Consider the following 72089-nt stretch of genomic DNA (forward strand, 5'->3'; position numbering starts at 1 on the left):
TATAAATGTAGATTCGGGCCATTTCACAAACTAAGTGGCTGGCTTATGTAATCATAGGCAAAGTAACTACACATGTAAATGTTTGCTATTATTAATAAATGCTTCACTTCCTGTTAACTCTAATTTTTGTGCAGCAAAATGTAGGAAGAATACAAATAGAGGCGGACTAGTGACAATGCATACTGTGTGGAGGCTCAGCAATTAATTTGATACACAAAGTAAAAGAGGAGAAAAGAATGCATCTTGCATGTTGAGTATTTTCAGTTTAAGTCATAGAATTTTGCAGGAAGTTCATGCAGACATTGGTTAGTGATTCGCATGCATGAAATTCTTCTGACATCCAGAAGGTGTTAGCCTGGGATTTCTAACTCTAACAGAAAAAATGCCAATAAAGAGTCACATTCTGGACACATACGTGCAAATCATATATATATATATATATGTATATACAGGCATATGAAAAAAGAAGGCTATCTAAGGCCACTGTAGTGTCAGGTGCATGGGAAGTAGACAACAGCACAGTTGAAAAAATGAGCCGCACAAATAGTCAATGTAAATTTGCAGTTTATTAACTTAGTTCCAGTTTCTAGCCATGAAAATTTGAAAACACTTAATATTGGGCTACCATTCATTAGCTTGACATTTACTCAAGGGGAAAGAACTCTTTTTAAATAAAAAGTATTTTTCCACATTATCTCTGTCTCATGTTTTGATGGTCTGCAGCTTCCTCTTCCATGGCCCCATAGATTTCATTTGCTGTGGTACAGTGCTGGTGTGTGGAGGGTCAAGTTCTCAGAGGCTGGGCTGAAATTTTATGCAAATACAGAGGAAAGGAGATGCAGAGAACAGGAGGAACAGACTGTGAATTGGCATATTCTATAGCAAACTGGCTTTGCTGAGAAGGCTTCAATCCAAGTACAATAATGAGTTTTAGGGTTGGGCTTTCATTTATGTAAAATCAACTGTCATTGTTCCAGAAGGCTAAAGGTGCCCTGAAGGGACTACAAATGTAATTTATGCCCAATTAAAAACCTTAGAGCATGCAGGATGTTTTAAAAATGATATCTGTATAACTGGAGAATCTAGCCCTTGGTATACAACTGCTAATTTAATCCACAATTTCTCTGGACAATGTGCTCCTGTACCACACCACCCTCACAGAAAATAACTTCTTCCTAATACCTAATCTAAATCTACTCTCTTTGTGTGAAGCCATTCCTTCTTGTTCTCTCACTGCATGCCCTTGTAAAAAGTCCCTCTCCTTCTTCAAGGCTCCCTCTAGGTACTGGAAGGCCACAACTGGGTCACTCTGAAGCCTTCTCTTCCCCAAATGTAACAATCCCAATTCTCTTAGTCGTTTCTCACAGGAGAGGTGCTTCAGCTGTCTGATTGACTTGGTGGCCTCCCTACTGGGTCCACTCCAACAGGTCCATGTTCTTCCTGTGCTGGGACCCCAGATCTGGATGCAGTGTTCCAGGTGGGGTCTCACCAGAGCGAAGCAGAGGGGCAGAATCCCCTTCCTCCCCTGCTGTCCGCACTGCTTTGGATGCAGCCCAGGACACAACTGGCAATTTGTTGACCACTACCTTCTGGATGCCACAGTGCAGCCAATTCCTTATCCACCTAACAGTCCTCTCAGCAAATCCACCCCTCTTCAATTGTCCTAGTTGAACTAGGTGACCCAAAAAAAATAAAAAAAATACTGCATATTCCGTATTTCCTCCACATCAATCCCCAAAGTCCGACCCTCTCTCCACAAGTTTTCCAGTGCAGCATGGCCAGCAGGGGAGGGAGGGGATTCTGCCCCTCTGCTCCGCTCTGGTGAGACCCCACCTGGAACACTGCATCCAGCTCTGGGGTCCCAGCACAGGAAGGACAGGGACCTGTTGGAGTGAGTCCAGAGGAGGCCACCAAGATGATCAGACAGCTGAAGGACCTTTCCCATGAGGAACAACTCATTTCTCCTTAATGGTGAAAGGCCAGTGGTTACAACTAAGGGGAAGCAACTCATTTTGGAGTTTCTAACGTGTTTTTTGTTGTAAACTAAGACATAAATTTAGAGAGAAGGATGTTGTGGAAGACAATGGCAAAGACTTTACAGAAGTCCTGGTAAATGACATTTATAGCCTGTTTATCCACTGATGGGGTCACTCCATCATAGAAGGTCTGCAGAAGGACTTGCCCTTGGTAAAGCCTTGCTGGCTGTCCCAAATCACATCCCTGTCCTCCAAGGGCCTTAGCACAGCTTCCAGCAGGATCTATTCCATGATCGTCCCAGGCACAGAGGGGAGGCTGACAGGTCAGTTGCTCCCAGGGTCCTCCTTTCTCCCTTTTTTAAAGATGGGTACAACGTTTTCCCTTTTCCAGTCAACTGGGACTTCACCTGACAGCCACAACTTTTCAAATGTCATGCATTTTTATCATTGCTACCATAATCAAATTCAAATTTCTTCAAGTTATAACAAAACCCAGTATGAATTAGGATGTATTTAACATTCATATTGGAAAGTGCATTGTTAAGCCTTTAGTATCAAAGCAGTACATTTTTTTCTTAGTCTTTAGTCTTTACCACAGATGACTTTCTGTTGGGCTGCTGGACAACTAGTTCCCTTGTTCTCTCTGAGCGCATGCATGTTTGTAAACACATCCATTCATCACCTTATCTGTATATGAGGTTAATAAAATCTGCTTTGTGGTAATGCCTTATGAAGTATTACTTACAACTAGAGCCTGTCCCAAAGAACCAAAAAAGTCTGTATGTGGGACTTCTATTTCTAGCATCAAAAGTGAATCTATTCTAGTTTCCTTAAGAATAGTAATACCCAACCTTTCTGTTTTAAACCGAAATTAAGTGAAACATACAGTGATTTCTCCGTCTCCTCAAGATCTCAGACCCTAAGTTCAGTAAATACAAGAAACAGGAAGAAAAATAATTTGGAATGAGTGAAAAAAATGCAGTTCCTTTCCCATGCATTTCAACAGTCACACAGAGATTGACTTCAGCTTATTAAAATGCATTGCCACAGACTTGGCAGGCTGCATCTTATTTTTGTGTCCCATTCACTCTTCAAAGCATGCTTTGTGGTGTTTTCTATCTTGTGATGAGTTGTTATATACAGGTCTGTGGTGCTAAACCTTATAAGCACTGTCTGATGGATTAGAGTTTGCAAACGATTTCCCCCACCAAAAGTCCATTTGGCCTGACTAAAGATAAGACATCAGTATCTCAGGGTATATTTTCTCCCAAGATATGTTGCTATTTAATTAAATCTTTTTAATTTCTTTCACATCTGAAATATGAGCTTCCTGGTATTAAAAACGGGAGATAGCAGAGAGAGAGAAAGCATTTTCCTGTAATTACAGGGCATAAACCCTGTCAGAGAAAAGACAAAGACCTCTCTTTATATCACTTTTCCTTTCCTTTTTGCAGTCTTTTTCTGTCTTGCTGATATCTATCAAATATCATGGACATATTTTTTCTACCTGCATAGTATTCAAGTAAAATCTGGGTCCCAGAAGACAGGTTTAAATAATTCAGGAGGCACGTCATGTTTAGCAGGGATCACAGGTGGAATAAGTTAGTCAATGTTATGTACAATAAAGCCAAGTATTGGTCTTGCTGGATAGATGAAGGTCAGCTACACAACATCTGATGCTAAACCTACTGTCTGCTGGCAGGAGGGAACAAAGTGTTTGTTTAAGTGACTTTGAGCCCAGATGTGGGATGTATGTATCAAAGACATTCTTACATGTGTCTTGGGGTGACGTTATGATGCGTATCCCATATCGCTGCCTATGCCCAGAAATTAATTTTTATGCCGTTCTATGCCTCTAAACTGAGCCTGAGAGGGGGAAGAGGAAAAAACTGAGCAAAACTTTCCCAAAGCAGTTTGCAGCTCGTTCAAGGTCATATAAAGATAGTAGGTTTTTTCCCCCCCAGCTGCGGCAGGGGAGCGAGGAAGCACCCGGCTTGCTGTTTTCCAGTCAGCTTTTGGCCAGTTGTTTTCAGTTTCTCGTTCTCCGGAGAGAGGCTGAGAGTTGGACTTTGCTTTTTTCCTTCTCTGGAATTCCGGATTTTCTCCCTTTTCTACTGGACTGCTTTCAACCTCAGAGCACATCGGGAGGACTTTCCACCAGGCACAGAGGGCCTGGCCCTGGGCCAAGCCCCAGCTCCGAGGAGACCAAAGGGAGGACTCTAACGCTTTCCCAGGTTTTTCCTCCACAGTGAAAGATTTTACCATTTAACATTATTTTCCTTTCCCGGGTGTTTGTTAAATAAATAGTTTTATCTTCTTCACTTTCCTTCGAGGAAAATTTATTTTTTCCCGAACCTGGTGGGGGGAGGGGTGGTTGTGCCTTCTCTCAGAGGATATATTTCTAAATTTGGCCAAACTGGAACAACATGCTAGTTTGAACATCCCTTTATTTGAACTTCATCCTGCCCAGCCTCCAAGAATTTTCTTTCAATAGGAATGTGAGAGGTTTTTGAACCTCAGTAGCCTTTATTTCAGGCTAATTTGTGTGGCAATGTGCAAGTTCGATATTCTTGAAGTAGTTGCTGACAAAACATATGCACGTGGGTAGAAAGACTGGGAAAGAAATATTCCACTTCAGTAAGAAGCTGGATATACCATCCCTTGCATTACACTGTTGTCGTGTTCCACTGTGGGGAACTGCGAGGAGTTCTTTTAAAAATGGATGGTTGGGAACAGAATGAAGCCAAACGAGGCAAACATTATATCTGAGAACCGTTCATTGATAACAAAAGGAGGAGGAAAAGGAGTTGCCCGAGCAAAAGATGGCTAGAGGAGGCAGAAAAGAAAGGAAAATGGAAAAGGACTGGGGGCGAGGAGAGAGAAGGGACAGAGAGAAAAAGAGGGCGTTACGACCAGCGAGTCAGGGCAGCGCTGTCGGTGTCCAGGCAGTGCGGGGTGTGCTCGCTGCCTGCCTGCGGCCAGGCTGGCTCTGACCAAGCCTGCGCAGCTCCCAGAGGGGTGCGGCTCCACGGGCGTGGCTTCCGCGGCGACGGCACCGGACACGCGGTGAGTGGGCGCTCGGACGGGAGGACCAGGACCTGGACAGGGTCGTGGCGACCGGCTGGATCAGGGCAGCAGGTTGAATGCAGGCAGTCCAGGCAAGGACGTGGGGCAAGGAGGCAGCAAGGCGGCGGTCAGGGGCACCGGAAGGCAGGACAGGTGCGAGAGCGAGCCGGAGAGGGCAGGAGAGCCAGAAAGCAGGCCAGGGCAAAGGAGAGAGCATCAGGCCAGGGCAAAGGAGAGAGCAGCAGGCCAGGCAAAGGAGAGAGCATCAGGCCAGGGCAAAGGAGAGAGCAGCAGGCCAGCAACTCAACAGCAACGAGCCCCCACCCAGCGAGCAGCAACACAGTCGGTTTTTATACCCCCGGCCCCTCCCAAAGTCTGCTCGAGGACGGGGAACCATTGGCCCAGTCCAACCTTTCTTTGCCGTCCATTGGTGGAGACCTCTTTGCAACCTGATCGGAGAAGCCCCTCCACAGTGTCTCCTACTGCCTGCCTCATGGGAGGTGTTGCCAGGCGAAGTCACCCCAGAGACAAGGCTTCTTCTAGCTGCCTCCTGCACCTGGCACATGTGCGCCACTCCTCCACATGCCTCTGACAACCGTAACAAAACTGAATTGGCTCCTCACAAATGTTCAGTAACTTTTTTGATGAATGGAAGAGTGTACATATGAAACAGATTTTTCTTCAAGGAGAAAAAAAGCCTGCAGACAATTTTTTTCTAAAATCCGTTTTTAATGGGAAATAGAAATTCTGGAAATAGAAATTTAAATTGTAAAGAGCATGCTGTGATTTTGCAGACCTTTTGTCCATTCCATCTTCTGTAATTTCACATAAGCTTACAGTGATCTGCAGTGGGAGTCTGTTTGTAGGAAAATCTTCTGAAATGTTGCATAGGCTTAAATGACTATCAACTTGTTGCTTCAAGAAAGGTACATCTGTTCATGTATGTATATGCATTATGTTAAGGTATGAATCCCTTTAAATACTCCTAACATGCTTATTTTTATTAGTGATCTGTACTTTAGCTTCTTATTAATTGTTTTATCTTCCCTGAAGGTGACCGGGAAATAGATTTACCAGAGATCCAGGCCCTGAGATTTGTGGGCCTCAGTGTTGCAAAACAGGTTTCCAGTATCCCATTGGATGTGATAATTACTGGGGGTCTGACCTGCAAAGACACTGAATGAGGTACCTGCTTCAGCACTATGAGGCTGTGCTCTGTGATGAAGATCTCTACCAAGCGCCCTCGCAGGACTGGAAATTCCCAGGCCATCTCCCAGCTCTGTGGATGCCCTTTCCTAGCATGCATGTTGCATCTTGGTGCATGCTGACAGCATGCAGCATGCCAGGCTGTGAAGCACATACACATTCTTTGTAAAACAGTGAAGCTGTTTTATCATTTTTTTCCATTTGTGTTGTTTCAGTGCTTCACAATCCCCTTAAAATAAGGATTCCCACTGTGCTTAATGTAGGTTGTTCTTACATTGTAAATAGGACAGACAAGTAAAAGGGGAGAAAATATTTGTATGCATGAAAAGTTTTAATTTGGAGAGATTCATCCACCTGTCCAAAGCACAAACCTGTCGCTGATATTGCTTACAGCTTGATGACTTTTACTTGTGGTGGACGTGTCCTGAATCCTAGAAGCAGTTGATCTCGGTACCCAAACAGCTAAATCTGGATTTCTTTCCTACCAGTATATAATCAACTTCAAAACGTAACACACATATTGTATGAAATTTAGTTACATATCTATATGTGCGGCTTTAGGTACAGACCTATATAGTGATTCCAGTAAATATTTAAAGACCCTAAATTTTCTTGGTCACAGAGTGGAAAATTTATCCTAATACAAGACTTGGAACATGCCAGACTTGATATTTTCAGAAGCACTTTGAAGTGCTGAGAAAGTTTCTAAATTCAGTGGATTTTGTCCATGCCACTCAGCCTCTGAGACCCTGAATTGTTGGCTATTTCTGACCTGTACTTTTAGATCTTTTCCTCTTGTCCTGTCATTCTTTGACATTCATAAAAAGGGAGCTCTATGTCTAGACCAGTGATTATACATTAAAAAGGAATCATGGCCTGTCAAGAAAATCACATTCTCTTTTTGTTACCCTGTTTTATATTATGAATGGGTTTTTTTCAGCCCTATTTCACATATTCGTTTCTTTCCTATATTGAATGGTATTTTGCACTTAGTGGTTTTCAACTGAAGATCATATAGCACTTCGGAAGCATATAGAAATTCATAATACCTGTTATGTAACATCTGAGACAAATGGGCTGGAAATAATTTAAGCCAAGGGCAGGGGCAAATTGCCAAAGATTTAGTACAGTAGTAGAAGGGACTTGATCGGAGGATATTCAGAAATGCATGAGCTATTTTTGACAAAAGAATTCAGGCAGCTGGTTTGAAGCATCCAGGTCTGAATAATGAAGGTGTTATCTTGACACAGTCTTTTCCTGTCCCTTCCCTTGAGTTCCTCATGTGCACCCTCTCCTCTCAAGACAAGAAACTGATGATTCCTGACCTTTCCCAGCACCCCTATAACTCCTGGGCTGTTGATATGAGGTAAGAAAGTCAAGCACCTGCAGTTTGAACAGTGGTGTCAGTCAATGTGAAATGGTTCCATCAGAACCAGGTATTTCATTGTCCTTTACGAATTAAGAAAAAAAAAAGGAAAATAAAAAAGGGAAAAAAAAAAAAAAAGGAGTGCTTTTTCCTTCCTCTCTCTCCATTTGACAGCTAAACCTTTGACTGTGCATCAACAATAGCTTTGTGAGCCTGTCAGCACTGTTTTAAGTGATTACCAACTAAACACAGGAGCCATTCTGGTACTGAGCTGCGTCATGTGTGCAAGAGATGGCTCAATACCATACACAGATGTTTTTCCTATAGGAAAGTGGAACCTGCAAGAGGAAGTGGGTATACACCGCAGGTGGCTGGTTGATGAATGTTCAGATGTGTTCATGGATCTTAAGAGTCTGAAGCAGAGGTCAGGACAGTCTCCTAACTGCACAGTTGAAAATAATGGTGAATCATCTTGTTTCACTGTATAGCCCTTGCTTGTGACTGTAAATGCAGCTAGGGTCCTTGAGACCTCATCCAATGTTTTGCCCCATTTTTTAAGATCCAGTTATTAAAAGTTTTAGGGCGGTGCCTCTGACTGAATTAAGGCGCAAATGAGACCATATGCCAAAGTCAATAGTATGGATTTTATTTAACAGTAAATATGAGAAAGTGAGAGAGAGGGAGAGAGAGAGAGGAAGAAATAGAAAAAGAGGTCAGGGAGGGAGAGAAAGAGTGACAGAGACAGACTAAGTAGAAAATATCACCACTCTGTTGATCTTGACAGCATCCCATTGATCTTCTCGATCTCGTCTTCTTAGTTGTGAGGGTCCCACAAAACAGAGAGTTCAATGGATTAATATACATTTGGGCCAGGTGAGAATGCCTAGGTACCTTCCCTGGGGAGAGCAAGTTTGACACTGTCTCTTGCAAAAGACCAAAATCTTCCATCACCTTGCATCCTGAGCAGTTAGTTGCCTGGTGCAACCCCCTCAGTCTTGGGGGTCTTTGATGGATTATGACACCTCCTCAGCTGCACCTCATGTGAACATCCCATGGATGTGGCCTTCCTGGGTTGTGGGGAAGGTTTACAACTGAGCCAGTCTGTGTAAGGGAGGATGGGTGTCCACTGCCTTTGACCAGAGGTTGCACCCGAAACCACCTCCTCCTCCTATCTTGGTTGGGGGGTAGTGTGTGCAAACCTGGCCTCAGCAGATGAGTCTGTGGGCTGTGGCCTTCCCCACCCTGAACTCAGCCAGAGCTGATTTGCGGGAGAGCTTCTGGGTTTGGCTTTGTTGTGGATATATTCTTTCCCCTCAGGCTTGTTCACTTCTCCCTAGACCTGAGATAGTTGGACAATAGTGTCACCTTTGTCTTACCTCAAGTTCCCTTGGGCAGCTTAACTCACCAAACTTCCCCTCAGGAAGCCTATTCAGGGAGGGGTGGGCTTTGGTGCTTGCAGCTTCTTCATACAGTTTTGCCATAATGGGCAAAAAGTCCTTCATAACAATGTTTAAGCCATAAATCATAACATTTCAGTTTCTGACACTGTGGCTTTTAATGCTGGTGACGACCTTGAAAGAAGGACAAAATGCAGGGACACAAGTATATTTTAAAAATTACTACTCTATAAATACCTATGCAAATATATAAATGATTTTCTTAGTATCAGAGTGTCATTTTGTGCCTTTTCCCTGCTCACCCAGGATTCTGGTTAATAACACCCGATAAATGCAAGAGTGTGGTTCTTTTACTGGAACAGAAAGGATGTTAATGGCTTTCTTTCACTGTTCTTTTTTTTTTTTTTTCTTTTAGTATATTAATTACAGTAAATTAAAATAATTAGAGTGAAATTATATGAATCCTACAACTCTTTATGGCATTTTTGCTGCTTTTTAGAATGATAATGAGTGTTGATGTAAGTCATCAATATATTATTACTACCTTTTAGTCCTTATAGACAACTTGCATGTTGCAATTATGCTATAGGTAGAATTCTGTGCATTCAGTATTAAGAACAATATAATGTAATATTCCAGCCAAGCAAAGAATATTAATTAAGCTTTTGGTGAACCATATTGCTGATAAAATTAGCTATGAGCAGTATCCTAATAATGGGTGTCTATGTTAACATAAAATCAAATAGAGTTCTGTAAAACTTCTCACACATCAAAGTATAGCTTGTTACTCACAGATTAGTAAACCTAAATAAACTAAAGCAAAATAGAGTACCTTCAAAGCATAATGATCATACAAAGGGGCTTCACATTGGAAGAGTTGTAATAGGAACTATCTTGACACTTTTCTGTTTAGGATTTTATTTCTTTCAACTAAAAGCATACATACAACACCACACTCTCTGCAATAGTTCTTTTCCAGCTTCATCACTGGATCATTATTGTTGCTGAATGCCCTCTAGCATTATGTAATGTGACTAACAACCTGAGATAAATTTTCTCTCTCATCCTTTCCTGAGGGAGAGTAATTGTGTTTATAGTGCTGTTATATCTGTAAGATTTTTTCTCTACAGTCTCTATTAGCATACACATTTTTCTGCATGTTCATGTTAAAAGAGTTGTTCCATTTTGCTACTGGAGCAGAATGTGGAAGGTTTTGTGGTAACTGCTGCTATTTGTAGAAGATGTTGGCATGTCTTTTATCCCTGATTTAAAGAGAGTGGTTTCCCTTTGAAATGTCCATCCTTATGCCCAAGAGGGAAATAACTAAAATAAAAATATGAAAGGGGAATTGTAATAACCCCCTTTAAAGGATTAAGGGAAAAGAAGGAAACCCAGGAAGCTATTTTTTTCCCCAGGGCATTTCAGTAATAGTCCCTGAAAAAGAGAGAGATGTGTCTGTGCCAGGGCAACCTTAACAGAGTCTCTCAGATGTCATTAAAAATTGGAGGAGTACTGCCCATATTCTTGCATGCTGGCCATTAAAGCGATCACTTCAAACCTTGAGTACGAATTGAAACATCTCAGAAATTACTAAGCCCCATAATTTGCTTATAGCCTCATAAGAAGAAATTAAAAAAAACAACCAAAAAAGCCCCTCTAATAACAACAAAACCCCCCCACCATACCCCAGATTTTCCTTGTCATGCATTATCATGAACACAGCAGCAAGGAGATACCCTAATCTGCAATGGTGTGTTTAAATCCAGTTATGTGAGATGTCTTAACCTCATTTCGTAAGTTTTGCTGCCAGCTAAATCACAGGTAGGTTCCAAAACTAGACAATCACATGATAATGAAAATACGTCTGATAGAAAAGGAGAGATAATATAAGATAAACTCCTTTGTAGAATAAGCCTGTTGCTAACTGACTGGGCTTAGCAACAGAATGCCATTTGAACGACTTCTATTTTATGTTGGGTATGGCACCATTTTTTCAGACATCTGTTATTTGGACTGCTGTGGAAAAAATGTGTGAATGAATAGATGATCACTGTATCTCCATAGCTGATACGTTTCATTATTTTCTGTGCTAGTGAAAAAAATCCTAAATTTAAGCTGGAGTGTGAGTTAGTACAATATTTTAATATCCTATTATAGATGAATTTGGACTTCTTTCTTGGATTTGTGATAACATTTGCTAACTCAGTTGACATAAAATTTTGCTGGATAGCTCATGTACAGTTTGGTTGCAAAGTATGAAGAGGTCAATGGATTTGCAAGGTTAAAAATACTTTTGCTTCTGAATGTTGGATAAATGTGAGAGGTCTTTCTTTTAACTATGTGAAATACTGCTGGAAATGCACTCAGCTGAAAGAACACACTTTCCAGTTGGAAGCTGGGGGACAGAAGGTTAACTACAGAGCTGGTTTCTGAGCCAATGCCCAGAAGACTGTGGGCCATAACATGACATTTTTAGAACCATGAGAAACATTGCAAGCCCTGCAGAGTATGGCAGTGAGGATTTGTAGATTGGGTTTATGTTTTTGAACAGCTGCCTGGCATGCTTAGGCTTCAGATGGTAAATGTTATCATGGCAGAAGATCCAAGAAAGAATGGAAAAGGTTGGTCTGCTATAAATTTAATCTGTGACTACTTGAGCCAGGATTTTGAGACATTTGTGTTAACTGCTCTGAGGACTCTTTGTCAGTCAGGAGCTAATAAGGGTATATAGAACTACCATGTCCTCAAATGAGAAATCTCAGTATGGCAGTTCAAATCAATTTTGGGGCCATCTAAAGAGCATATGGATACTTTATGTACTATAGCAGATGGTAATTATGATTGGCATCACTCTTGCCCTTTAAACAACATCAAAACAACGACTGGTCTCCTTATTCCCTGCTCATTTGCAGAGCATCTGCTCCAATAAAGTATGCTGTTGCTTCAGTTACAATAGCTACTTTTAACATTATAGACTATCTTCTGTCAGTCAATCAGTGTTACAACCCTTAAAGAAAAGAGACATAAAGGCATAAAACTACAATCCATGCAGTGATTGCTCACATTTAAAATAAGCCTAGTCTCACTATGTGCTTTTGTTGTCAGTCTTCAGATCTCACTACCCAAAGACACCTCCAAGCATGGGAAGACTGAAAGTGTGTGACATATGGGTCCAAAGAAGGCACCAAATTGTAGGAGTCCTACAGTAAGGTAGCTGTGGGCTTTATGCTGATGTTCAAGGACAAAATGAGCTCTAAAAGCTCAAAAAAGGAGAAATAGGAGAGACGGGAGTATGGGCAGTGTAGTGTTCCACCGGTGCATATATCTCTGGTCAACCAAAAGTCTTGAGGATGTGAGCTGTGCACAATTTTTCTCACTCGTGTGAGTTTAGTAATATACTACTGTGGTGTCAGACTGCATATTTATTGTCACTAACTATTTTATAAACAGAACTACAAAGGGAGGTTTTCTCAAAGCAGTACATCTGTGGCATGAATGCTGATGTTACTCATTCTTGTCTGTACTCTTCATTCTGTCTGTATGTTCAGGCTGGGCATTATTGTCTTGGCTGGCTTTTTCAAAGGCTGCCTGGGTCTCACCAGGGTGAAGGAGAGCTGATGCCGGAACATGTGCAAAACCAGTGCAACAAAACACCATGTGCACGAACATGCATTTGTAGCCAGAGTTACTGCCCAGTGAGTGCCTGTGATGTGGTAAGAGGAGGCTGTTTATACATGCTGTTTCCTGGGACTTTGTTTCTGTCTCTCTTTGCTTTCAAAGCTGATATACGTACCCCTTGGTGTACAAAGTGATCAATGTTATGAGTAATTCCATATTGCCAGACACATTAGTGTTCCTGGCTACTTATGTCTCGTAACCTGTTTTGATCCTTAGCCAGTCCTGTTTGAGATGCCCTACTGTGCAGTGTTTGTAAACCCTGAGTAGGTCTATAAGTATTGATGTCTGCTCAGCTGTAAAAATTACTTGGGCTATGCTCCTTCCTGGGCTCCTGTTTTTGTCTTCTGTTGGATGAAAAGGAGAATTTAAAACTGAGTTCTATTTTGCTGCAGAGAACAATATGCCATGAAGGGCTATCATCAGTTCTGACTTGTGTGCTGGCTGCCTGGAGTGTGATTGATTGCTAGGAAATGAAGGTATCATCCCTATACCTGCTAAGATGCCATGTCTAAGAAATGCCCAGATTAAAGCACCAGCCCCCACACCAACCCAGCTTCTTCTCCATCCCCTACAGCCTTTTCCATAAGACTTTATGATTCAAGAATCTAAGTTTAAGCAGATTCAGAGCTAACTGTGCAATAGGAAAAGCTAAGATAATCTATGCAAGAAACCAACCAACCAATCAAAACGCCCCAAAAAACAGAGCAGCAGTGTTTGTAAATGTTTCCCACACTTGTTTCCACAATGGGAGTGCTTTCTGTTTCCTCTCTGTTTTACCAAGTGGGCCAAAAGGATGATCTACAGAGAGCAGTCAGTCAAGGGGATGAAGAATAACCAGTTTATTTTTAATCAAATAATGGAATCTGCTTGCAGCAACAAATTAAGCAGATACTTGCCACAGCAGCATCTTGAGCTGCTCCTCCAAATATGCTGATTTCTATTCCTCCATCAAGAACATAAGAGGAACAAGAGCTAAAACAAGGAATGGGATCTATCTCATCTCTCCCTTGAAAGTGAACTTTGCAGATCAAAGGTGGGGAGAGATGCAACTGCTAGGTGATAACTGGCCATTTGTTTCTTTTTAGGAAAACACTTTACAAATACTTAAGATTAATTTAAATTTAAAATTAATTAAAATTCTTCTGATCAGATATGATCTGGTAAAACCACATTGTGCACAGGCAACTGCCTGCTCCTGAAATCTTTGGTTTATTAAAAAAAGTTTAGACTTGTTTCCTGAAGTAATTAAGCTCATGTGATCACTCACATGTTCACAAAAGCATGAATATGCATATACACCTCTGGCTGATAGTGCTTTAAAATTCATTGGCCAATTCTCAGTAAATTAGAGAAAATGACTAAGGAAGCAGAATTATTAATTCCCCCCAAAAAAATTAAGAAAAAAATGGTTGGAGTAGAGAAGGGGTTCAGTTAGCTTGAAGGGACGATAACCGAGTGGGTTCTAACTTTTTTTCGAGCATGCACTGAAAAGTGTTCAAAAAGAAAAGGGCTTTGACTATGAGTTGGTTTTTTGGTTTTTCACATTGTTGGATAGCAAAAGGCTATTTTCAAAATTAAATTAGAATATCATTGTCAAATATTTTTAAATATTTAAATGAATTTACTGTCTAGACTCTTGCCACTGAGGAGACTATGCACAGATGCTTTTGGATTTACTCGGTGGGGCAGATATATTTTATGATATGTCATTAATTCTTGTTTCCAGCTGCCCAGACCTGGAACCTGATGGAGAATATTATGTCTTCCCTGTGCATTCTAGTTTGCGTTTTCAAGACAGTGTGTCAGGCAGCAGATGATGGTCCTTGGCTAAGTCACGTTCTGGTGTAAAAGAGGGATGTAGTCTGGGTTTAGGATCAGGGTCAGGAACAGCACTGCTTCAAGTAGTATGTACCTGACCATTTGTGTAGATGTGGGCAGTGATATGCAAACTGCCAAAAGCTGAGCTGGTTTTGCAAAAATGGAGCATAAGTTTCCGAAAACTTTAGATAAAATTTTAAAATTTAGCTTAAGTCTGAGGTAAATCTGAGCCAAAACTCAGGACCTTTCCACAGGACAGCTTTCCCACGGAGCTCTTCTCCTTCACCTCTGTACCCCACCCTGTGCACTTTCTCAGGTGCGCATTTTGAGAAAGAACTGGAAAGACATGCGGAGGAAAAAGTGTCTTTCATAAATTGCTGGCAGGATGCAAACACCCAATATATATCTCTATGAATCAGCAGAACTGCGTATTAAAAACCCATTTTCCTTTCATGGGGTCCAGACAGATACTCATTGAGACCTTCCCCTGTATTTGCCATTATAATACTTCTCTAATTCCCAAAATGTTTATCCTGTGGTCAGCTTGGACTTTTTCTTACGCCCAGGTTTGTGTGTTTCAGTGGTTAGAAATTAGTTTTTTAGGAAAAGAGGGAAACTTTTGGCAGTAAACTGTCTCACAGTTTATTTTGAAGGAGATCGATAACACTACATAGAATTGGAAAACAGTTTTTCTTTAAGAACGCTTTATTCTGTGTGGTTTTGCCTTGGAAAAAAGTAGAAGGTTAGCTTGGGACCACCATTTCCACTCACACTCCCAAATCCCTGCCTTTTAAAGAAGGATTTTACAATTACCTGGCTGTACTCTGTGAGGTGCTTAGAAAATACTGCATTGATAGTAAATTATGGTTTGTGAGAGAAGCCCATACAAGATAAATCCTTCGTAACAACTTGTATCACATGCATTTCTGTTTCATTAAGTCATACATAGACAGCTATTGTTACTAGATTCTTATTTCTCTAACTTTTCATGTATCACTATAAGGGGGGCCATGAAAAAGGGGACTGTTCATTATCCAGTTTTCTACCTGTTTAAGCAGATCTCTTTCCATGTTGATACGGCATAGGTCATCTGTCTGGATAAAACACTCAAATAACCCTCCTCTGATTTTGAATTCTTATAACTGTTGCCACCTTAGATAAAACTGAAGGCATGTAGTAATTCTGTAACATTAGGCTGAGTTTATTCAGAAATTTCCGTGTCTGTAGATGTTTTTAGGGTGTATCTTAATACTTTAAGCATAATTTTGTGTCAAAATCTTCGCTTCTCTGACCAGTCATATAAACACCCTAATAGCATGAAGAAATACATTTATATTGTTGTGTAATAATTTCTCTTATAACAGCTGTAATTGACATTTTTTATACTTAAATGGATCTAGAAGAGGCAGAGAGGAATACAGAAGAATACGAAGCTTACAAATTCTAAATCTAGACCCGTAATAATTTCTGACATTACTGGCTTGATGATTAATTATGCCCAGACTGTTCTTTCTTCAGAGATATAAGTCCATGTGCTGATTCATAGCTTCTGCAGGTGGTTAATCTTTGCCTCGTAGTTGTATCTTGACCATATATTTCAAAAGTGACAGCTTTCTCCTCAGATTCCCAAGATGTTTCAGAAACTTCACTGTAAAATCAGCAGCTGAGAAAATTTCATAATAAATCTTTCAATTGTAATTTATATATTTTCTGCATCCCCACAATGAATTATGTTATCCTGAGAACTCAAGTGCAGTGAATCTGATCAGCATTCTATCCAATAAATAAAATGGTACACTATCAGCCAACTACAAACTGCTCAAAATACTCTACTGGAAGCACACTTCACTCCATTTTTTTAACCCTCACAATTCTGATGGTGATAAGATTACTACTTTGTACCAAATCTATTAAAAATATAGGAATAATATAATAATTCTTAATACTTAACCTAATTTCTTTTGAGGCAAGCTTAAAGGATAAAACCATTAATTTTATTTTTTCTTGTCTCCGTATCTTACTCCAGTGGAAATTTGTGTTGTTTCCTTTTGTCTTTCAGGGCAGGCTTTGCTCTCCAAAGTTGGATTAATGGCTCTGAATGCATCCTAATGAATAAGATTTTCTGCAAGCATTTATCACAGCACTATCTGAATCTTTCATCAATATTAATTAATCTATCCATTATTTATGGATTGTGTTAAGAGCTGCAAAGACTGAAAGCCAATGCTAAAATTTCCTCTCTCTACTCTCTCCCATAATGATGAATCTAGCCTAGGAGGAGACTGAGAGATCAGATGGTAAAACAGTGAGTCTTTTTGTTTCTGGAGGAAGCATGGGAGACAAAAAGCCAAGTTATACTCTCCCTGCTCCTCTGGAAAGCGACAAGGGAAGGTAATGGGCAGAGCAGAAGTAGTGACAGGAAATTGGAACACAGGAAATCAGGAAACACAGGTCAGTAGGATAAGAACATATTGAGTAGAAAAGGAGTTTATGGGTTTATGCTTGGCAGTTTTACACTTCCACAGTGAAGGGTAGAACTTCATACAACCACATCTGCATCCCACAGACACTTTCCCCCAGTTTTTCACTGGAAAAACATCAAAACCTTTTACGATACCTTTTTTCCTCACCTTACTGAAGATTTGTTGATGTTTAACCGAGGAGATTTAAAGTCTAAGAGACTAGAGTGCTCTCTTTTAGCAAAGGATATGAGGGTCCTGTTCCCTTCTCTTGCTTTGCCTTGATTCATCTCATGTAGAAAGCAAATGGCTCACTTTTTCTCATAATTTTCATCCTCACAGACATTTTAATCAAAATTTGTATTTCTATTAAAAAGTTGCTTAAATAAACTGCATTTTTTTCTAAAGGAAGTTTTGTTGTTTTGAAAACCATTGTGTTAGAAATGATCTGAAAGTGTAAGTACTCAAATAGCACCCAGTCCGTGACTTTGTGTTTTTCCCAGAAGAAAAGCAAGTAGGAAGCGTAAACAGAACAGACTACTTGGGTCCACTAGACTAGATCCACGCAGCTGCTTTTTTGTTTTGTATCCTAGCATGCCCACCTTTCTAGTGTACCATCTGCTCTTTCAGAAGCTGAGCTCTGTTTTTTATGCCACATGTATGAATTCAGTCATGTTTTGATCACTAACTGTGGTAGGAACACAAATACTTGTCTTCAAACCTATATAGTATCATCTGCTTTTGTAACTTTTTTTATTATTTCAAAATTTGTATTTGCAATATGTGCTTTAAAGCTCTTAGACGACACTGGCAATTTTTTCTGACTGAGAAGCCATTCTAAAACTGGGGTTTCAGATGTATTAAAAGAGTGCAATTCAAGTGTTTTCTTTGACACTGGGGAACACTGTCACAGCATGATAGAATGGGTGGGTCAGGTTGGAAGGGATCACAGTGGGTCATCTGGTCCAACATCCCTGCTCCCAGAGCACATGGCACAGGATTGCATACAGATGGTTCTTGAATATCTCCAGTGATGGAGGCTCCACAACCCACTTCCTGGTCATCTGCACAGTAAACAAATTCTTCCTCATATTCAGGAGGAACTTCTGTGCATCAGTTTCTGCCAGTTGCCTCTTTTTTGTTGTACTTGGGCTGGTGGTAACCAAATATATTTATCTTTTATCAGTTTAACCTCCAACTGAAAGTTACACTGTTGAAAATATAAATATGTAAGGAACCCTATTCTTTCTCTTTTACAAACTTCATACAGATCCAAAGGAGTAAGTCCCAAAAGTATGTGTTGGAATAGCCATTACTAGCACCCAAGGTCTTTTCTCAAACTTTTAGAGATTAGATTTCTTCCTGGCAGATGAACAAAAATGGATATTAACAATTCATGTCACCTGCCTTTATGTTTCTCAATAGCTCCTCTATTCATACTTAACATGCAGAAGGTATATGTTGTCTGAAGAGGAATGCCAACATTAGAGGGAAATATAATGTCACTCTATACAATTGTTCTTCTTCAAAATGGTGCTATTACAGGTGCTATTACAGCTGGTGATTGCGGTATTTTGTCTTTGTGTTATCTGAGACCACTTTCTTTTCATGTCAGTTGCATTGTGGTATGATGGGTATAGAAAATATTTTCATAAGAATAATATTTTATAGGCAGCTTTGGGTATGGAAGAACAGTGCTGGCTTTTTGTTCATTGTAAAGTCAGTTCTCTTGAATTCCTGACTGGCCAATTATTCCAACTCTGCTGGAAAGCAGAGCAGGTGTTAGGGTAAAACTTGAGAAGTTATGTCTCCATCTGTCTGTAGTTCTCCATGGTGCCCTAAGGCTATACTCTCCCTTCATATCCGTTCCTTGCTTCCACAGTGGGGACCAGTAAATGAATAAAAATCAGAGCATAAATAAGCGCATGAGAAATTTGAAAATGTACCGTAGATTCATAGCTGCTGTGGACTCAGGTAGCTTCTCCAAAGACAGAGTAAATATAGTTATTCCTGTGTACAGAATTCCTGGTATTGTCCATGTGTCCCCTTTTCTTCTCAGTCTTACACGTATTCTTATGTCTGGGGAAAAAAACCCCAAACAACAAAACAATGCCCCCTAGCCCCCAACAACTAAACCTCACAAGCTCTAAAATTCTAAAGGTGTTGCTTTTCAGAGAATAACATTTTGGTGGCGAGTCTGAGAAAAGCTCAGCAAATTCCCTTTCACTTCAATGTTTGCGAGAGGGCTATTTTTACTTTAAGGACATGAGTCAGGCTCCTCCTGCCCCTTATCTGGAAGTTTTGCAGTACCTAGAATCATAGAATCATGGAACAATTCAGGCTGCAGAAGACCATTAAGATAATTGAGCTCAGTCTCTTAAGGAAACCACAGTCTGGCCATTCAGGAGACTCTTGGCAGTCTCACTTCCACTATCAGAGATTTTAACAGCTGGGACCAAAGCCCCTTCGCAGTGGGCAGCTCAAGTGAGCCAAAGGGTCCCTGCCTGAGTCCCTACACACCCCACTCTCACATGGTCGGACTAGGTTTCCTTACCAGCTCGACCCTAGGTTTCCCTTTGAAGAGTCTCCGATGTCTCGTTCGATAAAGCAATTTATTCACAGTGCAGTAACAGAGAAACAGCTGGAGCTGGTGCCTCTGAGGAGGGGCCCCCAACAAAGGAACCCCTGGGCTTTTGTACCCTCACAGTCCAAGCAAGTTCATGTCTTCCTCCTCTTCCTGAGTCTTCAGCTCCTGCCATGTCTTCAGCTCCTGCCATGTCTTCACCTGTCTGGTCCCCTGGCCAGTGACACTGGTCTTTGTGCCCTTTGTTATGGAAAGGGCTGGCAGTTCATGGCCTCTTGTCTCAGGTTCCCACCCAGCAGGTGCTGCAGCTTGCAGATTGAGCTACCTGCACCAGATGTATTCTTCAAAAAATCCTTACTGGAACACCACCAAGTCCACCACTGAAGCATGCCCCTAAGTGACAAATCTGCACATCTTTTCAATACCTCCAGGGATGGTGACTCAACTCTAATGAATCTGTGAAGTATGTTTTTCATCCATTGATTTTGCACCTGTTGTGGCTTTCATATCTTAATTGCATTAGGCCAGAAGCTAAATATTATTTTTCCTAATCTCTGGCTTTTAGTGAGCTTAAATCTTGGGATAATTAGAAGTGGATCATGCCTCCACAGTACATAAAAGAAGGCAAATCTTTATGAAGACTTTTCCCTGTACTTCCTTCATGGAATTTCTCCTCCAGGGAACAAACTTTCTGTTTGCTTAGTCATTCTGTCACCCTGTGATTCTGAACTGGCTAGGAAAAAGGAATTGTTAGTGCAGGTTAGGCTGGGTTGCAGCGCTGTCCCTGGATGATGAAAGAGTTCCTTGTGGAGCACATGCATGTTTATGAGGGGCAGACCACTGAAATTACTGGGTTAATGTAAAGGTCTCCATAAATAAAATCACTGAATTTAGCTATGTTTTTTTTCACTCTGAACCTAATCTTCACCACAGTTTTTAGTTTTGGAATGTACAGGAAGTCCTTTTGGAAATGACAGAGTACAATGCATACAGTAATGTTCCTGAAATGGGTTCCTGTCTGAACTGTGGTATGTCAAATCTGCTTCTTGACTACTTTATCTCTGTTGGACTTAATGTTCAACTGTATACAGTTGAATAAAGAGGAACTCTTCTGCAAGTCACTCCCTTCCTACCAAGGACATGTTGCCTCCAACAGGAAAAAAATTGAACCTGTCCAGACAAGGGGAATTTCTGGGGGTCACAGGTTACTGGAGATAAGAAGAGGATTAAAGGCCATGGATATGTCAACCAGGAAAGGCAAGGACATTTCAGGCACCAGAGTAAAGTGACCGTTGAGATCCAGCTCAAACCTGGAATAAATCTGCTGAAGAAGCAAGGATCTGCTCACAAGAATAATGCTGGCAGAAGAGTTCTGTGTGAACACTTTTTATTTCTACTGTCTGACCTAACGATTTTGGTTTTCCTTAGAAGGTGAATTTTCCTAAATAATTTTTTAATAGAATCTGGCTGAACTGGAAAGCCTTCTATACCTTGGGGGAAGTACGATGTGATGGGTAATTTAGTTGGATCGATCTCAAAGCCCTGGCTGACCTGTCATGCTATCATGATCCCAATTGATAGACAAGAACCAGAAACCCAGAGTTTGTACTAACTTTTTAGTGTATGCACTTTCAGGTTTAGTGTTGTCAGTGATTCAGACCGAAGACTTGCTAAAGTATGTACGGGCTCCCACACAGCCTGTGCAGCTTTTCCATAGAAACCAGTAGTATACAGAGCCAAAGTGCTTCCACCTCATATCTCGAACACAGGCGACTCATGCTTCTGGATGTGGGGTCTGGGAAACCTGCATCCCCTTTAGATACAACCAGTGCCATCAGCAGCATCTCCTGCCTGAACAAAGACTTGCACTGGGATGCAGATATGGTGCACTTCACAGAACGACACCACAGCTCTTCTCTGGAAGAGCAAGAGAAATCACTTCTGCATTATTCAGCACTTTGGGGAGAAGGGCAGGTAACTTATTTCTGCAATACAAAACCTGTGGGATATCTTCTACAGCAAAGTTGAAAAACTCACAAACCAGAATTTTGCCAGAGATTACATATGTGGTGCAATTACTTAGGAGAAAAGAAGAAATCTGGTGTGTTAGAATGTGTAATATATAATGCATGTTTCCAAGATGAATGTATTGTTCCAGTCCTAAACCGTCTGCACAAGAAAGGGGACTGTGCTAATTTTACTGTTTTGCTCTGCTGATCAAGAGGTTCTCTTGAATTTAAAGAAAAACTGTGCCAAATGCTGTTTGTTTTGTTAAAAAAAAAAAAAAAATTTGTTCTCTTCTATACTATTATGTGATTACTTTAATAGCCTGTTAAGTGAAATGCAGGGAGTGTTTAGGCATAAGGGAGTTTCAAACTACAAAACTCAATCTGTGCAAACTGGACCATGGAGAAATGCAGTGTTATTTCCTGATGACTTAGGGAAATGAGCACTTTAAAATCTTAAAAAAATTGTGTGCTTAAGAAATACATGTTCAACAGAAAAAATCTCAACCAAACTGAAATTTGACTGTCCAATTTTACAGTAATGGAAGCCTATAAAGAATAGTAGTTCATTGGTGAGCTACTCATCCAGGGAAAAATGAAAATACCTGGAGGAGGAAAGGCTGATTTGGTGACCTCTTTTGAGAGAAAAGATAAAAATTCTGTCATGTGAACAGGCTTCAAAGTGAAAACAGTATCTTCAGTCTTTCAAGAACACCTTCACATTCTGGAAGGCCCCACAGTCTGGCTTGGAGAAGATGGCAGTTAGGATGTGAGTTAGGTGCATAGTTTTGTCCATGGTGATCTTTTTTTCTTGCTAGCAGTGACTGAAATATGCCAAGATTTTTGCTTCTTTTAAAAGCTGGGAGGTTATTGCTGCTGTAGCTGACCAAACCCAAACTTGTGTCCCATGGGACATGCATCTGCACAGCAGCCAAGGTCCTGCCAAGGACCTGGGCAGAAGAGTGCCCAAGGCAGAAGTGTGAAAACCAAGTTACTCTGCTGCCCTGATATGTAAACACTTGGTGCATATGGTGAGAACCTGCTTGTGCTTAGCAGGAGCTAGGCAGGGCTAAAACTAAAGCTAAAGTATTTGTTCAGTAACTCCACAAGGCAAACAAAATTTAGTCGGTATGGGATGGACAATGATGGGAAAACTTTGAGCACAAAGCCACTCATACTGAAGTAATTCTGTCCATGAGGCCAGTGTTGGCTAGGAATAGATACTAGAAATAACAGCTTTTGGTGCTTTTGGTTGCAAATCTGGAGGAAATAAAGAGAAGACAGACAGGAATATGATGTTGGGAAGAGCTTGGAGGAAGACCAACTATGGAAGTATGGCAAAAATGCGAGTCTGATCTCAGAAAGAGTGGGGAATAAATTTTAAAACTATATACGGGCAAAAAAGGGTAAAAAATGGGTCCTTAACCAGCAGGAGCGTGGATGCCAACAGCAGTGATGCTGTCTTGCATGCATAGGCTCATCAGAATGCTGAAGGGTCGTCCTGCTCCACAGACATGCTGTCCAGACTTGCAGAGGGGAATACAATTGTGTTTCCATACTAACAGGACTGGGATTGAGTAGTGCTCAGGTATGTGATCCATTAGGCTTAAGAGCTGTAATTAATAGCTTTATACTCAAGCATAATAGTCTGCATTTTTATATAATTGTTATATTGCCAAGATAATTTATTCTTTTGCTTCTCTACCAATTTCCTAATGGTTTGCTCATTAATCAATAAATATCTTAATCAGCTGGCCTCCGATTTAGCTGTGGGAGTGTGGTGCTGTGTCTGCAAAGTGGTGTTGGAAAGGATGTTGTCTTTCAAGGGCTAAATCTGTATTACTCTGGAAGCCTGTAAGTGTCTTACAGAGCAATCATCATCTGATGAGGTCTGTGTTCTCTGTGGTACCCCCACTTGTCTTCCACAGTCATGGACAATTATAACCTAATATATATAATCAAAGTAAGACCAAGCCTTCATCTTACCATTTTAAAAATTAATGCTGCTCTTAAAATGAAGATGTCTTTTTGCCATGAGTGAACTTCAGCTAATGATGCATTTGGGAGTGAATGTTAGCTGTCACGCAAGGCAACACACAAACAAAACCCTTGTCGTTTCTTGTTCCTCAGGCAACATTTTGCAACATTTTATTCAAGATCAGATGCTACTTTATTCTAGGGATGCTTTTATCGACTACTGTAATGATGATTACCCCATGGACTTTCATAATAGTCGGTAGAGTCGAAGACTCAGGTGGTGGAAGTGGCTCTTTTGACTTCATCTGGCTTTTTCTCATTTGTGTTAGTCAGGAGATAAACTGTTCTGTTCTTACATACTTTCTTACACTCCTCACAGTCTCAATTATGCTGCTTCTGGGTTAAAATTATTCCACAAACAAAAAATTGTGTTATTATCTGTGTTAAATGCTTCAGTCAGGGTTTTTTTTCCCCCTTCTACTTTTAATGACATTTTTTATTTTACAGACAAGGATTAATTTAGATAATTTAAAAACATTTACAATCTTCTAAAGTCTTTAATATACTCTTAAAGACTTATGATTTGTAAGAGATTTATAAGGAGAATAAAAGATGTTACAATGGCAGGGAAGAGAGGATCATGAGAATTACTTGAACAAGAAGTGCAGCTGTATTTAATATAGGCTGGCTGTCCATATTTTCCTTTCCACTAGATACCCTTTGGATTATGGTGTTAGGATCCCTAACTTGCTGCATGAAGAATCTTCTTTTAATATTACTTACATTGAAATGAATAAGTAAATGCTCATGTTGATTTGAATGCATGCTTTTGCCTTACTTTTGGGCACTTTATTGACTTGCATGCGGTTAGAGAAAAAGCACCACTGGCCAAAAAAAAAACCAACCCCAAACTGCCTCATTAGCAGCAGCATTCGTGGGTAAGCACATGTAGGCTCAGACTTATATTGTGCTCTAGCCACTGCTGTTTGGAGTTCTTAGATACCTTGGTTTCTCACAGGCTGTAACAGCCACATCTAATGGCAAAATTTTACAGCCAAACTTTGTGTCAGTCCTCTGATGAAAGATCATGACATGCTGACAGAAGTATCTCCCTGGGAAAGGACTAAGTTGAGGTAGTGATAGAGAAAGAACATGTTTACACATGTCTTTTATAGGGGGGACGGAGTGAAAAGATCTAAGCTGAGAGTCACAATCATTAAACAGCCAATAGCAAAATAAGCAGCTGGCATAAAAATTGAAGCATGAATATGTCTGCACATACATATATATTGATTCAAACTGTCATGGTAGTTAATTAGACACTTTGTGACTTCAATTACTAGCTATAGATAGCTAAGAAGCAGTGGCTGGTGGAGAATGCTAACCACTCGATCATATGCACAGTAAAAAGACATAAAGGGTCTCATCACATTTGTTATCACAAAGCTCTGTAAAATTTAGGAAGTTATCCTTCAACAATATGTCTGTTTTTCATTCAGCTGAAGAGGTAATAAAAATCTGGACTCTTGTAACAAGAACTGCTCTAAGTGAATGATACTTTTACATTGTACTTGATCTCCTATAATTTTTTAAATTCTTAATGCAATTTTTGATAATAAAAGGAGGTTGTTGTTGCATGACATGAGACCTCACAGAGATCTTTGCTTCTACCACAATAAATAGTCTACAGATTTTCTTTGTATTTCTGTGTAATTACTAAATCATATATGAAACTTTTTTCATCACAGCAGAAGCAGATAACATCTTTGCTCTTTAACCCAAAAGGTTGTCCAGAAGGCAGTAAACTCTGCCTTCAAGTACTGGATTTTTAACTCTTGCTTCATACTTTTTCTTAGCTAAAATATACATGCCATAAAATTCAGAGCTTGGTATGTCTTCTTACAATCAATGGAATACTTCTACCTCTGCCTGACCTAGCTCTGTCTGCCACCAGCCTTAGGCAGCTTCTCTGTCTGTAGCTCTCTTAAATACGTAAAGAAATGTAACTGGTTTCTTTCAGTGAATCTGTATGTCTGAAAAAACCTTCTATAAGATCCTTTTATCCTTGGATGGATTCATTTTAGGACAATCTTGCTGCATAACAGTATCTGTACCAGAATGCTCAAACTAACCTAAGTGGGAGATGAGAGGCAGATATTGGACAGTTGATCGGGATAGCAGCAGAGCTGCATCAATCATCAGACCAAACCTGAGGCTAATTTGTAGGCTGAACAAGTTGTCTGTGCTGACTTACCTTAGCTGAGATTAATATACTGCTTCATATCCCCAAGACAGATAATCTCACCTTTCCTCTCATTTTTCATCTATCTTCTTGATCCTTTGGAGCTTTGTTTTCATTTTTTTTTTTTCATTATTGGTAGTGCTGTTATAACCCACTCTTTTTCCACTTTTAATTCAAGGAAGGCTGATGTTCAGCTCTATCTGGGGGCTTCGTGGTGTCTTATACAGCTCTTGAGACCTCCTGCTGGGGAAGCAATCACTGCAGCAAATCAGGAGGAGATTCAGACTCTGCTGCTCTTCAGAAAATAGCTGAAATGTACTGATCACCTCTTCCTCTCATCTCTCATTGTGTGCTCAGATCTAGAGAGTGCTTCATATTCCTGTTGTGAAATCCCTGTATAGGACCAGTGCTGAAATCACTGAAGCTTAGCTACTTCGGGCTAGTCAGCATTTTGTCCATTGTTATATGAAGGGAAAGAGAAATGTTTCAATGACTTTTTGCTGAATCATATTAGTTAGTTGGAAAGACTTATATCATCCAGACTGGATTTAGGGCGAGGGGAGCTCAGGGTACTTGGGTCGGGAGATATGAAGTGCAGAAGAGCAGGAAGAGGTAGCTACTCTGGGTTGTAAATGTCAGAAGTACTAAGGCCCATGTCTGCCAAGTTCAGAGATGAGACGTAAGCCTGAATCTTTCTTAATTCAGCAAAGTGCCTGGATTCTGTCTCTTTCCTGTCAATGAATATGAGTTTACTGCTACAGAATGGATCCATGTCCAACTCTACTGTTCTGTGACCAAGGCAGTAAGGGTCGGCAGGGAGCTCAAATTCTGACATTAGCTGTGATGACCATAACTATCCTATGGAGCACTGGCTGCTGAGATCATACAGATCTTTATAAAGCTGAAATTAATAAAGTAATTTATCCAGTAAGAATACTTAACAATACCTTTTACAGTAGTCAAACAGTACTATGTGACTTACGGTCAGCTCCCCAAAATTCATGCTGATTTCAATGGGAGAATGATTGGTAGAGTAGGTTTTGTTTCAAAGTACTAACTGGATAGCTGAAATCAGTTAAGCAACTTACATAGCATACATTTACTGTCTTTAGTCAATATCGTACAGTGCTGTTTGTCCCATGTTATGACACGTCTTTGAATTTGCCTTTCTCTGCAAAACCCTGATTTCTCTACTGATTTAAAAGGACTCTGGCTGACTACAAGGTCAAACAAATTCATAACTTCTGGGAATTTTCAGAATGGTGCCCTTCATTCCAGTCCTAAAGAAAGCAGCAAGTCCTAAAGTGACTTTTACAGAATACTGAGCTCATCACATCCTGGAGCAGCTGTAATACAGTCGGTCCAGAGAGACTTGTTCTCCTTGGAGTTCTCACCTGGGTGTGATGACAGACATATGTCAACAGAAACGTGCTGTGATGAAAAGAGGAGTTGTTCATATCTTCGTATCCCAACCACAATCAAAAGAATACATTTTGTTACATTTTCTTTTCCCTTCATTTTACTCACCCAGTCCATTCCCGTTGCACAGAAGCAGAGGTGTTGAACTTTCATTGCATAATACTGTATTCGAAGAAAAGAGCTGAAAAGGAAGTGGAGTGGACCTATTCCCTCAAAAAAAGCATTGACTGTTGCTTCTGCTAACAGAGCTGATGGAAAAAATTGCAGTGATACCCAGTCTCACATATTTGTTACCCAGCCCAAACCTGTTGTGAGGCATCATCGACTCTTGGCCTGGCAAGCCCTTCTCCAGCAGATGGCATTAATAGCTTGTTTCTCCTTCATAAAGCACCAGAATCACACTGATGGCTATGCCCAGTCAAAGCTGCCTTGTTTCTGATCAGTGTGCAAGGCTGCCTGTTTCAGTTCTGCACTAAAATTTTTAATCCAAGCATCAGTTTCTTATAAAATAATGAAGGAAAAAAAAGGCTATAAATAGCACCTGTTTTGTAAAATTTAGACATGGGATTTTTTTCCCTCAAAATAAAATCCTTGGGCTAATATCACTTTTATTTTCTTTGTATTATAGTGCTTGTCAAATGTTTTTTCAGGAAAATAAAAACAGATCATGAAACTGGTGTGTATGTGAGAATGTCTGCTACTATAAAATAAATCTATTTTGCCCCCTTTTTTGGCCTTTCCATTAGCTAGGGATTCCCTGATGAATCTTACTTTATATAACATAGAAAGTCTTAGGAAAATTCATTGCCTTCAAAAATATGGGGTATTAATCACAATTTAATAATAATAAAAATGATAGTGAGAGATTATGGTACATTTGCTAGTTTTACCTTGGCAGATAATGACAAAGTCCTTTCTGAGCTTCCATCAAGGTCTGCTGTGTTGTATTTCTTTCAACAGGCTCCATGTGGACAGGATGCCACATACAAATCAAGGTCTTGCAATAGGCAAAGAGAATATTACTACTTTTGTATAACTTTATTTTCCTGTTTCACAGAATTTGGAACTTGAAAACAAAGGACCAGTCAGGGACAAAAACTTGCAGCATAAATGGAGCTATGTATTAAATTAGCATTCTAAAATATTTTGTGCTATTTTTTCCTATTATCTTCTAATGAATATTAATTCAGCCTTCAAATTTTGTGAGGAAAGGAAACACTTATCATAAACATAATTCATGCACACACATAAGCAAAAGCTCACATTCCTGTCAGACTCAAATTAAAAACCCCAGAAAGGACAGTTTAAACAGAATACCTACTGCACCAAGTGAATACAGAGGGGAGGAAAAGTTATCCTGATCTTTAATCCACCTAGAATTTGCTGCACCTATTTAGAGATAATAGTGTGCACTAAATATAATGTTAATTACAAATGTTCTTATAAACGGCCTTTCAAAATGTTGTAGTGCTTTTGAATACTGGAAAAAAGATGCTTCCAGGTATGCTTGCATGGAGGAAAAATGCAGCTAGGTAAAGTGCAGTGGTACTGCAGAGCATGGCACTTTGGTAAAACTAACAGCTGATTAGGAAACTCCTAACACAATACAGAGACTTGCCATTGTCCTACGTTACTTCAAATCTACTCCTCTTTGGTACTGGCTGGGAACCTTTGGCAGCTGCTGGCCATTTATGTGGTTCTCTGTGAATTGAGTTGGTCTTATTTTAAGTTTTTGTTGCAGATGTCAGGCTTGAGCAGAATGACAAATCAACTAAAAATGACCAGTTTTCTGTCAGATGCCTCAAAGAAATGAGAAGACTGGATGAGTTAGAAGCCAGACTGCTAGTCTTAGGCTTGAAGGAGCTGGATGTGGATCCTTTGTGTATTGTAACTGCTTCGGCTGCCTGAGGACCAATGATTTTATATTTCTTTGCTTCATTTCCTGACTTACAGCTTACCCACATTAATGCTTCTTTGCTTGTAAAGGATTAACTGATGGTTTTTTCTGTTCCAAGCCACTGCAATACTCATTGTGAGTACCTTATCATGTTTAGATGAGAGTTCCTAGCTCAGAGAGAAGTTATAGCTGTGGTTATTAGACTTAGAAAAGGAAGATCTTTCTACAGTATTAGCTCGGCAAACTCAAAACAGGTACCCATGTTTGTGAAAAGATGGGATCAGGTTATTTTACATCAATTTTTATTTTCCACTTCCCCTTAATAATAAATATGATTAAAGGGTAATATAAAATGTTTGGAGACTGGAGGGAAATTTTCAGTGATGTAATTCTGGCTCAGATGTCAGCAAAAGCTTTCAGCTAAATAATTCACCATTCTTTTTTGTATCTTTCTCTATTTTACAAAAACACAGAAGTGCACTATGAGATGTATCTGGATATAGTGGAACTGTACACACAGTAGTTTTCTCTGTGCTGTGATCTGTACTCCTCTTTAAGGTCTACCCTACTACTAGCAGCCTCTGATAGACATTTTAAGAATCAGTCATTTAACTGCTGAATATTCAGAGTTTTTCCATGAAGTTTGATACATGCAATAGCCAACCTTTGGCTATTTTATATTTCTTTTCCTTTGGTGATAAAGCAGGTAACTACACACTAAAAAACTCCAGCTCAGTTGGCAGGCTGAGTGTCTGTCATGACAAACTGGATGCAAACGAGACTATCAAAATCAAATGACTTAGGAAACCTGGGAGCAGGGTCTCATTAGACCCTTCCTGTCACTATTTCTGAGCTGCCTAAGAAAAATTTTTGTATCTGATTTAGCATGTTCACTCTCTAGGATGGAAATAAAGGCATTTAAGTCAGGTGAAAGACTTTCAGAGAGAAGTCAGAGAGATGATTCTCCTCACATGCCTTTGTTATGTTGTGCAAATTTAAAATTTCCTGCAATTGTTTTCAATTTCTTGTGTTTATGAAATGTATTTGATTCATGTGATAATGAAAATGTTTAACTTTGGAAATTTTCTGGTTTTGTGATACTTGATATTCCAAAAATTGGGGAAGGCTGTGAAATGCTGTTTTGAGGTCATTATCCTCGAGGATGTGAAGGGGCAGCTGTCTTCCACAGTTCTGCTGTACCCTTTGGGATGAATAACTGGCCTACCTGTGATCTCTTTCCCCTTTGCATCTACATTTTCTGCTTTTCCTTGCAGTTTTGCTTTACAAAAGACTTTGTAAGATGGAGCCATCTTTGCAGTTGCTGCAGTAATTGCAAAGTTCTTGTTGGAATATTCTGATAATGATTCAAAGCTGGTACCATTTAGAGGGATTTATCTTCCCTTCTCTGAACAGCTTTTTCAGCATGAGTGAGGTACAGAAAATGCTTTTTGCTATGTCTGCTGTTAGTGCATTTCTCTCTATTGCTTTTCTGTTTTCAGGAGTTCATTTGCAGTCTGTGCTTCTGATTTTTTTCCTGGATTCATGTTATCCTTAAGTTCACTGCAGTCTGTTCCTTATTTTCGCAGAGTCTGATGCTGAGTGGCATTTGTTGAAGGCTTCTCAAGAATACTGTGCCTTATCTGCTTTATTGACAGGGTGAGGTTTGAGGCTTTTTGGTTGCAAGCATTTATAAGCATTTTTCCCTCACTGCTTTTGACTGGTCCATTTCTTCCTTTGAAATTTCCACATGGCGTTTCACTTTTCCCAAATATGGTGCTTTCTTATCACAGCAGTTCTTGCTTCAATTTCTGTTTCCAATGTAGATCCATTTATCTCGTCTTCCAGTCACTCCTTGAGTTCAGTGCTTGCTCATATGTGTCTTCTGTTTAGTCTGATGCTACTTACCGAGTCTCAGTACGGGGATTTGTCCTGTCACAGCTTTTGCTTCCCAAGGTCTCCTGGCTTATCTGATTCTTGTTCTGAGTCTGCTGGTGTCCAGCTGTGCCTGAAGTGGTTTGAGTCATACTGGTTCTGAATATTCTTTGTTTTTCTTCAGTTCCACAAATGTTTATATTTCCCTGCTATGATGGTATATTGGACCTGTTCTTCTGCTAAAAGGAAAAATCCCTGTGTAATATCTTTACTGTGAGTTTTGTGTTGCTACTTGTCCCTGTTTTTAATTATGATTTTTTAAAAAATTTTTTTACTTTTTTAGCTTATCAGCGTTTTCCTGGTGTTTTGCTTTTGACAGATGATCATATTGGGAACATAGTTCAACTGTGGTTGATACAACCACATATTTTGTTATCTTTTAAATTCTGTGATAATTTTTTCTTTAATGAGAGAAAAGTGTCCTTTCAGCTCAACCTTTGGGTATAAAACAAAAATTAACAGTTTTTTAAGTTCTTCAGTTAGTGACTCGTAGCCACTGTTAGCCACATATTATGCCTTTAGATAACACACTGGGTGTTAGCACGACACTTACTTGTCTCAAGAAGTTTGAGGGGTCTGCCATTGCAATGCCAGAGGTGATTTTTAAACTTCTCTTTGTACATACTTTGGACACAAAAGTGCATAGAATGGGTAAGGTTTAAGAGTCGTGTTTGGAGCTCCTATGGTGTATGCTGCTCATCTGTGTGGGACAGGGTTAATACAGTGTTTCCACTCTTGCATCTGATTCAACTTGCATTTCAGGTCACTTGTTGTCCATCTTCCTCACCATTACTAGTTTTTTGATTTTGGAAACCCCCCTTCATAATCAGCAATTGCCAGAGTACACATTTCTTTTCAAGCAGAACATATGTTTTCTGTGTCCTGAATTTTTTGAACGCCTGAGCAAGGGGTGGTCGAAAAGCATTTGCTTCTTCTTGAAAAAAATGAGTGATACAGGGTGTGAGGCTGGTGGGGTTAGTGACACTTGTACCCTCTGCCTTGCTGTCTCCATCTCTGGCACCACAGCTGCAGGCATGTGCCCCGAGCAAGCCAGGCCGCCTGCTCTTCTGGTGGTCTTGCCTGTTTGGATTGTTTATACCAGTGGGGCAGACTGAGAACTGAATTTCACATTTCACTATCTCTTTGCTTGACATTTTAATGAACGGTCCCATTTTTCCGCTAATAATAATGACATGAGTGTATTTGCCATTTACTTCATTTACTTCAATCCTCCTTCAAAGGACTAGAAAACTAGAGTCAGACTTAAAGCACACATATATGTTACAGGATTTTTTTTTCTAGGGAAACGCAATGTTGGGAAGATTCTTGAAGTAAAGTTAATCTTTTATTGCAGAGCTCTAATCATCTGAAACAAGATTTGAAATGAAGTGTTTTGTGATGGTAAATGAAAATGTTTTGTGGTGGCAACTCAAAAAAGCTTGTTGCAAACACAGTAATCTTGTAAATAGGTTGCCTAGGCATCTAGAGACATTTAGAATGGCATGTTACATTTCTGTTCCTTTTTGTTTTGACCTTTTTGTAATACCCTTTATAGCCTGATTCATAACATACAGAAAAAAAAATTAATGAATGTTAAATGTCCTTAGTTTTCCTGTTGTGTAATCCTTACCCTTTTTCTAAACAAGCAGTAAGAAGCCAATTTTAACCAGGGATGTAAAAATACGTGTCCCTCTGCATCAATATAATTTTGCTGTGATCTATGGCATTATATTAATTTGAATTTTCATTCACTCTCCTCTTTTTTGAAGAAAATGTTTAGAAACTGATTAAATAATAGAAATAATACTAGGAATAGTAATTATATTCTCTAGGATAAATGAATTATCTAAGAATTGTGCATTTAGCCATAGGACTTACTGTATTTGAGGTTTAAAAAGGAAAATGGAGACTTATGATTATTAGTTAAATTATTTATGTGATTATAAATAAATAAATAAATAAAATATCTACTGATTGGAGTAGTGCTGAATAAAAAAATTTCAGAAGTAAAATGGATCTGTCATAGCCATTTGGATGCTAATAACCAGCTTCAGCTTGCACAGCTGCGTTGAATGACTGCTTGTTTTACCATATCTGAGATTTGGGAACTCATCAAATAATTGACAAATACACTGAACTTCTGTAATTTTTAATTGCTAGTTAACTGCTATTTACACAGTTTTTTCAATTGCTGGTGCATATGGGGACAAGGACCGTGTACATGTCATAAGATACGTCTGTAAGCCACAACTATTCCTGCAAATCCAAATCCACCTAATTGAAATTTTGTCTTCTGCAAAAGTACAATCATCCTGTGAGTATCTATATGGCAGATGTGCTACTCCAAATGACTATTCCTAAATGTCATCTTAAAACTTAATTGACAAATCTAGATAGAAGGAGTTGAAAAATTATGGGAGTCTGACCTACAAGCATGATTTTTTTTGCTAAGTATCATGATACAGACTGAAACCTTGAGAGGATGATGCTTATCCTGTAGTCTTCTCTGTGGATTATTAGTGACCATGGATGCTAATAGACATATTTTTAAAATTGCATTAAGCTTTTCTGTAAGTGGGCAGACATTAAGTATGTACCAGTGTTGCTTTCCATCCTTGGTTTAAACACTAGTGAGCAAAAAACACTGAGAAGAAAAGAAAAGCTGGGAAAAGAGGACCTGCTTGGAAATTCATGAATGTGTAGGGATGCCAGAAGTGAATTTAACTGCTCGAATTCCTCTCATGACAAAACAAGACAATATGAAACTTGTTCTCTTTCTAGTGTCTGATGTCACTCATTTGCTGCTGCTCTCCTTTCCATTTCTTCTCCCTTAATTTTCTCTTATTTGTGTCTACATTTTTAGTTCAAACATTTGGAAATGCACTTTTCTGAGAGCTCACTGACATCTTACTTATTCTGTAGAAAGTAATTTCAAGAAAAGAAAAGAAAAAAAAGAGAAAAAGAAAAAGCAAAAAAGAAAAAAGAAAAAAGAAAAAAGAAAAAAAAGAAAAAAGAAAAAGAAAAAGAGATAAAGAAAAAAGAGAAATAAAAAGCAAAAAAGGAAAAAGAAAAAGAAAAAAAAGGAAAAGGGAAGGGAAGGGAAAAAGGGAAAATTGGAAGGGGAAAGTGAGAGGTAAAAGGAAAGTAGAAGGGCAATAAAAAGGAAAAGAGAAAGGGTGAAGAGAAGGGGAAGTGGTAAGGAAAATGCAAGGGGAAGGAAGAAAATATGAGTGTGTTAATTTGAAATAAATTTTTTGAAACTTTTCTGCTGAATTTCCTCTCCACTCCCAACCTTTAAATTTTTGTTGTTGTTGTTGTTGTGTTTTTTTAAGAACTTACATATCTTGTACTTACCTTGCATTGATTTCTGGGAATGCATGATAAATTTTATAATGTTAAGGACAAAAGCAGATGAATCATTCATAAAGGAAGTCACAGTAGCCATTAACTGATGGAGTTTTCCTTTCTAATTCTACCAGTCTAAATACTCCAGAGGCTGTGATGCTGTTTTCCTTCCACAGCGTGTGCTCCGTGCTGTGTTCCCCTCAGTATTTGCCAGTAGTCAGACATTATGAAGAATTTGCCTTCTGCATAGTGAAGTGTAAATTTCTTGAGTATTAGACCTTAGATGTATCCTTTTAAAATAATGTCACATAATGTATATATGAATAATAATTAGAAAACAAACCAGCCAGGAATGATGATCTTCTGTATTAAATCATAATACAGTTCTTCCCAGGGCTGTTCTTGTCGCCAGAGATTTAGCTGCAAATTTACACAGCAGTGCTGCTACATTTTCTGCTTTGTAAATCTTGCTAACTGGTAATGAGGATTGTCAACTCCTGAGCCCAACAAATTTATCTAAACAGATACACATCTGTTGCATGTGAGAGTACTTACTGAGTGGGCATTCTGCTCCCATTGAGACAAAAGAGTCACCAGTGAGGCATATGATTTTTCCTTCAAAGCTCAGTATTTGGGCCAGAAGCAAGAAAAAATAAACTATTTTAAGGGAATATTTTAATCACAAATCTCCTTGCAATGACAGCAGCAAGTCATCTGAGTGGGTCTGAATTAATGAAATCTAAATTGGTGGGATTCTCCTTTTCTGTATACATTAGGAAAAAACCATCCTGGAACTTGGTCTCTGTCTGGAGAACGTTAATAGGTGAAACACTGAAAAAACCCATCCGTGAGCAGGTGGAAATTAGGTAAGAGCCTCAAGCAAGATACAGCTGAGCTTCCTGCTGCTGTTTGATCTGTTTCCCCCTCTTGCACAGTACAAAAACAACAAGCAAGTTTTAGATACCGCAGCAAGTGACACCAGTTAATGGTATTTATTGCCATATTTTTAAACGTGTCTATGAAAACTTGAAACATATGTAAAGCCAACAAGACTTTCTGATAAACAAAAAAGATTACATTGCTAAGTTTTCATTGCTTGTCTAAATGGTTTATGCAGAAGTTAAGAGCACCTGATTGTTGCTCAGCAACTTTGAAAATACAGCAGTTAATTAGATATTCTGCACATGCTTAGAGAACTAAATTTAGGCAGCCATTTATTAAAGACATTTGTTCACACTCTTTCCAGTTGAGCTTTCTGCATTTATAAACTACCAATGTATGAGGGTCTTTATTGTGGGTGTTTTTCAACCTTTGGTTCAAACAGAAAAACCTAGTTCAAAACGATGCTTTTATCTGCTTATTGAAGCTTGATAAAACCTCAAGAAAAAGACTAAGTTTTCGTGTTTCTCTTTTGAAGGCATATTTCTTTTGCTTTTTAATGGTGATGACATATAAATATCTCTGCCTAGAGTTTCAGCAGAACCTTGGAAATGCAGCGGTAGATGAAATGAAACAAATGGTAAGAAGGGCTAAAAGGTGATTACCAGTGATTTTGTGATTCCTATATCCCTGGATAATTTCATGTATCCTTATAGCTATAGCAGAGTTGTTCTAGTTTGATAGTCTGTCTCTGTTAATGACTGGAGCTAAATATTTTATGTGAAGTTTATGAAATTATAATGTGTAGGCACTCTAGGATTCACCACCCACTTTAAAAATACCCTGCTATTCTCTTCATTTAATGGTAGACCTCTGTAGTGATATGTGACTCTTCTGTACTTTGTATGAAGTAATGCAAGCAAGGGCCAAATACTTTCTGAAAGTAATTCCCAATCCTATCAAACCTTTTTTTTTTTTTTAGTTTAAAGGTGTCTCAGTCTATGTTCATGCACACTGGTTGGGGAAGTCTGTCTAGGGGAAGAAATTTAGCGTTTTTCAACGCTCAAGGCTTCTACAAAAATTTATAGTGCCTGCAGGGCTGGGAGGTAAACTCAGAAAAGTTTTCTTAACAAGGGCAAGAGACACTTTCATGCAGTGTCAGTACTTCAGAATTGCTGTGGTAGTCTATTACACGTATGTAAAGCTATCATAGGAGGAAAAGGAAATTTTTACCAGTCAAGACCTTAATTAAGGTACAAAGCTAAAATCCAAATAAACAAAAATATCTTTTTTTTTACTGTGACCCTGGATATTGCTGCTTATCCCCAACAGAATTTTCCAAAACATATTGTATGTTAAGCTGCACAGAATTTTCTCTGTTCTTTTTCTCCCTTTGCACTGACATCCGAGTTTCTGTTATCTGCTACTGCTTTTCCTGCTTCAAACACCGTCCACATTCCCCATTCTTCACACTTTAACAAAGGGACCCAGCTAGTGGTTTAGAAACAGTACAACCCTCAGAGACCTGAATTTAAAACATTTTCCTAGTGCTTCCACTTGTTTGAATCAGACTGCATTTAAGACTTTTTTTTAACTGTAATTTCTCACACACCAAAAAACCATGTTTAGTTTCAAGCTACTAGGCCTTCCTGCCAGTGAAGAACACTATTCTTGTACCTGTTCTTAGAGCATTGACAAGTTCTTGAAATTGCAGTGAGCTCTTGGTATCTGGCAAACTTAACGTTCCTTAGCCAATACCCATTGACTAATAATTGTGTGGGTTTTGATTGGGATACCCTGCTGAGGAACTTTATTCCATTTTTGCAAGAGGATTGTGACACACTGAAAGTTTTGGTGCTTCTGTTACATCATTTCACATTTCCAATATTTACAGTGCAATGTAGGAACAAAGTTTAAAGGTCTATTGGTGAGAAAATTTTAAAATCACATTTTCAGGAGAAATCACTTCTATGAAGAATCAGGAAATCAGAGTTATTTCCACTTGGAGTGGATGAGACTTTGCCACTTGCTCACAGGGTGCAGAATGAGGCCATAGGAGGCAGCAATAGCACACTATGTTTTAAAAATGAAATCATGATACAACCAATGCCTATTCCAGTGATACAGAGCCAGGCAGTTTTATGGTGCTCGTGCTGTAGTTCCCTCTGCATGAGGGTCTGTGAAGTGGCCTAGGGAGCATGCTTTAATAACCAGAAGGCACAGTCCCTTTTTCATCAGGTGGTATTTGTGCTCTGAAGTCATGGGTTGATCTTTCAGCAAATCCAGCTTTCAGATGCCAAAATCACATGAAATGCACAATACAGAAGGACGATACAGCACAAATTGATACAGATTAATTTCCTCTCCTTGTCTTTGCTTCAACATCCTTAACCCCTCTGAAGCAATGAGCAAAGCGCCAGAACCCAAAGAAAAGCAACAAGAGCAACAAAAACGTAGTTTGTTGTACTCCCTCAGGCTTTTTGCAAGATAGCTTTCATCTGTCCTCTTGCATCCAGAAGAAATCCATACTGCATCTTCTAGCATATTTGTCAAAAATGCATCTTGTGTTCTTACCTGACCTGGATTAAAGTTCCATTGCTGATTGCTGTATTAATAACCATGAAACCACAACCTTGAGTTGCTTCTGCTCTGTGTGCCCTCTCTTTTCTCTACATTTCAATTCTAACCATGAAATTTCCTTAGTGCTGTGGAAATCTTTCCATGCTGGGCTTGCTGATAGGAAGATGACCTTAGGATGCCTGCATGGTGTTATTCTCTACAGTAAAAATTTGGAATAGCCATGCTCACATACATGTAAACCTGTAGAATAAACTGGTCATACTCTGGGAAACCTGAAAAGCTTGAATTTGTCACAAGAAATGGTAGATGAAAATCCCACTAGCTGTATCTTACTGTTGGAAAATGGATTCTTAAAATTCCCTTACTTGGGTAGAACCTATTTTGTCAAGATATGGTTTGATCCCAAAATTCTAGGATGGTATTATGAATTTTCAATTTTGAAGTCAGCCTAAGAAAGTGAACCATTGTGTTTCACATAGAGCTTTCTACCAAACAAGATGACTGTATACACCTGTTCAAAGGTGGGTTTCAGGATAAAGGAAGCCTTATATCCCTGAGTGTAGTCTGTCAGTCTTTCATCATCAGAGTCAAATTAGGCATGTCCTGTCTACTCAAAAGTTTAACCACCGGTCTTCATCTTGCTCCTGTCCTATCACCAGCAGCTTATCTGTACATAGGGCAACTGGGTGCAAAAAGATTGACAAAATGACGCTGCACTGGTGGCTTTGCCAAGCCATGAAAGGATCACTAGGAGGTGAGAAATGTTTACTCAGGCCCAAAGAGCACTGCCAAGCTGTGCTGCTGTCAGCCTGCATCTCACTCCAAGCAGTTCATGTTTCCTGACTGTCTTGTTGCTGTTGAACAGCAGTGAACACTAAAGGCCTTGTAACAGACTTAGCAGGACAGTGAAAAGATGCAAACCAAAGTGTCTGTGTTAAACCAAACTGTGAGTGGAAATAGCACATGCGTAGGTGGTGGCAGAAGGCATGAAACCACAAGTAATTATGGCCAGAATTCACCTAGCCTGTCTTTTTTTAAAATATGTATGCATGAAAGATGGTTGAAGCACACCTAATAGCTCACCTGTCAGAGCCTGGTCCCTCTGTGAGCTTACTCATTAATGTGTATGAGTGGCCAAAAAACTTGATGGATAATCATTTACTACTACATCAGTGAGCTGAAATGCCTCAGTAGGAGATCTGATGAACCCCAAAACTGGTGAAAAGGAACATTTAGACTGCTCAGTTAAGAGCTGATTGAAAGTGAAATCTTCCTGATGGTAGTAAGCATCATAGAAGCTCTTCTCAAAAGGACACAAAGTGCAAGAGCTGCATGGATCAAGAAAATCTGGAAAAAGCTCAAGACCACTTTAAGAGAATGTAATTCATTCATTTAACTTACAAAATAATGAGAGCAAGCGATGGTAGAATTCCCTAAACAAATAAAATATTTCAACTCGAACTCACCACTAGCACCACCAGTGAATCAGAAACTCTTTGTAGAAAATAATGGGCGGAAGTCCATCTTGGTGCTCTACTGCAGCTTTGAGAGAGCAGAGAAGAATATTTAATACGTTCTTTCTCCCATGTCCTGCCTCTTTTTCCTGATCCATCCTCTCTCTAAAAATATTTTTCTTTACATCTAATGTAATTTACTGTCTTTCAGTTTATGTCTAGTGCATTTTGTTTTGCCTTCATGCACCTCCACCTTCTTCATAACTGCCATCAGCATTTTGGAAACACTGATAAAATCTACCCTTCCTCCTTTCTCATCCAAACTGAACCAGCCCATTTTCCTCAGGTTCTCCTTGTGCATCCCAGGCTCCAGCCCCTGGTTGGGGGGCTGGAGCCTGGGATATACAATCCCCTCCACATGCCCAGAATCCAGCAGGAGAGGTTCCTGTGTATCACCCACATCAATTTTTCCCTATTACTATATTAGGAAAAGAATTACGTGAAGACCTTGCATAATTCTTGATTTTTTTTCTGGTTTAAGACATGGAAGGCCAAGTACAACTGGTTCTAGTACCATAAAGGGAGGTCTTGTTCCTCCTAATAGCCTGCCATACCAAGGAAAGGAAAAACCCTATCCTACTAGACTGTCATTGCTTATGAAAGAGAAAACAGTTACAGAGAGCACATGTATTATTTAACAACAATTAAATAATTAGTGTGTGCTTGCACTACTGCAGGCCAAATACCGGTGCATCTTCCAGAGCTCTGGACTGAGTCACTGGTGAAGGGGACAGGCTTCCCCTGAGAATTCACCATGTCCAGGCTCCATGGCACAATATTTTTGCTGCAATATGTCATCTAAAACTTACTTTAAAAAAATTAATTAATGTATAGGAAAGGCTCATTAGTTGTTACCTCCCAACTTTTTCTTTGTTCTGTTCATTCTTTATATACAGATCTGTGTTCCTAAGGACTAATCTGTCTTGTTTTGGATGAGAAAGCTGTCTCTGAGTTTTGGGGTTAAGATATGTACAGTCAAAATATCCTTAAATTTCCATATTTTAGCATGCCCCAGTTTTGTGTTTCCAAGGTTTATGTTTAGGGTTTAAGGTGATTAGATATTTCTGAAGATGTGTGCAAGCTAGTTGATCTCAAATGCTTTTCTTAACATTAAAGGATTTTTTATCTTTCTTTTTAGAGTATTTAAAAGTCTATCAGTGTGTTGTGCAAAAAAAGTTCCTTTGAATACAAAACTTCCTGGATCTCACCAGTGAGGGCTCGCTGAATTCTGACTTCAACACCGAACCCAAAATTTGTGGTATCCTTTAGTTTGTATAAGGAAAATTCAGACTTAAAAATCTCCTTTGTAAGCCTGAATGTAGATATCATCTGATGCAAGCGCTACCTTTGCATTTTGAGTGTTTCAGTATCTATTACCTTTGCGTTCTGCTGTTCCTCTGAGTATTGCACTTAATTGAAGGAGGTTGTTGCGTAGACACAAATAAATGTGAAAACGCTCAGTGCATGTACATTTTTGTCCTGAACAGATGGAAAAATGCTATACTCATGTTATGTCATTGACATAAAACGATTTAGCTGATACAAAAAGACTTTTATGCTTATGATACCTAAGTAATCTATTATTACACAGTAACTATAGTAAAGTGGCACAACTGGGGACTATTTTTTCTCCGTATGGGAGCTGCCACACTATGTAGATTTTAGAGTGAGTTTAATTAGATGTCTGTAGAGGAGTGTTTGAATTTTACATCAATTGAATATAATTTGCCACAGCACAGGGTAAAAAACACCAAACACGAAACCCAAACAAAAAACCAAAATTCTTTTGGTTCTTATGTTGCTATATATCCATATATATATATATATATATATATATAATTTTTATATATATAAACAACTTAGCCAAAAACTTTTTATGTGTTGGAGGGGATTCTGGAATAAAACCAAAAACCACAAATCCCCAGCGAAGTTTTTTCTTCCTGAGATTGCATGAGGTTTTTACCATCTTGCATAGCTGTTCAGATAAAGAATATCCTGCCATTTTCAGGTGTTTATTTCTTAGGAAATAACTTTGTAGAAGTTAATTTATCAGTTTCTCCTAGCGGTCTGTTAAAAAAACCCAAATAAACTTGGCTTATATTGTTTTAAATGACAGTGACCCTATTTGATTTTCTATTGTAATGTGGAGTTGTATGTGCTCTTGCTGCAGCTGTAAGAAAAAACAGAGATGTCAGATCACAGTATATCATATCCTGAGTGTATCTTTCCATCTAATCTAGCAGTAAGCATGCAGAAGGGGAGCCTGGCTGTTTTCTGAGTTAGATGAACATTGTCCAACAACACTATTGTGATTGTGGGTGCTTTCTAGCAGCAGAGTCATATCAGAAATACTGAAGCAATTTGGCTGAAGGTTAATCTGTGCGGGGCCAGACTGCAGGTATGGTCAGCTGCATATCTGAAGTGAGACATCACGAAAATTGCACTTGGATATCTGAAACCAATGTTGTGTTTTCCTACCCACCTCCTTTCAATCTAGTGTTTGAAAGGATGAGATACCTGTAAAATGAGCTCTAACTGTGAATGCGTACTTCTTTGACAAGAGATGTGATAAAATTCTGTGAGAAATATAACTCCACTGATGACAGTAATGAAGCTGCCTTTTATTATATTTTTATTTTATTATACTCATTATTGTATATTTCTTTTATTATAAAGCTGAATCAGTTTCTTTTTCTTTCAGTGAATCTGGGAGTTCTGATCTGACCTGCTGTAGCATCTAAAGCCAGAGATCTGCTCAAAAATAAGCCTGTGTTTCTGACGTTGTGTGCAGACACATACACTCTGTATGTGGGCTCTCTGGGACCATGTGTCTGCTCACAGGATTGAGAAATCCACCACTTTCCTGGAGAGATTGTTTCAATACCTCACTGTTCTCACTGTGGGCTGGCTCCTGGTGCTGAACCAAGACAGCACCAACCACTTCTGAAGGAGTTGTCATCCCTCTTCAGCGAAGCTGTGCTTTTCTTCTCCATGACATAGAGGATAACTGAGGACTTTTTTCAGATGTCTTGCAGGTTTAGAGACAATGCTTTGGTCATTTTTCTGATATTTGTCTGCAAATGGAAATTTATCAGTATACTGAAATGATGGGACTCTGTTGATGTGTGCTACCATGTGATAAACTGGCACAATTTTGAATAGTTAGACTGTGATTTGGTCACAAAGGCATTAGTAATTCAGATGCAAGATGAAAAATACTGTTTTGCGGATTATACAAAGTGTAAATACTGTAAATGCTGCCATTTGGATATTTGTTAAAATGTGGCTTTGTTCTAGAAATGTTTGTAATGGATCAAGTGTTGCCTATATTTCTGCAGCTAACATGAAGTGTGAAGCCTAAATAGTGTCCTCTGTCAGGTCAGTAGAAATGTGGTCATATGGTTGCCTTCATTTTCTTAATTTTGGAAATGAGAGGTGTTTCACTGGAGCTCAGGCCAGTAATAACGATAGGTTTTGATAAAAGAGAGCTCAAAACTTTACTGTGTTGACTTTCCTAGACTGTCTAGACTTGAGTTGGAATAACTTCTTTAGTATCTTTATGATGAAGAAATTGTGCTTGTTTATCTTCCTTTGTCTAGAGGCAAGTATAATCTGAAATCTAAACTTGCTTTCCTCTATCTAGCATTGTCAGTTGCCAGCTGGGTAGGTTTTTTTAACCTTTCTTTCTGGGTTATAAGCATAGTGTTTAAAATCTTGTTTCACTGCTTTATCCTGAATTTTCCCCACCCAGTTTGGGAAAGAAGTCTCACAATGCTTTGCTAATCAAGGTCAGCCAGATTTTAGGAATGATTTTGAAGTGTGGTCTGGAGGTGACTGTCTTCTGCTCATCCTACAGGAAGCTTAGGGCCATCTATCTATCTCTGAGTTTTTGGAAGTATTTTTTTTTCCAAGAAATGCTAGTAAATTATGCTATTGCAACACTTATCGTAAAAGAACGAAGCTAATAGCAAAGGAAGCATGCTTAGCTGTAAAGAAAACTTGGTATTTTAGGCTATATATAAGGATTTCAAAGTTAATACTTCTCTAACTGAATACCACATTAAAAATGTCACTTCTGAAAGCAAAGTAGTTGTTTTGGTGTTTGGCTGCTGCACTGGCAAACTTAGGTTCATGTGTTTGGTTCAAGGGTGCAGGTGAGATGAGCTTGGGCACAGGAATGGGGGTTGCAGCTGGATTGTTTGAATATCTCCTTCATCAGGCTGAAAAGGAGACTCAATAGATAGTAGAAAATACAACCGAGAATTAAGTAGAAAACCCATTGTAAAACATCCCTTTGACCCTGCTGTATTTTAGTGCAGTGAGGGAACTGGGCTATAGCTGAACTATGTTTGCAGAAGATTAACCACTGCCTGCAATGGTTGATTAAAATAGTTGAACAAACACAACTACTGAAGAAGTTTTAGGCTGATCAAGGTGCAAAATAGGGAAAGGAAATAAAATAAAAATCAGTGGCCAAATGACTGTAGAAAATTGTAAGTGCTGATTTATCGAAAGTAGATTAATAATTCTTAATGAGAAAATATATCAGTGGAAATATTGCCTTTTTTTTGCAATGACAGACTCACTTCCAGGTTTATCAGTCTTGTTCCTTCTGAAAAATTGTTCAGAAAGAATTGCTTACAGAATGTCTTCAAGAATGAGCAATAGCTGTTCTTCCAAGACATTTTTCTACCACTATGTAGTGGTTTGGTCCAAAATACTCATTACTGTTTATCTGCTGTGAGATAAGAATTAGGAGAAATGCAAAACAGGCACCAAACTTGAAAGAATATGAAGAAGTTTATTAACAGACCTAAAAGAAGAAAAAAAATTATACCACCTTCAGAACTCTCCTCCTCCCCCCACCTTCCTCCCTTCTCCCACTGACAATGTGAAAAGACAACCCTTAAGATGTTCAGTCTGTTTACCACTTCCATAATAACCTTGTTCAGTCCATTTAGAAAGAGAAGTCTCTTCTTGCTCATGCTATGAAAACATTATCACAACGAGACAGCCGCCCACTTCCAAATATTGTTCAGTCCATTTAGGAAGAGGAGTCTCTCTGCCTGCGTGTGAGTCCTTTCCCCCGACTTGCAGCTTTTCCCGCAACTGCTTTCGAGGGTCCACTCTTGAAGTTTTCTGGGGTACAATTTTAAGGTTGAGCCGTTCAGAAACAAAAACAGAGGCCCTTCTCCTTCCCTGGGAGCAAAGGGTCTTCATCATCTTCATCGTTAGGACTATCTCTGGGAGCATCTCTAGGAACTGAGGTTTTCTCCTTTCCCATTTGGAGCAAAAGTCCTCATCTGGTTCATCTCTACGGACTGAGGTTTTCTCCTTTCCCGTTTGGAGCAAAAGTCCTCATCTGGTTCATCTCTCCCTGTCCAAACTTCTCATGAAATTACAGCTGCATCAGCATCTGCCTATCTCAGCGCAGGTGCTTTTGCTCACGAGTTGAACACTCCACCCCCCATATCTTCATGAAATTACAACAGGATACTCTGATATATCATAGCTTCACAACAGAATTTCAGCTTTAAGCATCTCCTCTCTCTCTTCCCTCAGGTTTTCAGCTCTTCATAGCAATAAAAGGGTTACTCTCACCTCGGCCTTGCAGCTTTGCAGCTGGAATGTTGAATTTTTCTTATCGCAGTGGAGAGGGGGGAGAGCCGAGCCGCTCCGGCTGCCCACGGCAAGGCAGTGGGGGGGGGTTCCATGGCTGGAACAGGTCCATGGCTTCATGATGGCCGTGGCCCGGCCCGGCCTGGCCCAAGCAGGGCCTGGCCGGGCCCGCTGGCCCCCACACGGGGCCCGCAGCCACCTGTCCCAGCGCCGGAAACGAGAGAGCCTGGAGGGGGAGTTTGCCTATTCTTAAATGTGGATCACAGAGGTGATCACAACTTTAAGTGGCTTAGAGAATTGTCCATATTCAAACTGGCCAGCTGATAGGTTCTATCAGTTCCCAGAGGAAACTGTAAGCACCCCTTAGCAAGGACGTCCCTTCCGGGACTATGCTTGCTAACCTATGACACACTAGAACTTAAAAGTTGAGGCCTGATACTCTAACTGCATTGATATTTGTGATCGAATTTCCACTGGCTTGAATGGTGCAAAGTACTAGAACCTACTCAGGCCTCAAGGCCACCCTGCAGGAGATGACTGCCCAGTTTTTGGACCATCCATGGGGCCTGGTGATGCTCATCAGAGTCACACCAAGGTTCTGCTGGCTGAGCCAACTTTCAGGCTTTGTGAGTTGGATTTCAGGCACACACCACTGTGGGTGGCTGCCATGTGCAGTGGGAAATAATGCCAGTTACAGAGCACGTGGTTCCAGCCCTGATGTTTAGCCCTTTTGTAATCTCTCTCTGCTCTCTGTTTTTGCAAGAGAGGTCAGAATGAAAATGCTCATGGTAGATGATTCAAAACAGCTAACACACTGAAAAACTCTGGAGAACCATAGGCAATGTGTAGCCTACAGATTACTTGCATTAAATTTTGTTCTCTGAGCAGCCATCACTGAAAGAAATGATTTTTTTAAAGAAAACCTTTGATGATTCAGTAACATCAGACAAGTAAAAATTTCACCGTCAATCATTACTGATGCTTGAGTCAAAGCTGTCAATGAGTTCTACACTGTAATTTTTAATCTTCTCCTCAAGATGACCTGTGAATTTTACCTCCTGAGAAAGACTGATTTTGTCCTGACATTTCACAGTAAACTTATGAGGAAATTCATAAAGGGCAGTTCCGTCTCCTTTTTCAGAAAAAAACCCCTTCTTTATCAAATAGTGTTTCCCTGAGATGAGATAGAGAAAGATAGAAAGCACTTTATCTTCATATTTCTGAAATTCCTTTTTATTCAGACTTGAAGGATTTTCTCTTTATCTGTTACCAGATAAGGAGATTACCAAAATCCCATATAGAGAGTCTGAGCCATCTGCTCCACCAGCAGAGGTTCTGTAACATCTCTTTATCTGGAGGTGGTCACCTTTAAACTAAATAACATGAAAAATACTTGTTAACCATAACATCAGAAGGATTTTGAAGCCCTTCTTTACTGGTATATTACTCCCAATGTGCTGAGATTAGAGTGTTTGACTAGGATTTTGACTTCAACTTCGATATCCCTGTTCTTTACTATGCATAGATTATGTGTTATCTATGGTCCATTGTGACTTTCTCTTTTCTCCTTCTTTTTTTTGTTCTCTTTTCCATTATTTTGTTATTATTTTTTATTTTAGTTTTTAATTTTTTTTCATTTTACTGTGCAACTCTAACTTCATATATATCCCATTAGAGATTAGCCACCTTTCCAGCTAGTGATGTTCCTTCATCCTTCCTGAATTTAGGTGGACCTTTAGTTAGAAGAATTCTTCAGTCACTGGGAGTATTGTGTGTAGAGACTAATGTCCCCAGAGGTAAATACAGATTCCACTGAAGTCATGTACATTAGTTAAAGTTCTTAAAAACCCCATGATTTTCAGACACCAAAACCATAAGCACAGTCATGCTCTGCAGAGTTTCCGAAATGTATGAGTTTTATTCTAAAACTTTATATCTGTTCAGCTGGAGTGCAGTCTGACCCTTCTTAAGTGGAATCTGACTCAAGTTAGGTGGAAAGACTCCTGTGGTGCTCGATTTTCACTCTTGGAGGCACATTTACTAATACTGCTTATTTTGCAAATCACTTGGGCATGGGCTTAAGGAGTGAAAATGAATCTGTGAGTTCCAGGGCATAAAGGTGACCATAAATGGTCTTTCAGAAACAAAGCTTTATCTTTGATTTTGCAGAATGATCAGTAAAGGAAGTCTCTTCTTTGCTCCTGGACTGTCATCAGCTGAATGAGAATTCATTTATGGTGGTTAAGGGCTATCCTGATATGCCTAGAGGTGATGTGAAAGTGTGCTCTTTGGTATTGGGAGGAAAATGGGGGATAGGAAAAAGATTTTTGCCCTTAAACTGTTTAAATGAAGGTGCAAGTCTGTAAGAAATTGTCAGGAAAAGGCTTTCCAGTATTTTTCAGTGAATTGATCTAACAAAATGAGTATTTCTGGAAGAATAACATGAAGCAATGTTTTCCTTGGCATTCAACCATAGCAGCTTATATTGGTCATTCTCACCTTTGCCACCTGGTCCCTTTGGTCATGCTACACTACAGTGTAATGTCTATCCTGTCCATGGACTTTTCCTAAATTCATCTGCTAATATGTGTTCAGAGCAAAAAATAAAAATGCTCCCAATCTCTAAAGGAAATGCCATCAAAAGACTATAGAGTGAACAAAAAAATGTTCAGTGAAATACTGAAGACAAAGGAAGAAAAATCTGGCACATTGCAATGTAAGATAAGTTTAGGTTTTCCACCTACAATTTATTTAATTATCAGTGCCAGCTTCAAAAAATGCTGCCATCAGAAAGTGAATAGATTGCAGGTGTGTTGAACTGAGTAGGTTTAAAATGTTGTGACTGCCTTAATGGCTACATATCCTGTAAAATGCATTCGTTTTCAAGAGTGTGATTATGGCTTGCTTTTTATGTGCCATTATGTCTAATTTGTTTTATGCTCCAACAGAGAAAATTATTTTCCTCTTTCCAATTTATATGACAAACACAGAAGAATAATCAAGTGAAAAATATATTCATTTAATATGATCATACTCAGCTTCCCCGTACAAGTACATACCACTCCTGAACTACATTAACAACAAATACGTTTTTTAAATGTATACAGTTCCCCATTATCGAAGGACCTGATTTTTAAAAGAAGCTTATTCTTGTAATTAAAGAAGTGAAAACTGTGTTTTTTTAAGAAACATAAAGTAGCTCTTGGGAATGGATCTGTTTTGCTGTTTAGACTTAGGATTTTTGTTAAAAACAAAAAAACCTGTCTGAACATTTCTGTAATAACTGTAAGCACAATTATGTTTCTTATAACACTGGAAGAGAATTTTTAAATAGCTTCGTAAAACTCATAAGATTTCAAGAGTTATTAATAAAAATATTTTTACACATTAAATATCTTTCATTTTCATAAAATGATGAGATAGACAGTTAAATAACGAAAAGTTTTTATTGTTTTGTAGTTCAGAAGTTCACCACAATTTTAAATTAGTGTCAATGAATCCATGGATAATTTTAGTGATTGTGGTTTGAAACCAATTTCTTGGGTTTCAAAAAACCAAACTTTTTTCTTTTTCTCTTTTGGGGTTACTGAATGTGATCTTTTTTCATCTTTTTACTCTGATAGTAGTATAGCAGCAATACAGTGATCAGTGTGAGGTAATGATAGCAGAATTACTGATGACCTTTGTAAATGTAATTTCTTTTGAAGATGCTACATTTGAGAAGCTGCTTTCTTCTGCCTTTAGTAACCTCCAAAATCAATTATTTAGTATTTAAAATTGCTACAGTCTAATCTCAGTGAATGCAGAAAAACCTCTCAGGTTTAGTACAATAGATGTCCACAGTTTGCCACTTTTTCAAATGCTCCTTGACTGAGAAAAGAAGAAATAAGCTGTCAGGGAAAGAAGCAAAGCAATATGCGCAATAAGAAGTGCTTTGAGTAAAGTGGAAAAGATAGAGGTCAAATAAGAAAGAAGATCAGAGTTGATCTATGAAATGGTAATTTTAAAAACAAAGAGAATTTGCATTTCTGCTCACAGCAACACAGGATCGTGTACCAAGATGCCCTTGCATTTGGGGCCAGTTCTGTTTAATAGCTTTATCATTGATCTGGATGAGATGATTGAGTGCACCGTCAGTCGATTTGCAGAGGACCAAGTTTTGTGAGAATGTTGATCTGCTGGAGGGCAGGAAGGCTCTGCAGAGGGATCTGGACAGGCTGGATCAATGGGCCAAGGCCAATTGTATGAGATTCAGTAAGGCCAAGTGTCAGGTCCTGCCCTTGGGTCGCAACAACCCCGTGCACAGCTACAGATGGGGCAGAGTGGCTGGAAATCTGCCCAGCAGAAAAGGGGGATGCTGGTCAACAGCACCTGAACACAAGGCAGCAGTGTGCCCAGGTGGCCAAGAAGCCAGTGGCATCCTGGCCTGTATCAGTAATAGTGCGGCCAGCGGGACCAGGGCAGTGACTGTCCGCCTGTACTCAGCACTGCTGAGACGGAACGTTGAGTTCTGTGTCCAGTTCTGGGCCCCGCAAGACAAGAAAGACATTGGGGTGCTGGAGTATGTCCAAAGAAGGGCAAAGGAGCTGGTGAAGGGCCCGGAGAATTAGTCATATGGAGAGTAGCTGAAGCAGCTGAGGGTGTTTAGCCTGGAGAAAAGGGGGCTCAGGCATGGCCTTACCGCTCTCTACAAATCCCTGAAAGGAGGCTGTAATCAGGTGAGGGTTGGTCTCTTCCCCCAGGCAACCAGTGACAGGGGAAGAGGACATGGACTCAAGTACCACCAGGGGAGTTTTAGGTTGGATATTAGAAAAAATTTCTTCACTGAAAGGGTGGTCGGGCACTGGAACAGGATATCTAGGGAATTGTTGGAATTGCCATCCCTCAGAGCAGTCAAAATAAATTAAATGTGGAACTTAGTGGACTTGGCAGTGTTGGACCTGATGATCTCAGAGGTCTTTTCCAACCTTGATTGTTCCACGAATCTGTGATTCTAAGATGGCTTTATGTAGCATGCAGGAAAAGTAGTGGGGTTTTGACAGAGATAAGTGAGTAGGCTTCCAGTCCTGTTCAAGCTTGGTCAATGGCTGATGGAACTGACATGGGAAAGGAAAGTAGGAAGAAACTGTTAGAGGAGGCAGACAGGCGAAACATCTACATAAAAAAGCAAACGATAGACAAGAAGAAGATGGCTTTCAAATCCACCTGATGTAAATTGTCCTCAGATTATTCCTTGCTTAATTTATCAAGCATCGACATTAAATTTAGAATGGCAATAACCTTTTCCTTTAAGATGAGGATTTGCAGCTGACTCAGATAGAGGTACATTTCTATTTTTACAGTGGGAACTATGACATTAGTTTCAGGCCCTTAATCCCAATGTCTTCCACACAGCATGAATCTGCTACAGGATACAAATTATAGTTCACTTAAACTCATATTATCCCTATACACTTCTGTTTGTAAGCAAAATACCTAATTTTGTGTTCCAAACTATTAAGTCATCATTCCATTTAAAATACAGAAATCCATAGTACTATATTTGTTTTTAGTGAGGTAAATTATTCTTCCTAGGTCTTTAATCTCGTCATAACTCATGCAATTGTTATTTTCTTCCTTTATCAGAAGTCACTCAGTCACCTTTGTCCTGCCACTTGTTTAGGCAGTACAGGAGTGACACATGCTAGATACATATGCTTACCGTGAACAACCTTTTTGTGCAGATGGCCTGCTCTAAAATCCCTTGAGCAAACAGCTTAAGCAGAAATAGCATATGTCATTCAGTATTATCAGCTGGCATCGTTACCTCCTCCACCCTTCCCTAGGAGCTAGGTTTGTGGGATTCGTAGCAACCAGCCTGAGAAGCAAGCCAGGAGTCATCTCTGTCCCTGTCTGCTCATCTTGGTCCTGAACCTGCACTACAGCTACAGGTTTTTCTCTAGTGGTAGGGTTTTCATTGTAGTCTCCCCATATCACAATGAGAAAAATAAAAATAGTTGCCTTCATCAAGTTTTTCTCACATCTGGGGAGACCAGCCAAGTCCTATCAATTTTGGAAGTACTTCCCAGGATGTTATTCATTTTACAATGTCCTTTTTGTTGTGCTGGGGACTGGATCAGCACGCCATATTCTTGTACCCAGATATAAAGTCAGCACTCTACTGTTTTCATTCCCCCTTCTCAGCCAAGCTTCACACTGTCCTTTGTTGGAGAAGTGACAGTGAAGGTATCTTAAGCCTGTGGCAGGCTGTGTAGAACAAACCAGGTCGACTGTGCAAAAAAATATTTTACTGCTGATAAAGAAATCTTCCTTTTTGTTTCCTTTTGTTTTTGTTGGCTAATTATTCTGCTTGGTCCTAATGACCTGGATAGGCTCCAGTCTTTCACCTATGAAGGGAAGGGGAATTACGCCACCCCTATCAGCAGGTAAAAACCAAGGCCTTCCACATATCTGACTCGTCTGCATGGGGGAATGTGGAGAAAGGCAAAATGGAAAAAAGCCCACAGAAGATGGGTGATCAGGATGTCTTCTGCCACTAGAAATACCCATTTGATTTGTCCATTCCTCTATAGAAGTAAGCTTTCATTAATTTAATGTATTTTGATATCGTTGCAGAGATACACCAATAGAATTAAACAGCATTTAAATGTTTTTGTAGTGACTTCTTTTCTTGCCCAAGATTGCAGTAAGTTCAAAATTAGACACTACTGTGAATTTCTTCTCTTTAGATTACTTTTTAATTTTTTCAATAAGACTCAGAAATGCTAACATTCCCATTAACCCATTCTAATTAACAGATATAAAAATGTTAATATTCTGATATTCCTTGAATGCCAGAACAAAATTATAAGAGGCATTTTTTTTTAGCCTGAAATTAAAACATTTATAATACCTCTAGAAATCCTGAACCTTTTTGGCAGCAGTTAGAGATAACAATAAGAAATGTCTGGGTGGAGGCAGTTCCCCTCTAAATTAAAAGAACTCATTATTTGTGAGAAACTAGAATAGGAACAAATACATGCTTCAAAGTCCACTGGACTCTACTGAGAACTTATAAAGATCACATATGAATATATTCAGAATATATTTGTATACTACTAACAAAATTTCGGTCTCCTAAATACATATTTAGTACATTCTGTGAGGGTAGCCTTTGGTCTTGCAACATGTCCAGGAGATCAATAGAAAATGATTCAGTTAAATGGGACAAAAATAAGACTGGCTCTGAAACATACATATTAGGTGGCATATTAATTTAGCAGGGGGACACAGCAATGGATTTAAATCAGGGTACAGGTAAAAAGTACTCTTAGAAATGAGTAGCAATTGTGATCTAGAGTTGACTCACATAAAACATGATTTTCATCACTGGTCTGTGTAATATGCTCGTAGGAAGACATTCACACTCTTTTGGCAAACTTAGAGACAAACTGCTAAACACTGCGTTGGTACACTCAGCTGAGAGTAACTGGTTGATTCTTTCAGCAGATACAAATGGCTGATACACTCAGCTAACAAAGTTCCATTAAAAAACCCTAATATTTTCATTCCAGGGTACTGAAGGAACTAGTGGATGTTATGATGGGACAATGTCCTCAGCACTGGTAAAGTCACACCTCTAGTTCTGTGCCCAGTTCTGGGCCCTTCACTACAAGAAGGTGCAAGTCCAGAGAAGGGCAATGGAGGTGGTGAAGGCTCCAGAGAATAAATCCTATGAGGATCAGCTGAGGGAGCTGGGGTTGTTTAGCCTGGAGAAAAGGGGGCTCAAGGGAGACATAAACATTCTCTACAATTACCTGACATAAAGCTGTAGCCAGGTGGGGGTCGGTCTCTTCTCCCAGGCAACCAGTGACAGGGAAAAAGGACATGACTTCAAGCTGTGTCAGGGAAATTTCAGGTTGGACAGCAGGAAGAATTTCTTCACTGAAAGGGTTGTCAGGCATTGGAACAGGATGCCAGTGGATGTAGTAGAGTCACCATCCCTTGCAGTGTTTAAAAGATGACTGGATGTGGAACTTAATGCTTTGGTTTAGTTGACATGGTGGTGATTGGTCAGAGTTGGACTTAATGATCTTGGACGTCTATTCCAGCTGTAATGATTCTAGGATTTTATCACATTTCTTGATCATCTACCAAAGGTCTTGGGAGTCTGAGGAGGTCCCTGCTGACTGCGAGCTACCAAAGTTATTGCAATCCACAAAAAGGGCATGAGGGAAGACCTAAAGAACTACAGACCTGTGAGTCTAACCTCAGTTCCTGAAAAATTATGGAGAAGGTTATACTGGATACTATTGAAAGGCATTTAAAGAACAATGCAATCATCAGACACAGTTAACTCATGTTCACAAAAGTAAAGTCCTATTTAACTAAAATCTGATATTCTATGATAAGGTCACCCACTTTGTGGATGAAGGGAAAGATGTAGTTTTTCTGGATTTTAGTAAGGATTTTGATGCACAACACCCTTCTGAACAAATTTTTCAGTTGTGGAATGAACAGGCTCATGATTCTGGGTGAAAAATTAGCTGAAGGGCAGTGCTCAAGGGATTGTAGTGAATGGGACTACCCCTGGCTGGTGACCAGCCAACAGCAGTGTTCCTCAGGACTCAATTCCAGGACCAGTTCTGTTCGATATATTTATCAACAATCTAGGTGAAGGAATTGAACATGCCATTAACAAGGGATACCAAACTGGGAGGTGCTGTTGACTCTCTTGGGAGTTGAGAGGCCTTGCAGAGGGATGTAGATAGTTTGAAGCATTGGACAATAATTAATGGTGTGAAATTAAACAAGTCCAAGTGCCTTATTCTGCACTTGTGGCAGAGTGACTAAGGACACAAGTATGAACTGTGGGAAGAGTGGCTGGAGATCAGCCCTGCAGAACAGGATCTGGGGTGCTGTTTGGCAGCAGTGTGGCTGGGCAGCCAAGAGGGCAAGCTGCATTCTGGGGAGCATCAAAAAATGGTCAAAAGAGGTGGTGATCCTGCTGTATTCAGCACTGGTGCCACTTCACCTTGTGAGCTGTGTGCAGTGCTGGCCCCACAAACTAAGAAAGATGTGAAGGGCCCTAGATGTGTTCAGAGGGGTGGCTGGAAAAAGGGCTGAAAGGAGAAGGGGAGAGGAACCCTTCTCTCTGGCAACCAGTGACAGGGCATGTGGGAGTGGTTCAAAACTGCACCAGGGGAGGTTTAAACTGGACATTAGGAACTATTTCTTTAGAGAAATAGTAAAGAGACCTTACAGAGAGAGTGGTCAAACACTGGAACAGAGGTCCTAGAGAGGTGGTCAATACTTCAGATTTGTCAGAGTTTACAATGGTTGGACAATGCCTTTAATAACAGGCTTTAACCTGGTCAGTCCTGAGTTTGTTAGGAAATTGGACTAGATGATTGTTGTAGGTCTCTCCCAGCTGAAGGGGTTCTATTCTATTCTATTCTATCCAGAACAAAGGTCATCCTCCAGTCCCCCTTGATTCTTTGTAATGTTGTGGTTATTCACTTCCTGTAGTCTTCCCAAAATTTTGTGAGAACCTCAGCCTTGCCCATCTCCTCTGGAACCTTCCTCTGTGGTAGGTGAGACAGGGCATGGAGGACTAGTTTCAAGATACATGTTTACACAGAAGGTCTAGTTTCCCCATTAGTTTCTGTGGTGCTTCACTCTAATGTGACTTCACTGCTTATGCAGTGCCTCAGGGTCAGGGGGCATTATTGCTGTTCTGCTATTCAAATTGCAATCATAAGGATCAACAGGAGAAACAATTATGTGCTCTGCATGGAAGAGCTGTCTCTTGTCGCTGAACCTGCCTCCCACCTTACTGTTATCATGCTGAACATCAAATGACCTTTACCTTGTAGCCCTCTGCTTTCAGATTTTGTTGGTCAGACATGTCACACAGCAGCCATCAATAAAAACAGAAAGGGACTGAGGTATGCTGTTCCCTTAAGAAAGGAAGAAAAAAAGACAAATACTGTAACACCGTGGTTTTGTACCAACTTTATTCCTCTCCATTTCCTCCTCTCCTGCCACTGATAACCTGGTCAGATTTTGGAAAAGCTCTTTCACCTCTGTACTCACTAATCTCTAATTTCCATTCCTTCTCATTCTTTCTCTAGATTTCCTTGGAGACCAGCTTCTTTGTATTTTCTTGTCTCAGTCTGCGCTCTACAACCTTATACTTTTCCCTTCTTTCCTGAAATCAGTATGTTCACTGCTTCTTGATCTAGTTGAATACATTTCATGATACATGTAATACATGTTGTATTTGTTAGCTTGGACTCTGGTAGGATATGGAACAAAACTCCTTTAGATATAGAAGCAGCTCTCAATAAGACATTAAACCACTATTTTCAACTTCTTACTTTTACCTTTTTAAGCAACAGTCACTCTTTTTGGCTACCAAAAGAAGAAAATCTGAGAGCAGATCTAGAGAAAGTTTTTCTTTTTTCTCTTAATAAAATTCAAAAATGAAATTCGTAGAGGTGCATCCCTGTCCGCTGACTGTCAAGTGATAGCTTATGTTGCTCATGATTAACCTTCTATAAAAAATTGCAATTGCAATGTCGCTCATCAATAAAACATATTATTGCACTCACCAGTGAGAGAAGCAGTAATTTATTGTCCATTTTTGTGATAGGAGATTTCAATATCAAGAACACTTACACTGCACATCACAGCTGCATCAGTGAAGTTTACCCAGGGGAGTAAGTGAGTCATCACAACTGTTTGTTGAAATGCTGTCAGGCATTTCTTGCCATAGGCTTCTGCTACAATTTCAGTGATATCGTGAGCTCCAGAGTAGGGAGCTTGAAGTAAGTTGCTTTTTGACAGACCTTCTTTCTTCCATGGATGATATCCTAAAACCACTAGCTGTTCCCTATATCAAAGATTTTAGAGCTTAACACACAAAGCAGAATTTAGGAAGCTGCCTCTCTGCTAATTTAAAGATCAATACATTTTTGTTAGATGCCAGATTTACATACCAACAGAGACTTTAGCCTCGGCTTGTTGTTCATGGCTACTGCAGGAGGAGGTTAATTAAAGGTTAGCCTGTAAGCTGGTTTTCTGTAAGCATCTATACTGCCTGTTTAGCGTGATGTAAAGCTAGAAGAGCTAAGCGAGTACGATTTTATTCAGATAGAAGAAAGAATCTGACACCCTTAACTGATAAACCTCTTAGATAACCAATTCAGCTTTTTAAAAAGAGATTTTGTGAAGGCAATAAAAACTGGTTAATTAATGAAATTACTTTATGTATCAGATGACAATAAATTCAAGTGTTTCTGAAAACATATTGTTGTTCACAAAGATGTATGCATCCTGCTGACCACAGTATGTCGAAATTCCAAGAAAATGGGACTCTTCCTGAACATTAAACAGTGTATTTTAAGCTGTACTATAAAATCAACAAAACCAAAAAGCAATATAATTTTCTCTAAACTTCCTAAAACATTAATTAGACAACAATGATTCTAGTGCAAGAAGCCTTGGTGGTCCCTCCTTCAAAGTGGCAGCTCAAAGAACTTTAGAATTTTAAAGCAATGAGATTCTCTTAGAAGTTTAAAAGTTTTCATAGTGTTCTTCTGACTTCTGAAAGACAGGATACCATCTAGGCAAAGGTACCATTTTAGCATGGTTTATTTTCTGGCTGTCTAACAGGCAGTCAGCATCTCTGGAACAAAGTACTGATTGCCTGTGGAGCCAGTAGTGGGGCTACCACTGCCTTCTACAACACCAGGATTTTGATAATCTTTCTCAGTTTTCTGTTTAGAAAATGAATCGTGACACCAGCATTATCACAGATGCAGGCATATCTGATCTTGACAAGACCAACTTACAACCACTTTTGCAAAAAGATCTAAACCCTGCATCTTTAGGCCTACAGTTCTCTGAGAGGGCTGTTTGCCTTTCCGAACCACTTCTCATGTGGTCTGTAAAACTCAAATGCATTTAAATGAGTTCATGTAGACACTATTTTCTTGATACCTAATTTCACAATGTTCCCATGAAGAAGGTTGTGTAGTGTTTTTGTAACAGGATAAGGTTGAGTAAAACAAGATGACTAATCACTAAATCATAACACATCACACTGTAATTGAAGCAGAAGTGCTAAAATAAGATGTGTACATTCACAGTGTGTACTCAGTGATTTCCTCAAGAAAAAGAGAAAATGTCCTTTCCAAACTCCTTTAAAATAGAATTAATGGGCAGAGTGAAAAACTGGACTCAATATGCAAGTAAAAACGATATGTGCATTGAGTACTTTTATTTGTCCAGATTTTAAAAAATGTACTTTTTTTAAGTAGCATTAAGTGAGCTCTTCCAATGATGTTTCACATTACTGTCATAGTCAGAAGAAAAGAACCTTTTAGATTTATAGGAACAGTGGAAGAAGGGAAAAAATGAATACTTATCTAAGATAAAAAGGGAAGCCCTTAGAAATGGTTTTAAAATAATACAAGTATTTTTCTAAAAATATTCAAATGAAATAAATACCAACATATCTATGAAAAAATTTAAAGGACTAGTAGATATTTCACTGTTTGACTAGAATCCACAAATTACTTCCTGATTGTTATTAAGTCTGGTTTAAAATAAGCATCAATCTATGAAGTTCAACTTTATTTTGGTGGTCTACCGCTGCATGGGTTTTATTTTCTGTCCTAATTTTTAGGCTTGTTTTTCTGTCAGAAAATACTTTTTCATCCTACTTCTTTCAACCACAAAGAAATAAGGAATCATTATCAAAAACCATATGTGCAATTAAAGGCAGATATTGAAAGTTCAGCAATTTGTTGCTTCTTAGATCCCTTGCGGCTACCTTTATTTTTCTGATACTAATATGTAGTGTATATTAAAACATAAACAAGAGAATTCAATATAAATGCTCCAATACTAAGTGGGATTGAATGACTATTGGGAAACATTCTTATGACATTTTCAGTCTGGGAAAAAAATATCTAACTGAAAGTGATATATAAGAGGGAGAATATTTAGGTTCTTCTGTAGTTGAAGTAAAAGATGAAGAGACTATCAGCATTGCAGTTCCTCACTGCTGCCTAGTTACCTTCTTGGCTGAGTTTTATAGGTAAATAATATAAATTATATGTGCAAATAAAGTAGCGGGGGGTTAAGGATATTTAAAATATATTTCTCATTTAAACATTTAATGTACTTGTCTTTGGTGATCTCACAATAGCTGAGTTTCCCATTTTCACAAGTCTGGAAAAATCAGGCATCTCTCTTCCATTAAGTAATCTTTTAGTCCAATTATCTAATACCTGCTCTCTGGCTTACCACAGTTTAATAGCATGCAGTTATAGCAGTAGGACTTCCTGGGTTTTCTTCATTTTTTAGCTTCTTACCCATCAAATTGGATACAGATGCTACAAGTAAAATATTTGTACAGAATTCTCTGCTATAAACTAAGTAAATCCAGTGAATAGTGCCACTTAACTCTTGCTAACCTTTCTCTCCAGCTTTCAAATTCTATAAGCTAATATCAGCACCTCATAATAAAAAGGTGCATGAAAGAACTTGCAAAAGTCTAACTTACACTGAAAGTCCTCAGAATTTCTGTATCTGATTCCAGTGCTCTAGTGCATATCACACAGAGTTGCTTCTTACTAAATGATTAGCCTCAATGTCTCTCTCCTGTTTTTATAATGAAGCTGTTGCATACAGAAAACCCAGAAGACATCTATTTGACTCTAAAGTATTCTTGGGGAACAAGCCTGAATAAAGAAAAGTGAATCACATAACAGATTAAGAAAAACAGCAAAGTTAGGACATTCTTAAAAAACTGAAAACTTCAGTGGAACAGGTGTGTTTATGATTCACAGTCTCTTACTCCTTGTCTCTCTAGAGACTTTTTTTGTGTTTGAAAGCCCTTGTGGACTTGTTTTCCTGAATGATGAGACTGTGCAGCAGCTGCTGCCCTTGGGCAACTTCCCTGAGGGGGTAGGAAGCTCAGGAAGGTCTGGAAGCACTACTTACGTATTTGGTGGGTGCTGAAGGAGGCTGCTGAGAAGATGATGCCAGCGATGTGCACCACTTGATATTTAACACCTATCAGTGCAGGAGGGTTAAAGAAGGCTCTAGTGCTAGTATTCTGGTTTGGTTTGCAGAGCTCACAGAAGATCATCCTTCAGAGGTCAGGGGATGAAGACAAAGAGAAATGACTCAAGGGCTAGATAAGGCAGTAGACCTCAGGGACTGTTGATACTTTGACTCTTGTCTGCTTGGGGCATTCATTAACCATGGCACAGGCTGCACTGAACAGCTTGTGAAACGGGACTGACACAGCAGTGAATATTTTCCAGAAGGTCAGTAATAAAGAGTTGTCAAGGGACAGAGAGGAAGAGGAGAGAGGAAGAAAGGGCAGGAGATTTGGGGTTGGGAGCAGCTCCACTTGGAGACCCTAGGCACCAGGTACCACCTCTGGGAGACCACACATAGGTGTCTGGATTCCATGTGACATACAGAGCAAACACACAGGGGTCTAATGAGGAGCATCCCTGGATGCAGTGCTGAAAAGCAGAAATGCAGTGAGCCTGGCAACAGGTCTAGTGTGTAGTTAAATATGTAGGGAGAAGATGTGCCATGAACTAAAAAGTTTGGGTGAGTAACTTTCTCTCTTTTCAACCTACAGTAAATTTATTCCTCAATTCACTTGTTTTTTTCATTTGTGGTGCAAATCAGGACAGACATTCTGCCCCCTGCAGTTCAAGGAAGGAACAAATAGCTGTGATCTCACTTTACAGCATGGGTCTCAGTCACAACCATGAGAAATGAGACAGTAGCAGGGGGAAATAATTTGATGCTAGTCCATGTATCACAGTGCTGTCCTCTGCTCTTAGGCAATGAACTGTGCTGCTCCTTCCTCAGGCTTAAATGACACCTGGGTCTCAGGTGCATACATTTAGCATTACAGGTGCATACAATTAGCAGTAATTGCTTGACGTAAACAGGTGATGTGCTGTGCCGCACCTCACTGGAACTCACCTGCTTCACTTCCTCTCAGCCTTTCTGCTCAAAAGATACTTTTTCTAATTTCACTAAGTTCACTAAAGCTCATATAAGCCCCATCCATAAGCACTAACTATGCCAATGCCTGCCCTTCATAAAACACTCCAGGAGACTAGACTGGAGTATTGCACCTAAGTATATTCACATATATATATATATATATACATAATCAAATTATTAATGTGCGTACAACTGTTCTTCTGAGTGGCAGAATTTAGTGTAGATTATGCTCAATATAAGTTTCCCACTGTGTGATGGTGAATGAAGGAAGTAATGAAGCTCATAATTCCGTGTAGGTACCCTTGGATACTGCTGACAGAAATGGCTGTTGGGATAATAAGAAAAGGAAGATACCAAGCTCAACATTTACTTAAATTGTGACTGAAATACCAGCAGTGTATCTAATGAATTGGTCTGCCAGTTCTTTATTGCTGGGGCCAGAACTATCCTCATAGTCGTATGGCCAAACCCAATTAAATCCTCATGATTAATTTGCTGCTTGTAGAAGTTGAGAAACTGTCAATATAAAAAATGGGTGTGTTCTACTTTGCCACATGGCACACATCCTAGACAGGATTGCTTCTCAAACAGAGGGGAGAGGGGCTCTCAGTGAAACACCTCATAGGAGCTGGAAACAAATTTTGCATCTGCCTTCCATATAACTCTGCATGTGCCACATTCTTTCAAAGTAGTAATAGTTTATGACACAGTTTCTAAAGTTATTCAATTGTAGCCCAACACAGCCAATCTATTTCACACTCTTGATTCTGATATTTGCAATTCAGACTGGTGTAAAATCTGGATCACTTTTAAATTTATTTGTTGATTTTTCTGCAGTAGCAACATAGCTTCTGTTCTAGTTCCAAGATGTGTGCTAGTGAATTAGACAAATAGGAGAGTGTAGAATTACTCGCTGTGAGCTGGACTAAAAGAGGTCACTTCTTTGATTAGTCAAGTAGAGAAAGAATCTCTATAATTTAGAACTTATAAGGCCACTTATACCATAAATTCACTTTCTTTGACATATCGAGGGTACAACAAACAAGCAGATCCCTGTTTTAATGGAGATAGATTATGAGAGACAAAGTAAATCACTGGCGATATCCTAAGGGTTCTTTCACCTTGGAGAGCAGGTAACAGCTTTTCTGAAGTAAGGCTTGCCTTTAGGAAGGCAGAAATTATGTTATTCTACTTAAGAATAAATTCCAGGTTTAGTTAAGGTAGTACTTCAACTCATTGTTCTCAGATGTCTCAGTATGTTTCATGATCTTTCTGCAATGGCTTATCATCTGTGGAGATAACAGATGTAAAAGGGCTGGTGTTAACTGCATCTTGATTTCTTCTGCAACCTACTCAGGTCCCAGGTCTTTAAGCTGGAACCATGACAAGGCAAAAACTTGCCAACTTTAACACAGGATCAAAGACTCCCAACAATCAGTATCCTTGTGCTCACCAAAGAAAACTCTTGAGAGGAGCCCAAATCTCATCATAGTATTGAATCCTCTCTCAAAACAGATGTTAAATAGTCTCCCCAATAATTTTCTTAATGCAAGTCAGATAAGCTTCTCCCCATGAGCCGTGCTGCTTGGGAGTACTTGAAGATGACAGAAAACAAGCTTTTTTGAGGTTCAGGAAGGCTGGTAGCTTGATCCTCATGTGTCAGTGGCTTTATGTTGATTCATACCAGCTGAGGAACTGACACAGGATAAGAACAGCTTTTTCCCATTCCACCTCCCTGTTGCTCTATATAGAGTATGTAGCAGAGCCTCCTGTGAGAGAATTGGCAGGATGCCTAGTAGCAGCAATTAGAGCCAGCAAGTCTCAGCTTTCCTGCAAATTTAATTCTTGACTGTATGAGAAAGGATCTTTGCACTTCCTAGTTATCTTGAATTCTTGTTAAGGTGATGTTAAATTGTTCTTTTGTGCTATTAACACTTAATTTGGACAAGATGAAGGATTAAAGAGGAAAATGGAAGTGTGTTGGGGTATAAAAATTTGAGTGGATATAACCATGGGAGAATATTTTTATCTACCTTGTGCTAGACCTTTGAGCTACTTAATGCTGTCTGGAATCAACCACTAAGAAGTCATCCAGGCTTCCTGCATGTTATAGCCACACACATGGGCCTATACATTAATCCAGCACAGAATTTGTATGGAACAGAAACTTGTGAACCCTGTGCTGTAACCTGGTAGAACATTCATACAGGTTTTCTTTGACAGAAATAGCTAGGAATGTCTACTTTTCTCCAAGGTAAAAAAAAAAAAAAATGTCTCTGGAAATATAAAGGCTCTGAAAAACCTTGAGGGAGCTTTCTGATTCTGCATTTTGCTGAGCAATAAAAGGCCAGTAGTTTGATGTTGATTAGATTCTGCTGCACACCATGCCAGTTCACAGTGCTGTCAGATGAACAGATCATCAAAGTGCAGGCTTCAGTGATGGATGCTTTTAGTTTCTCTTCCCTGATGTGGTGATAGATTTGTATCTGTACTGATAAGCATTGGTAGACATCTGTCTTTAGTGTTATGTATGCTGTTAGGATTGTGAGAAAATGATAGGTGCTGACCTGTGGTCTACATGACTGAACAGAACATGAGATGCCACAGGACATGAGATGAAAAATTGCTGGCTGTGATGAAAACAGTCAGAAGCTGACAAAAGTTACCCAGAGTGCTATGAGATGGCTAGGTTTTGCAGGTGGTTAAGGGGAATTTTGTGACTGATTGTCAAATTTCAGAGAAGTAAGTGAGCGAACCTTCCTACAGGGCAGCAGCACCAAATCATGTCAACAGAGCCATATATGATCAGGGTGAACTAGGTAATTATTACCGCAGGCCTGGTTCCTACGGTATATCACCGTGTCCCGCAGCCATAGGGAGGAGGAGAAGGAGAAGATCCAGCAGGCAGGAATTGTGCAGCAAGATTGATTTATTTAATTATTTTACAAACTCTTTTATAGACTTTTTTCTTCATAGTCTAATTGGACAAAGGACCAGCCACCCCTTGGGGGTGATTGGCCAAAATCCTAAAACATCCATTATCAAAATATTTTCTACTATACCATAAACAAGACTTTCCAAGGTTGCAGGTGGCTTGGTTGTTTACATTCTCTGCTACCTCTTCTGTGAGAGAGAAAAGTCTCTCACGGACTTAGAAAAATAACAAGAAAATCCTCACTAACAGCATTTTTGTACCTACAGGTAATGGTATCAGAAGTACCAAATTCGGGTATGGAGGTAGCAGAACTGTAACCAAAACATAAAAAATAATTATGGACAGACTATTTATATGGAAGGCATCTGGGAGATCAAAGAGAGGTACAGCAAAGCGAAAAGGAAGATCAAGAAACAGGGAAAGAAATAATAGTGTATGGAAAGGTTGCAGTTGGCGCTGTCTCGATATTCCTCTCTAGACGTCTGCTTTGTCACTGCAGACTAAATGGCAAACCAAAGCCACCGTGGTGAATCCAGCAGAGAGGTCCCACCTCACTGGCTGCAGAGTAATGAGGACAAGGCTGGCTGCTTCCCTGGAGAGCTACTGGAGGGACCAGACAAGCATCCTGGTGTAGGGCACTGCAGCATCTGTGTAAGTGGGGGAATAATGAAATGACACAACCAAGAAAAAGAAGGATTTGAAGGGGGCAATAGGGAAGAAAGGTTCACGACTGAAAGGAAGTAGGTGAGGATATTGAAGGGGCTTAAAATTAAAAAAATGGTGTACAAATTAAAGAAATTACAATGATTCTGCATATACGTATGTGCACACAGTTTAAAACTCAATTGGCCACTGACCAAATTTCAGAGAAGGGAGTATGATTTGTCCTGCCTTCTGGAAGCTGTATCTTTTGAAGTGTCTTCCTTTCAGTGGTTGCTTGATTTGATTCCCTTGCTGATGTTGTCTCCCAGCAGCTTGCTTTTGTACTGATTCCTACATAACCATCATAGTTGTTACTAACTATTATAGGCATAAATAAAGCATGATGGATGAATTAACTGAATAATCATAAACAGTGTGCTGTCTTACAGGAAGTTTTAAATGTTTGCTGACCTTTGCTTCAGTCAGACATATATCATATATATAGATACATGTGATTGAAAATATTGATATTTTCATACTTTATTATTTAGTGAAGTAAAAGCTGACAGTATGTCTAAGAGGAAACTTCCTTTTTCTTTTTTTGTGAATGAAATATTTACTTATGTTTCCTGTTGTTTCTGCTTACTTTCCTTTGAGATATACTTAACTATTGATTAAACTTTCTACTTTACTTACTGTCATTTAGATATTTATAACTGGAATGTTCATATACACTCTAACTATTTTTCTCTCCTATTTCTAAGATGTCAAGAACAGGACCACACCTGCTTGTGGGGCTTTATAGCATCAGAAAACAACAGATAATTTTCAGATCAGTCTAGCTGATAAAAAATAAAGGCCCTTTGAACTGGAAATTGCACTCTGTGCTTGAATGCAGCCAAATGGATGAAGTGAATGAATTCCCTGGCACTTTTGCTGAAAGACCTCCCTTCTGTTAATTGGAATATTGTGTTTACATTTCCATCTGTCTTCACATAAGAACCTAATTAATTGTTAATTGCATACAGAGAGAGGCCCAAGAGAAGAAAAACTGTGTATTACAGCTTTCAGCTTTTGAAGGGGCAAGAGTGAGTTTGGGAGACAGTCTTTAGCAAGCAACAACAAGAATCAGTGACAGTAATTATTATAATCTGGTTAAAGACATCCAGGAAAACAAAACCATTCTAAAATTTATTTTATCAGTTTTACCAATAAGATACCTCTTCACTAGAGGGAAAAACCCCACAATCCAGCCCAACACAAAGCACAAAAAATTTCCTATTTCTACAGTAATCTGAGATTTTTCAGAGCATCATTTCCCACCTTATAGGTTCCAGCTAGGTAATATATGTGAACACATGATACCACTGTCAACCTTCTGTTGAAAATATTCACCTGAATATTTTCCTTCATTTGCCAGAAACTTGCAATGTTTTCTTTGAGGTCTGCCCCTCTGATTGAAATTCACCAGTGAGATTGAAACTTTCAGAGGAAGGGGAAAGAAAGGGTGAAAACTGGAAAAAGCTACTCAGTCAAATAAGTCTCATTTACTTTGGAAAGTAGGTTTTATGATGACTTTCCTAATTGTGGTAATAATTGGTAGTAAGGTGCTTGAACATGGCTGCCCATTTGCTGCTCTATAGCATCTCAGGACACTGCTGAAAAATATTCTAGTACTGTATATAATGACACTTGCTTTTGGTGCTGTAGCCCACCTACCTAAATTTCAGGGACTGACTGCTCTGCTTTCATTTCTGTGGCTCTCTGAGGGGTTATGGGGAAAATCATTGAAGCTGGGGTTTTGTCACTTATTGGTTCTGAAACTTACTTTTCTATGCAGAAGAGAAATTACACCAGCCTCCTTATTTCATCATGACATCAGCAGCCTTCTTCCATTTCAGAGCCTACTTCTCAGGCTGTGCATACTGCGAATTATAGCATTCTGAGGATCGGTGTGAATGAAATACTTCTCTACATGTCCATACCTGGCACCTGACACTGCAGAACAAAGAAAGTGAGGGTAAAATTACAAGGGATTTCTGGTCTTGAAAATTTTGTTCAGGCCTCAGAAACTGAAGCTGTTTGAGCTCCTCTTAATAAGAAGCCATTTATTGCACTGTCACACTACTTTCCATGGAGAATAAGTTTTGTTTTAGGAACAGACTCTTCTTTACGTAACATTAAGCAGTAAGTAGTCACACTAAGTGATTTTTTCTCTTAGACAGAAATGTTAGCAAAAAAATTGTGCAGGATCCTGCTTCAGAAGGTCAGTCTATATTCATTACATGCACTCCCTTACTCCTCGGAGCCAGTGAGCTCTTAGCAGCATGAGCTCGGAGGCTGTATTATAAAGAATCCTGCCCGCTTCATCTGTGAGCCTCTTGTTCAGGAAAATTCTCAGTGGACTTTCAATGAAATCAGTCTTATATTTTATGCCTATGGTTCCTATCAGAAATATCTCACTTTTATTTTTTTTTCAGTAAGCATACAGATGTAGGAAAGAAGCACCTCTTCACAACTTTGTTGGGTTCATTCATTCCTCCCAAAGTCTTCCTTTATTTTGTCTGAGCATAGTGCTGAGCTCTCAAATAGGGACATAAGCTTTCTCCATCAGGGCTTGAATAGCCTACCCTGTGCACAAGGGGCTTTACAGTCCATTACCATTTTACTCATTTAGTCAACATAACTTGGAAAAATTACCATCAGGCACTATTACCAGCTTAGAAGACACAGACAGCAGAAAGCAGAGCAAAATATTGCTAAACAAACAATGTTTTGCATGTTAGTATTTAGGGAGGTGCAGCAAAAGCATATTACTTTGGACTGCTCCACTCATTCTGTCAGAGGCTGGAATAATTTTTGCAAATCGCTACTGGGGACATGGTGTGGGGGAATCTAAGCTTTACAAGTGAGTTCATTTTCTCATGGCATAGGTGAAGTGGCCCAGCTTATCTAGAGTGGCTTTGTTTTACTGTTTAAAATTTTTTCACCTGAGATCATCTCATGAGACAGCAGAAGTCTGTCTTCTATATGTGTTCTCCTCATTAACAGTTTTATATGAGGAAAGTCATCACTACCTGAGAGCTGTAGCTGTATTATTGCAGATACTGTGCTTGTCAGACCTAACCCAGCAATGATGCTGAGGGAAATATCCTAAATTTAATGATTTTCAGTGAAGACTTTTTTTGTTCAAACAGTGAGCTGCAGTGGTATTTTTTCCAGTAAGACAACTATTTTATAAAGAAATTACTATCATGAGTCCATATAGGTGAAAAGAGAAGGCATGGGGTATTCCTTGCTGTAACGAATTTGTAATCTGAGACCCTGACCCAAAGCTCATTAAAACCTAAAGCAACACCCACACTGCTCAATAGGAAGCAGGATTGCCTCACAAGCAGAGGAGCAAACAATTCTTTTTCTTGAACAATCTCTTTAATTAGAAAAATCTAACTTAAGGATTGTCAAATCTGTACAGTATTTGATGAATCCTTTTTAACAAGACAGGAAAATGAAAATATTTTTAAAACACCAGAAATTAATGAGATCCCCTTTCCCCTTCTTTTTTTCCCTTTAAAATAGCCCTCCTTATTTTAAGAGCAGAATATCTATTTCCTTATTTTAAATGTCTCAGTCTGTAATCTTCTTTTAAATTCAGTTGTCTGAATACACTTAGATCAAAGTTTCTTTTTTAACGATGGAGGTGAACATTTCATATTAGCTTGATGCAAGTCAATTTTAGCAATTTTTCCCCCCGGTTAAAAATAAAAATTACTTATTTTCTTGTATGTAGTCAAAGTTGGAGGAGGTAATATTGGGAGAAATTTCCCTATCATGGACAACTGATTTCTAGATAAGAAGAAGCAAGAAAGAAAATATATTAACAAAGAACTGCAGTTATATCCATTAGGTATGAACACATAGGACATGTTTTAGCAAATACTAAAATTCAGATTTGTCTGGCTGCTACTACTGCAGTATAGTAATACAACAGCAAAAACTTCACGAAACTCGAAAGAATTAGCAGAAATGTTTTTTTTTTTTTTTTTTTTTTAACAAAAAGATATGTCAGAAAGTCTTCACATTTTATGTTTATGGTCAGATATTGAAAATAATGGGAGAGACTGATGAACAACAAAATTATTAAAGAGAATAAGCACAGAAAGCCTGTTCTGCCATCTTTTAGTTCACACAAGTTTTTTGGGTCCCTTTTATTCACTGGACATGTGTACACAATCCAAATCAGTCTCACTGTGGGACTTATTTTAAAAAACACTTTGCGAAATTGAACAAAGAAATAATGTAGTTCATTAAAGAACTCATCTGTGTACCAGCCTTGTTATTAAGCAAAACAATCAGTTTAATTTTTTTTAATTTACAAAACCATTTTGGGATAATCAGAAAATTGAGTGTTGCATACTGCACTGCCATATGTACACTTTAAGATAATTAGATATTCAATATCCAGCATTCCCAGGAAGAGGAATAGCTATGAGCCTTATTCTGTTATGAAACTCAAAACCCCCTGGTTGCATTTTCATGACTTTTTCCAACCACTTGACTTTTCCTGTCTCTCCTCCTGGTCCTTTTCCACCCTGGCATAATTTTGGATAGGTGGGGCAATTTATTTTTGTTGTTATTTGAATGGAGAGTATATAAAAAAGGTGCAAAGACACTGGGAATATCTGCCAGACTTGTGTGTGCTGTTTCAGAGACCAGGGAACTGAGTGGTGGTAGATCTCTGTATTCTGCTTAATGACATTATCTTAGTGTCTATGGATTCTAAATGTAAAAAAAAAAAGGTTCTTTAAAGCAAAACACTGTACAAAAAGAAACAAAAATTTCGTGGTGAAAGAAATAAAGTAAAAACTGCCACAAAGTTCAGCTACCACAACCTCCCGATTTAGGAGGTTGTACATCACAGTAAACTACACTTACAAAATACTGCAGTTCTGCTAAAGTCAGTGTAGTCACTAATCTACATTAGATGAAGTGCCGAACTGGATATGTAAAATTTCATTGTCTAATATTATAGGAAATGTTATGCTTTTCCTTTTGTTGAGTGTTTTTAGTTTTTGTCCTTTTCTTCAAACCATGCTGGGAATTCAGCCAGTGACAATTTGATTCCCCTAGTTTTGCCACTCGTTTGCTGGTTCTAAGTTTACTACCCAGAGCTGCATGAGAGAATAATTGATGAAAACCGTGGGTTTAATGGAATATGCACACCTTCCTGCTGCATGTTCCCCCTGCCACATCTGCCTGTGCAGACAGCTGTGTGGATTACTGCTTCTTCAGTCTGACCCTTCATGCCTGATGCAGGCAGATTGAGCCATGACACAAAGAAGATGTAAAGCACAAAATAAGTAAGAATAAATACATAAAAAGCAAACTGTGCTCTGCCCAGCTGTGTACAAGGGAAACACCCTCTCCAGAAGTAAAATTCCACATCTTGTGCATTGCCACCAGAGAGTCATTATGGGAGGCAGATATTGCCTGAGCTGGATATGTTTGGCAGTGCCTGTTATCCAAAAGAAAATGGGGGAAATTTACCTGTCCTCCTCCTCTGCTCCCAGTTCAGAGGGTGTGCAGGAAACTGCTAGAGGATTTGAAGTAGGAGCTTTGATGACACCTCCATCCAACTGAACTGCCGGGATGTTTGAGCTGTGATGTCATCCCAGAAGATTTTGTAAACTTAGTCTTCACTTGCAAGTCACATTTACTGAAATCTGTCACATTTACTGAAAAGCATATCTTCTCTCTCACCCCAAACATGATGTTTTGCTTATTTTTCTGTCCTAGCCTTTAATATTTTTACCTTATAACAGAATTTCTTATTGTGTTGTCTAAAAGGTTTTATTTTATCAGGAATAGAATATTTTTGCATCAGGAAAACATTGATTAACTATTTAACTACTTAATTGTGAGTTGCTTGAAAAAGGTTGCAAGTTTTCCTTATCAAAAAAATTCTACTCTGAAGCAGTTCAGCACTAAGCTGTGTTTTACTGCAGTGCTGCAGTGTCTCCTTGAAAGCTGTTGCCAGGTAGTCAGTCTGATGTGCTGACATTTTGCAGGTCCCAAATTTCCTGTATGAACTGTGTCTCCTCTGGGGTTTGCAAGCTCTCCTCTGGACAAGCCACAGAATGCAAAATGGGAAGCAGAAGTGTGTGGCTCACAGTGATCAACATAATCAAACAAAAATGCAGGTCTCCTCAGACACTGTGACACCATAGCCATAGGTATCTCAGTATTGAGCTGACCTGACACAAAAGATTTAGTATCAGTTTAAAAATCAAAGTATTTTGCCCTTTTTGTGGCCTGTTTTTGCTTGCTTGTTTCCTTAAAAGAGTTTGAAATGCACATTCATTTTTCAGGATTGTAGCAAATGATGAAATATTGGTAAAAATATGAGAGCTGAATAAACTTAATACTTTTAATAGTGTCTGCTTTTTTTATTTGTATATATAGAGCTATAAGCTGAGAACAGCTGGTTCATTGTTATTTGTCTAAGGAACAAAATGTGGTGAAAGTGTAAAAAAATATAACAAATTCCATGCAAATTTTTGACAAACACACAGACACACAGGTCCTGGAGGTTGTGAGGTTTGCCAGCTCCTGTAACATCCACAAGAGTTTGGATTTAACTCCCCCTGGAGAGATCCTGTCTGGTTCTGAAATACAGACAGTATTAATAGCAGCCAAAAGTGAAACCCTCTTTAAGATTCTAGGATTAAAAAGCAAAGGATGACTACAGGGAAAAAGAGTGTCACCTTGATGATAAATTAAAAAAAAGCATTTACAGTTTGGAAGGAAAACAAAAAATTAATTTAGTGTTGTGTTTTGGTCCCCACAAGAATTCCACTGTTACGTTAACTAGCTAATGTAGACTTTCAACAAAGAGCTTTGAGTCATAAAATACCTCATTTAAAGAGAGAAAAAAAATCATTAACTCCAACTTCCTATGTGCTTTTACTTTATTATCTCTATTTAAATGCATATTTTGACTACACCACTGGCAAAGAATATCAATATAACATTCTCTATAGAGGGAATTGTGGAAAAAAATTGGAATCTTTTGAATGTGTAGCAGGTGGGAATAGAGGGGACTGGACTCTTCTACCATTTTTAAAAGAAACTACATTTTCTAGCTGCCAAAATAAATGGACTTTGCAGAAAAAAAAATGAGCTCTGGATCTGATTTTGATTTAGAAAGTGGCGTGAAAACAGATTAAAATCAAACATACACTGAAAATCGAGTCCCTGGTGTTTAGTAGTAGATGTCTTATCGTAGACTGTGAGTTTGCCTCTGTAAAGCACTGCAAACGTTGTATAAAGAATGACAATAATTACACTAAATACAGATTAATTATTTTTTTCAGTCTAGAAAGCTAATTCAGAGAGGGAATGTCATTGTTTCACATGCCTTATTCAATAACATTGGTTATTTGTGATTTACTGGCTACTTGAGGAGTCCAGGATATGAAAAAGCCTTACTAGCCCTGAACCCTCAAAATTTATAAGCCCAATATAAGACAATGGAAGATAGCTTGCAAAGAAACCTGCAGACAACACAACCAAAAAAAATGGTGCAGTAACATATGATGAAATGGTCAGCAGTGCTTCCTGCTTATGAACAGGTCCACCATCACCAGGCTTCTGGTAATTGAAGTGAAGAAGTCTCCAGGAAAGAATGAGGTGGTTTTGCGTATTCTGATGAGGAACTCTAGTTTGGCACACAAGCACTGTCTGAGTTTATATAGGATGAAAAGATCTACATAAGCACTGTATGTGATCAACTCTTTTTTATGTATGGATTTTCTACCAAAATCCTGTTCTCCATGTATTCCGTCCTAATTCTTTCACTCCTGTTCCCTACCCAATGGTCTGCTAGAGGCTCTGTGGAGGATTCTGCCTACCAGAGACAGAAGAAAATTAGTGTAAGACAAGTAATGTTTGCTTTCTGACTGCAAAATATGACCTCCGTGGCTAAAACTCCAGACAGACATAAGTGCTGAGGGGAAGGCAGTTATTTACAGCTGAAATGTGACTGAGGTACTCAGAAGACTTCAAAGTTGGTGCTTCCCTGGGCTCTGTGATATAAAAATCCTCAGTACTCAGAAGGAGATTCAAAAACACTCAAGGACAAATCCCAGGAAGAAGAAATACCCAAAGAGCTTTATCAGTTTCCACAAATTATAGGCATGTTCACTGTCATATGCTAATGTAATTAAGTGTGCCAATGGTGAAACTCTTCAGATCTTCAGAAGAGGTACTGCACCTGAAACAGCAAGGGCAAAATCCAGGACTGTGATCCAGAAAGGGAGCCAGAAGCAGTTTACAGAGAACCCCTAGCTGAAACACAAAGGTCTGAATCTACTTTTTGTGCCATGAATCGGTCACAGGTGAGATAGCCACTGTGAGGAGAGAGCGGAGGAGAGACACACAGCATAATGGATATTTCAGCAACCTGCTTGTGATTTGTAGCCATGGTTTAACCACCTGCCTCCTTGCTGTGGCACAGGTTTGTTTACCAT

At 39.2% G+C, this 72089-nt stretch overlaps 1 long non-coding RNA gene across 1 annotated transcript; it reads left to right on the top strand.

The window, feature by feature from the left end:
* The first annotated feature begins 35032 nt into the window (after nucleotides 1-35032).
* LOC121662450 lies at nucleotides 35033-46303 on the top strand. The gene is made up of 4 exons (XR_006015294.1): nucleotides 35033-35887; nucleotides 40480-40551; nucleotides 42043-44040; nucleotides 45376-46303. It is a non-coding gene; the product is annotated as an uncharacterized LOC121662450 (long non-coding RNA).
* The last annotated feature ends 25786 nt before the right edge of the window (nucleotides 46304-72089 follow it).

Source organism: Corvus kubaryi, unplaced genomic scaffold (genome assembly GCF_017639235.1).
Source record: "Corvus kubaryi isolate FWS band 111438036 unplaced genomic scaffold, C.kubaryi_AGA036_p1.0 37249, whole genome shotgun sequence".
NCBI classification, from domain to species: Eukaryota; Metazoa; Chordata; class Aves; order Passeriformes; family Corvidae; genus Corvus; species Corvus kubaryi.